At 51.1% G+C, this 71,238-nt stretch overlaps 2 protein-coding genes and 1 pseudogene across 6 annotated transcripts; all 3 read left to right on the top strand.

Moving 5' to 3' along the window:
* The first annotated feature begins 43,134 nt into the window (after positions 1 to 43,134).
* LOC103649722 (uncharacterized) lies at positions 43,135 to 47,073 on the top strand. Its single transcript, XM_020550103.1, has one exon. The coding sequence runs from the start codon at positions 43,699 to 43,701 to the stop codon at positions 46,807 to 46,809; it is 3,111 nt and encodes a 1,036-aa protein (XP_020405692.1). The 5' UTR covers positions 43,135 to 43,698; the 3' UTR covers positions 46,810 to 47,073.
* Positions 47,074 to 47,920: 847 nt separating this feature from the next.
* LOC103651771 (zinc finger CCCH domain pseudogene) lies at positions 47,921 to 51,559 on the top strand (annotated as a pseudogene). Its single transcript, NR_161391.1, has 7 exons — positions 47,921 to 48,692; positions 48,780 to 48,959; positions 49,063 to 50,252; positions 50,356 to 50,616; positions 50,718 to 51,197; positions 51,302 to 51,376; positions 51,514 to 51,559. The product of NR_161391.1 is annotated as a zinc finger CCCH domain pseudogene (transcript).
* Positions 51,560 to 56,638: 5,079 nt separating this feature from the next.
* On the top strand, positions 56,639 to 62,417 carry LOC103649720 (transcription initiation factor TFIID subunit 15b). 4 transcript variants are annotated; one of them, XR_002267944.3, is made up of 8 exons: positions 56,639 to 56,760; positions 56,839 to 57,100; positions 58,231 to 59,047; positions 59,672 to 59,822; positions 59,921 to 60,002; positions 61,254 to 61,457; positions 61,577 to 61,624; positions 61,712 to 62,417. XR_002267944.3 is itself a non-coding variant. In XM_008675456.4 (6 exons), exons 1-6 carry the CDS (start codon positions 56,706 to 56,708, stop codon positions 61,366 to 61,368), a joined length of 1,482 nt encoding a protein of 493 aa, XP_008673678.2. In that variant the 5' UTR covers positions 56,639 to 56,705; the 3' UTR covers positions 61,369 to 61,962. The 4 variants fall into 4 exon arrangements, 1 of the variants encoding a protein (XP_008673678.2); XR_002267943.3 differs by having other exon boundaries at positions 61,571 to 61,624; XR_002267942.3 differs by having other exon boundaries at positions 61,254 to 61,624; positions 61,712 to 62,093.
* Positions 62,418 to 71,238: the final 8,821 nt, after the last annotated feature.

Genomic DNA, 71,238 nt, shown 5'->3' with positions numbered 1-71,238 from the left:
TCGAAGAGCAGTAAATAAGAGGAACTTAAGTATAAAGGGGAGAACAGCACCAGCACAACTTCAAGCATCCCTCCAAAGGGCTCTACCTGAAATCTCGGGACGAGATTCCTTTAAGGGGGGAGGGCTGTAACACCCCAGGTGTTACCTTGGCCAGAGCCACTTTGGCACTAGAAGCTGTGTTCACAAGGGTGAAGACTTAGGGCACCACATAAGAACTTTGGAGCTCATGTGCTAATCAAGTTGCCAATGACATAAGAAGCATTACTCTAATCCTTGCACACTTACTACCTTGGATAATAGGGGAGAAGAACCCTAGACCTCTTTCTAAACCCTATCTTCTAAAACCCTAAGTAAAAGGGGGAAAGAGAGTGAGCAAAGGTGCAAAGCATGGGCAATCTTTACCCAAACCCTAATTAACCTTATAACCAGCAATGAGGGGAGTGAAATAATGCAAAAAGACCCCTGGAGAAACCCCATTTCAAATCTCCAAGTGAATAGAGAGCTAGAGCTCTCTATTTCCCTCTAAGTCACATTTTAGCCCTAATCCAAAGACCAGCCGTGTTCACTTTGAAGATGGCGCCAAAACCACTTGGGTTCTATACCAAAAATGTGGTATACCACTTGAGGCACCCCCTGGAAAAATTGGAGGCCGAGACTCAGACGTTTGACAGCACTTGACATCAGTTTTGTCGCGGAGTGGGCAGTAAGACAAGCCAGATTTGGCGCCTGTCTATCTCCTGATCTAGGGCGTATCTTCCTTTGGAACTCACACATGTGAGATAGCCCTAGGTGCCAGGAGGAGGTCTGCGCCGGATTCATGGCGAGATTCGCACGTATGCGATCTCTGGAGACGTTTGAACAATGGAAGAAACTCACCTCCACGTGTTCGACGCCTTCTGCCCGCGCCAGAGCACGCCCGAGCGCGCTCCCGCGTGCCCAGCACCGCGCCCGAGCCAAACCCGCGCCGTGGCCCACGCCCGAGCCTATAAAACCCTCCCAGGCTTCGAGTACACTCTTCCACGCACCCTCAAACCCTCACCGGAGCTAACTCGTCGCCGTTTGCCCTTGCGCAGCGAGTTCGCGGCCGCCCGATCCCCCTGTCGCCGTAGACCGGCCGACAGAGCCCTTCCCAACCCCGTCCAGCCCTCGGAATAGACTGTGCACGCCTCCGTGAAGCTCCCCGAGCAAGGAATCGGAGTTTGCTTCGCCGGAGAGGCCAGCCCACGCTCGCCGGAGCTCTCAACCCCGCCGGAGTACGTGGACCGGGTAAACCACTCCACCATCCTTCGATCCCTTGCGCACACAGTCGCTGCGTGACCCCGTGAAGCTCACCATGCCCTCGGATTGAACCAGTTCGCCGTGGTTTGGCCGGTATACTCGCCGCCGACGAGGACACCCGCCTGCACGCGTGGACCGGGCAATTCCGGCCATCTCCGACGTCGAGCCGTACCTCGACGTGACCGCCAGAGTCTCCCCGAGCCGACCCCACCCTTCGCCGGACCTCCCTCGCCGCCGGTAAGCCGCGCCGCCCTTTTCTTCCCCACGGTTACTGTTTCAGTGAGGGGAAGGACTGCGGGTGAGAGGGAGAGAAGGTCAGGGGGTTTTGTGAAACGTCAGAGACATAGGGGAATAGTGGCGTGGGGGTAGATTTGCGCAAGTTGATTTAGTTTAAACTCAGGGACCCCGGTGTAAACCGTTTTTCCAGGAAACTCTTTTAAAATCTATTTTTAAATTGAACAGAGACTTTAAAAATTCATAACTTGTGTTTAGTTCATCCAAATTTGGTCAAACCAATTTTGTCAGACTCTAATTAATGTAACCTATTTAAGAAAAATATAAAACCCCTTGGTATTAAGGAAGATTTTAAAGCTCTGATTTAATGTTAGTTTTGGCCAAAAGCTCAATAATAGAAAGAAAAATAGTTGTGCTATTTGACTAGGGTTAGAAAAATTTGAAGAAGCTTATACCTACCTAATGGCCTGTTTAAAAATATTAAACCTCTCTGTCCACCCTATTAAGTTAGTTTTTACCCCTTATTCCACAATGTGCTCAAAGATAAGAAAAATAGAAAATGTAATTTAATTAATGAACCAGAGAGTACCTCTATTTTTGTTAGGTTACTTATTCAATATAGTTCACTGGAAAAATATATCATACCCTGTTTTAGTGTAAAATAAGTAATATCCCTTTTGTTTTAATAAAACAAGTGAAACTTAGAAAAACTCTACAAAAATCACCCTAAGGCAAAAACACCCCAAACCTTGGGATAACAAATGGTTGGTTATTTTGAACAGAGGAAAAATATAAAATCTGTTGTTTGATATTTTTCAAATGACAAGTTAGTTATAAGCACCTTTTTGGCATTAAACTTTGGAAAATCACAATTAAATAACCACCAATTAACTTTCTATGGATTTTGACACAAAGGTTTAGTATTACTGTTAGATCCCAACAAAAATGACCCTTAGGAAGAAACTCAACTCTAATGATGAGGTGTAGTGTAAAGTGACCCATTTTACACCACTCTTGTTATTTTTGTCTAAAGCATAGCCTTTATAGTTTAAGCCTCCAATTCCTAAAACCAGCTAGAATAGCCAATGGCAACCCACTGCAATTTTTACAGAATTTTTGGAAATTTTTAACCCACTGTCATAGTTCAAACCTACACTAGAAACCCTAAATGGAAATTAAAGAAAGGAAAATGAATAATGGAACTTAATGTCATCCTAAACCTTTATAAAATTGTCCACTGAAATCTATGGAGATAATACCAATCCTCTATGTTACCCTCACTGAAAACCCGAGCCTAAGTAGTATTGAACCTAACCCACTGGAAGCCCCGTCCAACTAAGAAAACCCTAAGTTAATTCTTGACTTAGTATTCTTTAGCTTAATGTTCTTAAATCTTGCATAATCATGACATACATGTTCATTGCATTTCGATAGACTGTAATCTTGCTGACGGAGAGTACATCCTCGTGCCGGAGCAAGGAGCTGCTCAGGAGGTAGCCCCAGATCCAGCACCCGAGCCTGCACCAGAGGACCTGTCTGCCACTGCTTTGGAAGGCAAGCCCCGGTTTTATGCATAACCTGTTATTTATGCTATTTTACTTCACTTAATGATTGTAGGATTGATTGTGCACTTAAGTGTAGGATTTGCTTGAAACCCTAGTTGCATGATCTCAGGAATCCTATTGAGATGAATACTAGTATGCTAGGTCGAGTAGCTGCTTTATTAAGTAGGATCTCGGTAGAAGTCGAGTGATTTTTCTAGCACTCGCGCGAGGTCAGGAAATTGATTGTATCCACTTTCTTATCAGAATGATGCTGGTTTGTGGACAACAATCCATGGGGATTGGTTGTCCACGGGATAAAAATTTGAATAAGGATTAAGGTGTGGTACCGTGAGTCAAGCGTTTGAACGTACTAAACACATACCGAGAAATATGGTAAATCGGTAAGCCTAGTACCTGAGTGAACCTGCCCGCAGATTGCCCTCCTCACGCGACCTGAGACGTGGTCTCCCATTCCGGTTATGGTGGGTACAAGTGCGGTCACTGCACGACGGCCAGTCGGGGTCAGTGAGGCATTGTACGCCAAGGCGGTGAGCCCCTTTCTGTTGCCAGGGAATCGATGGGGACGGTTGGTGTGTGTGGGGACGGAGTGCCCCTACATGTCGTGTGTTTAGGTTTACCTTGCAAGGATAAAAACTCGATTCGAATCGTCTGCTTCTCGCAGCTAATGAGACTGCTTGATCCATGCTGCTACATTGAGTAACAAGTGGAATGATGCGGAGATGATATAAGATGTTGATTGCTAAAATGTTTGCTACTTTGTATGAATAGATGTTACATTTTTAGCCTTAAGAGAGTCACACTTAACTTTGACTAAGTTAAAATCTTGATTTAGAAACTCAGCTAGTGCTTTTGGCAACCAAACCCCACAGCCAAACAGCTGCATGTCTAGAGGTAGAGGAGTAGACTCCTCACACCGGGTAAGTCTAGCTGAGTATTAGTATATTCAGCCTTGCTTGTGGCAAAATTTTTACAGGTTCTCTGGAGGAGATGGTTGCTGGGATAACTTGGCCGTCCACCTTGCCACCGGGTTGGACTGTCGAGTGGGACCCTGCCTCGGCTGAGGAGGAGCATGAGGAGTGATGGGACAGGCTTCCCCATCTCTCTGTTTAATTACCGTTAGTTTTATTCCGCTGCACTTCGAACAATGATGGTTACTTTTGCAAAAACTCCGATGACGATGATGGTGATGTAATAATTTAACATTGTGGCGTGTATGGTTTTATGCCTTATTATATTTGCTCTGTGACTCACCTTCGAGTGAGATTGTGGTACTTGATCCTGTCAGTGGCCGTGTCGGACTAGATCCGAGGGATCGACGGGTTATTCCCATTTAAGTGTGGTCTAGCCTCTAAGGCGGGGCTTAGGCACTTAAGTTGGAATAATTCGGGCAGTTCCGCCACAGCTGGTATCGGAGCTCGTACCACCACAGAGGAATCAATAAAATATAAATACCATCAATTTTTCCAAGTAAAATTTGATAGAAACAATGTTGGATAGATAGTAGGGCGAGCAGGATAGACCTAGGACGTGAAGCCTTAGGATAATAGAAGGGTAGCTAGGTGGCTAAGTAACTAGGCCCTATAGGCCACCTTTACAGGATGGGAGTTCCTCCTTATTCCTTTATCTTGTTGTGAGGTCGTTCAGGACGAGCATGCATGCATTCATGATTAAGCAAATGGATAACTGAGTAAGGACTTAAAAAACAAGATAACAACCCTAGTGCCTTTCTACTTAACTAGAGAAAGGTTGAGTTTTATTCTTCCTTGTTCTTTTTATAATTCTTTTTCTTTTACTTACGCTTAACCGTACACAGATGACTTCCCACGTATCCTCCGATGACGGAAATGCACTGACCCACACTGACGGACTTGCACGAGAGGGCTTTCCCCGTATTTTGTGGGAGGTACTTCAGGGGGCTGGATACACGACACCCCCTCAGTACGCGGTGCAGCAGTTCGAGAAGCACCGAGTGCCTCGCTGTCGGGTGAGGATGACCTTGGAGCCTCATCCCCTGCAGCCAGGCTGACGCTCTTTGAACTCCGAGTCTTTCGGATACCGAGCAGAGGACACGATCGAGGCGATCGCTCTGCATGGATTGACTACCTTCTGCGGATTCCATCCCTTGGAGCTGGCTACCCACCCCATTGGCTTGTTCCCCGCTGAGAAGGAGGACGACCCAATGTGGAAGGATCGGGTGGAGCACGCCAAGGACATCTGGGCTATCTACCCAGGTCAGACTGCGCACTTGACAGTACGGTGCATGAATGCTCTGTACCGTCTGCAGGTGATGCGCGGTGAGGCAATGTCCCATCTGATGGCATTGCTGGAGGCAACAAAGATCACGCTGGACAACAGGGAGGAGCTAGTGGTTGACTTGTCCCAGGAGTTGGTAGAGAAAGATTTACAAGTGGAGCAGCTGTTGGATGAGATTCATGAGTTGGAAGAGCTGGTGGGCACCAGGGAGAACACCATCGAGGTCCTGGAGGATCAGCTCATTAACACTCAGCAGCAGCTTGCTGAGGCTAACGAGCACCTGGACATGCATCACCAGGAGATCCAGGACCAGGAGGCCAACGAGGACGTCGACGTTGAGGGAGGAGATGAGCCTGCCTCCAGTGTAGACACTGCTGGTTCGGGAAGACCACCTTCCCCCGAGTCGAGTGTTGCTTCGTTCGCACACTAGGTGTCCAGGGTAGGCTTAGAGGTTGGATAGTCGGACTCCTCGCAGCTAGCTTAGCTTTTGCACCCTTGGGGTACTAGGCTAGATAGAGTTGAGTCATTTTGGAACAATTTGATGTAATCGTGTTAAACTCTCTTGGGAGCTTGTTTGATGGATGCTATTATCAGTTTAATTTTGGAAGGAAGAATTTATGCCTCTTAAAAATCCCTTTTGTTGAAGTCGGAGTCTATCATGCTGTTTTAACTTTTTTTTCCCCGTGATAAAATCTTGAAATTGGAACTGCGGTGTTAAGTAAGTATGTGGTTTTTCAGATGGCCGGGAGGCAGCGTCGTGGCCAGAACGAGCACGTTCCTCCACCGCCGCCACCACCTCCCACTCTACAGGAGCTCATGGCTTAGCAGAATGAGATCCTGAGGCAGCTGGCTCAACGTCAGCCACCACCCCAGCATTATGGTGGTGGAGACCACCAGCGTCACCCCGCGGCGGCCACCTATCAGGAATTCCTCAGCACCCAGCCTCCATTGTTCACAAGGGCGGAGGACCCACTTGACGCAGATGTATGGCTGCGAGTGGTGGAATCCAAATTCCCACTACTCCATGGGGCTTGCTCAGAGGTCACCAAAGTCAGGTTTGCCACCCAGCAACTTCGCGGACCAGCAAGGACTTGGTGGGATCATTTTCTTGCTATGCAGCCAGAGGACCGAGAGGTGGAGTGGAGGGAGTTCAAGGCAGCTTTTAGAGGACACCATATACCCGCCGGGATCATGGACAGGAAACTCAATGAGTTCTTGGCACTCACTCAGGGCAACAGGACAGTGTTGCAGTATGCCCAGGCCTTTAATGACTTGTGCCAGTACGCGGGATATCATGCAGATACAGATGAGAAGAAGAGGGACAGATTCAGAAGGGGGCTCAGCACTAAGCTCCGGGATCGTCTCAACACCGTCAGGGCCAACAGCTACAATGAGTTGGTAAACATGGCTATCTCCCAAGAGGACTGCATTACAGCTAGGCAGGCAGAGAAGAAGAGGAAGACCCCTGTGGCAGGACCCTCAGCTCAGCCACAGCGCTTCAGGATTGTGTCCGACATACAGAACAGGGGACCCCAGCAGCAGCAAGGGCGATGGGTGATCCGACCTCAGCAGCAGCAGCAGCAGCAGGCACCCAACCGCAACCAGTTTCCAGCTCAGAGGAATAACCAGCAGCAGCAGTACCGCCAGGCAAATGACAACAGATGCTTCACTTGTGGTAACACTGGGCATTATGCCAAGAATTGCCCCAGGAACCAGCAGAGGCAGGGGCAGAATGCTAATCAGAACCAAGGCAAGAGGCAGAAGGTGCAAGTGAGGCAAGGCAGGCTAAACTTCACCACCCTGGCTGATATTCCAGAGGGAGCACCCGTCATGACTGGTATCTTTACAGTTTTGAATTATCCTGCGATTATTTTATTTGATTCGGGTGCATCGCATAGTTTTATCAGTGCTAAGTTTAGTGCCAAATGCCAGTTGCCCTTTCACCATACCGATGGGGGCATTACAATTTCAACACCAGGAGGCAGGATTGCCACCAATCAAATCAGCAGGCAAGTGCCTATAAAATTTGGTAGCCTTATGATTAGAACCACCCTTCTCATCTTAGGATTGGATAGCGTGGATATTATATTGGGAGCTGACTGGTTGACCAGGCATCAGGCAGTATTGGACATTGCAGCCAGAGCCATTGAAATCCATTCCCCTGCTTATGGCGAGACTGTTTTATATTTACCTGATCAGGGTTGTACCCGATCTTGTGCCTTTGTTATGATAGAATCCCCGGTGGAAAAGATCCCAGTGGTCTGCGACTACCCAGATGTTTTCCCAGACGAATTGCCAGGAATGCCACCTGACCGAGATATTGAGTTCGCCATCGAATTGCAACCCGGGACTGCTCCTATCTCCAAGAGACCCTATAGGATGCCTCCCGCGGAATTGGCAGAACTGAAGAAACAATTGCAAGAGTTGTTGGACAAAGGGTTTATTCGTCCAAGCACTTCACCATGGGGATGTCCAGCTTTATTTGTGAAGAAAAAGGATGAGAGTTTGAGGCTGTGTGTTGACTACCGCCCTCTCAATGCGGTGACTATCAAGAACAAATACCCACTGCCCCGCATTGATGTTCTGTTTGATCAGTTGGTAGGAGCCAAGGTATTCTCCAAGATAGACCTTCACTCAGGTTACCATCAGATCAAGATCCGTGCCAGTGATATTCCTAAGACGGCTTTCTCTACCAGATATGGACTGTATGAGTTTCTGGTGATGTCTTTTGGGCTGACCAATGCCCCGGCTTATTTCATGTACCTGATGAACTCAGTGTTTATGGCAGAATTGGATAAGTTCGTGGTCGTCTTCATTGATGATATACTGGTTTATTCCAAGAATGAAGCCGAGCACACCAAACACTTGCATACTGTACTTCAGAGACTGCGTGATCATCAGTTGTATGCTAAGCTGAGTAAGTGTGAGTTCTGGCTGAAGGAAATCAAATTCTTGGGTCACACAATTTCTCAGGATGGGATATCAGTTGATCCTGAGAAGGTGCAGGAGGTAATGGATTGGAAACCCCCGACTACAGTGAAGCAGATTCGGAGTTTTCTGGGATTGGCAGGGTACTACCGACGATTTATTCCGGATTTCTCCAGAATTGCCAAGCCAATGACTGAGTTATTGAAGAAGGGAGCCAAGTTCACTTGGAGCCAGAAGTGCCCTCGGCTCAGCCAATGACTGCGCGTCGAGGAAGCCTCGACCCAGCCCGAGGCGCCCTCGGCTCAGCCCGAGGCGCCCTCGGCTCGACCCGAGGCACCCTCGACCCCCGAAGGTGAGGCACTGCGCGTCGAGGAAGAGCGGAATGGGTCCCGCCTAATCGAGATTGGCAGACCCCATACCTGCAATATCTCCACTGAGGAGAGCTGCCCCTCGACCGAGCCGAAGCTCGGCGACTGGCGCGGCGCGCCAAGTCGTTCGTCTTGCTGGGGGACGAGAAGGAGATCTACCACCGCATCCCCTTAGGCATCCTCCAACGATGCATATCCGTCACCGAAGGCCAGGAGCTCTTACAAGAAATACACTCGGGGGCTTGCGGTCACCACGCAGCGCCTCGAGCCCTTGTTGGAAACGCTTTCCGACAAGGTTTCTACTGGCCGACCGCGGTGGCCGACGCCACTAGAATTGTCCGCACCTGCCAAGGGTGTCAATTCTACGCAAGGCAGACCCACCTGCCCGCTCAGGCTCTGCAGACAATACCCATCACCTGGTCGTTTGCTGTGTGGGGTCTAGACCTCATCGGTCCCTTGCAGAAGGCACCCGGGGGCTACACGCACCTGCTGGTCGCCATCGACAAATTCTCCAAGTGGATCGAGGTCCGACCCCTAAACAGCATCAGGTCCGAACAGGCGGTGGCATTCTTCACCAACATCATCCATCGCTTTGGGGTCCTGAACTCCATCATCACCGACAACAGCACCCATTTCACCGGCAGAAAGTTCCTGGACTTCTGCGAGGATCACCACATCCGGGTGGACTGGGCCGCCGTGGCTCACCCCATGACGAATGGGCAAGTAGAGCGTGCCAACGGCATGATTCTGCAAGGACTCAAGCCGAGGATCTACAACGACCTCAACAAGTTCGGCAAGTGATGGATGAAGGAACTCCCCTCGGTGGTCTGGAGTCTAAGGACAACGCCGAGCCGAGCCACGAGCTTCACACCGTTCTTTCCAGTCTATGGGGCCGAGGCTATCTTGCCCACGGCCTTAGAATACGGTTCCCCGAGGACGAGGGCGTACGACGATCAAAGCAACCAGGCCGACCGAGAAGATTCACTGGACCAGCTGTAAGAGGCTCGGAACATGGCCTTACTACACTCGGTGCGGTATCAACAGTCCCTGTGACGCTACCACGCCCGAGGGGTTCGGTCCCGAGACCTCCAGGTGGGCGACTTGGTGTTTCGGCTGCGACAAGACGTCCGAGGGCGGCACAAGCTCACGCCTCCTTGGGAAGGGTCGTTCGTCATCGCCAAGGTTCTGAAGCCCGGGACATACAAGCTGGCCAACAGTCAAGGCGAGGTCTACAACAACGCTTGGAACATCCAACAGCTACGTCGATTCTACCCTTAAGATGCTTTCAAGTTGTTCGTACACCTCGTTCACACACAAAGTCTAACCATCAAGGAAGGGTCAGCCTTGCCTCGGCAAAGCCCGACCTTCCCTCGGGGGCTAGAAGGGGGGAACACCCTCTGCGTCAAAATTTTCCTAGAAGGGGGGAACCCCCTCTGCGTCAAAATTTTCCTCGGAAAAGGTCTTTTCTGCCAGAACGCCTTTCGTGCTTTTTGACTACTTCGAAAGTGGGATTGACCTTTTCCGCCAGAACGCCTTTCGTGCTTTTTGACTACTTCGAAAGTGGGATCCTGAAGACGACGGAGTACACGTAAGCAGCCAAGGCTGACCGAGCCGAGGGACTCCTACGCCTCCGGGATACGGATACCTCACTCATCACCTTCTGCGATAAGTAACTCACGCTCGGACAAGCGATTCCGCGAACCGAACAAGTCTTAACGCTCGAAAACTCTTCTGCCGAAACGATTTTTCGTGCCTTCTCGACTATATCGATAGCAGAATCCTACGGACAAGTACGAGTACACGTAAGCGGCAAGGCCGACTGAGTCGAGTGACTCCTACGCCTCCGGGATACGGATACCTCACTCATCACCTTCCGTGAAAAGTAACTCTTGCTCGGACAAACAATTCTGTTACCGACAAATAAGTCCAGATACTCGAAACAAGAGGAAAAGAAACGCAGCTTTACAGCGCGACGACAGTATGTTTGGGCCTCGGCGGCCGCAGAAAACATATGCACATTACAAGATGAACCGATCCTGCAGGCTCAGACGTCGACGGAGGGGGAGCAGCAGCACCCTCGGTGTCAACTCCACCTTCGGCGAAGTCCGACCGAGCCTCAGACGGCAACACGGTCGGAGGGTCTCCACCCCGAAGGACGACATCAGCACCACGCCCGGGCCATCACCGCCGGGGTCTCCCTCAAGAATCCGGTCCGAGCAGACGGCTCGGCCGGCCGCCCCGAAGCCTCAGCCAGCTGTCCTCCGAGGACACCAGCCCGGCTCGTGGCCTCGGCAACTCGACTCCGGCGTCGGTCCCGCCAGTGGACGGCCCGACCAGGCTCCAGCCGACGAAGTCTTCTTTTCGAGCCAACTCTGCCTCTGTCCATACTGACACCGCTGCCTCCGGCTCCGGCTCATCGAAGAGCGGCCAGGGGTTTCCCTTAACTAAGCAAGAGAAGCCTCGGGCGGCAAGGCCGACCGAGCCGAGTGACTCCTATGCCTCCGGGATACGGATACCTCACTCGTCGCCTTCGCACGAGGCAACTCGCACTTGGTTAAGCGGTTCAGTTAGCTGACAGGCAAGTCCTAGTGCTCGAAATGGGGAAAAAACACAGCTCCGTGCCAAAAATACATACATGTTCAGGCCCCGACAGCCACAATGAACAGTCACCGGCATTCAAGGTGCCATTACAAACGGAACTCCGGTTCCGTCCCCGCGGGTATGAACAACCTCCACACCGGGGAGCCCGCGGGGTGACAAGCTCCAGGTGACTCGCCAGCGACCTCTGCAGCAGCAGCCATGGTCCCAGGACGGACGCAGCCACCGGAAGGCTCTCGTTCGCGTCCCCACTCAAGGGACGCGAACCAGACGTTAAAGCCAAAGAGCCGGAGGTCGGTCCGTAAACGGCGCTGACGGCCTCGACGGCAGAGAAGCTTTCTCCAGCTGCCATTACGTCAGCACCGACGGCGACGTCCGCCTGTCCACCAGCGCCGCACCAGCGAGCGCAGGCCGCTCCAAAGCGCACCGGCAGGTCCTCGCTCCCGTCCTCGCCACGAAAGCGAGGACAGAGGACGAAATGTTGCATCCTAGCTGGGCAGCAACAGTTCGCCTTCCCAGGCATGGCTGGAGGGCATGGCTGGAGGACGCCTCCTCCGCAGAGCTGGAGGATGGTTTCCACCACCAGAAGCTGGAAGAAGAGGTGGCCAGCCGACCCGTGCGGGAGGTAGAGCCCCGGCTCACCTCGCTCTCCGCCCCGGCAAGGATGATGAAGATCCTTGAAGCTGAGGGCGGGGCAGAGGGCGCAGCCCGGCTCGCTTCTCCCCACCATCGAACTGGTGGTCACCGTCTTGGGTGACCACCGGCGAGGGGATGCAGCCGGGCTGCCTGATGAAAATCCTTGAAGCCGAACGATGGCTGAAAGGTACCAACTTCCGCGAAGTTGCGTTCCTCCAACGATGACAAGGCGGAAGAACCGCGGGCGCCCCCCATCCGGGGGCTCGGAAGGTGGAAAGACGCGATACATGAGGGGAGCGCGAAGACATGGTTGCCTTTCAAGGGGGTCACCCTCCTCTTAAAGGCAACTCTCCCCACTTGCGTCCTCAGCCGTCGCGGACTGAGTCCTCTCCAACACGCTCCAAGGTCCTCCCCCTATGACACGGGGGCTGGGTCCCACGCGTCATGCAAGCTGGCCCAGGTGAAAGGGAATTAGGCTTACACCTATTTCCTAAATGTTTTTGGTGGTTGAATAGTCCAACACAAATAATTGGACTAACTAGTTTGCTCTAGTCTATAAGTTATACAGGTGCCAAAGGTTCACACTTAGCCAATAAAAAGACCAAGAAATGGGTTCAACAAAGAGAGCAAGGGATAACCGAAGGCAGCCCTGGTCTGGCGCACCGGACTGTCCGGTGTGCCACCGGACAGTGTCCGGTGCACCAGGGAACTCCAAGCCAAACTCTTCAGCTTCGAGAAAACTCAGAGGTGCTCCAAGGAAAAGCGATTTTGAACTCGCCAGCTTCGGGAAACCACTCCGCTATAATTCACCGGACATGTCCGGTGCACACTGAACTGTCCGGTGAGCCAGCGGAGCAACGGCTACTTCGCGCAAACGGTCACCTGCAGACGCATTAAATGTGCGCTAGCGCGCGCAGAGGAGCAGAGCACGCGCGGGTGGCACACCGGACAGTCTACAGGACTTGTCCGGTGCACCACCGGACAGCCAGGCGGGCCCACACGTCAGAGCTTCAACGGTCGGAACCCAACGGCCTGGTGACGTGGCTGGCGCACCGGACAGTGTCCGGTGCGCCATGCGACAGCAGCCTCCACCAAACGGCTAGTTTGGTGGTTGGGGTTATAAATACCCCCAACCACCCCACATTCAAGATATCCAAGTTTTCACACTTCCAACCACTTACAAGAGCTAGGCATTCAATACAAGACACACCCAAGTGATCAAATCCTCTCTCAATTCCACAAAAGCTTTAGTGATAAGTGAGAGTGATTTGTTGTGTTCTTTTGATCTCTTGCGCTTAGATTGCTTTCTTCTTTCTCATTCTTTTCTTATGATCAAAACTCAATTGTAACCAAGGCAAAAGACACCAATTGTGTGGTGGTCCTTACGGGGAACTTTTGTTCCCGGTTGATTTGAGAAGAGAAAGCCCACTCGGTCCGAGGGACCGTTTGAGAGAGGGAAGGGGTTGAAAAAGACCCGGCCTTTGTGGCCTCCTCAACGGGGAGTATGTTTGCGAGAACCGAACCTCGGTAAAACAAATCCTTGTGTCTCACTTCCTTATTCGCTTGCGATTTGTTTTACACCCTCTCTCGGACTCGATTATATTTCTAACGCTAACCCGACTTGTAGTTGTGATTAACTTTGTAAATTTCAGTTTCGTCCTATTCACCCCCCCACTCTAGGCGACTTTCAATTGGTATCAAAGCCCGGTGCTTCATTAGAGCCTAACCGCTCGAAGTGATGTCGGGACAACACGCCAAGAAGGAGATGGAGACCGGCGAAAAGCCCACTACAAGCCACGGGAAGGCTTCATCGGAAGAATCCTGCAAAAAGGGGAAGGGGAAGGAGAAGAAAGCCTCTTCCCACAAGTCGCATCGGAGTGGCGACAAAAAAAAGAAGATGAGTAATGTGGTCTACTACGAGACCGATACTTCATCACCTTCCACCTCCGGTTCCGACGCGCCCTCTGTAACTTCTAAGCGCCATGAGCGCAAGAAGTTTAGTAAGATCCCCTTACACTATCCTCGCATTTCTAGACATACTCCATTACTTTCCGTTCCATTAGGCAAACCGCCAACCTTTGACGGTGAAGATTATGCTAGGTGGAGTGATTTAATGAAATTTCATCTAACCTCACTCCACAAAAGTATATAGAATGTTGTTGAGTTTGGAGCACAGGTACCATCCGTAGGGGATGAGGATTATGATGAGGACGAGGTGGCCCAAATCGAGCACTTCAACTCTCAAGCCACAACCATACTCCTCGCTTCTCTAAGTAGGGAGGAGTACAACAAGGTGCAAGGATTAAAGAGCGCCAAGGAAGTTTGGGACGTGCTCAAGACCGCGCACGAGGGTGATGAACTAACCAAGATCACCAAGCGGGAGACGATCGAGGGGGAGTTCGGTCGCTTTCGGCTTCGCAAAGGGAAGAGCCACAAGACATGTACAACCGGCTCAAAACCTTGGTGAACCAAGTGCGCAACCTCGGGAGCAAAAAGTGTGATGACCACAAGATGGTTAAGGTTATTCTTAAATCACTTATTTTCTTTAACCCTACTCAAGTTCAATTAATTCGTGGTAATCCTAGATATACACTAATGACTCCCGAGGAAGTAATCGGGAATTTTGTGAGCTTTGAGTATATGATCAAGGGCTCAAAGAAAATCAATGAGCTAGATGATCCCTCCACGTCAGAAGCACAACCAGTGGCATTTAAGGCGACGGAGGAGAAGAAGGAGGAGTCTACACCGAGTAGACAACCAATCGACGCCTCAAAGCTCGACAACGAGGAAATGACGCTCGTCATCAAGAGCTTCCGCCAAATCCTCAAGCAAAGGAGGGGGAAAGATTACAAGCCCCGCTCCAAGAAGGTTTGCTACAAGTGTGGTAAGCCCGGTCACTTTATAGCAAAATGTCCTATTTCTAGTGACAGGGGCGACGACAAGAAGGGGAGAAGAAAGGAGAAGAAGAAATACTACAAGAAGAAAGGCGGCGATGCACATGTTTGTCGCGAGTGGGACTCCGACGAAAGCTCTAGCGACTCCTCCGGCGACGAGGACGCCGCCAACATCGCCGTCACCAAGGGACTTCTCTTCCCCAACGTCTAGCGATGATAATGCTAGTGATGAGGAAGATAATTTGCGTACTATTTTTGCCAACTTAAACATGCAACAAAAAGAAAAATTAAATGAATTGATTAGTGCTATCCATGAGAAGGATGATCTCTTGGACTCCCAAGAGGACTTCCTTATTAAAGAAAACAAGAAGCATGTTAAAGTTAAAAACGCTTATGCTCTAGAAGTAGAAAAATGCGAAAAATTATCTAGTGAGCTAAGCACCTGCCATGAGACTATTGACAACTTTAGAAATAAAAATGTTAATTTATTAGCTAAGGTTGATTCAAATGTCTGTAATGTTTCAATTCCCAATCCTAGTAATGATAATGATGATTTGCTTGCTAAGATTGAAGAATTGAACATTTCTCTTGCTAGCCTTAGAGATGAAAATGAAAAATTGCTTGCTAAGGCTAAAGATTTTGATGTTTGCAATGTTACCATTTTCGACCTTAGAAGTAGAAATGATATATTGCATGCTAAGGTTGTAGAATTAAAATCTTGCAAACCATCTACATCTACCGTTGAGCACACTTCTATTTTTACTAGATGTAGAAATGTTGATGTTAATGTTATTCATGATCACATGGCTTTAATTAAAAAACAAAATGATCATATAGCAAAATTAGATGCTAAAATTGTCGAGCATGAACTTGAAAATGAAAAATTTAAATTTGCTCGTAGTATGCTTTATAGTGGGAGACGCCCTGGCATCAAGGATGACATTGGCTTCCAAAAGGGGGACAATGTCAAGCTTAATGCCCCTCCTAAGAAATTATCTAATTTTGTTAAGGGCAAGGCTCCCATGCCTCAGGATAACGAGGGTTACATTTTGTACCCTGCCGGATATCCTGAGAGCAAAATTAGGACAATTCATTCTAGGAAGTCTCACTCTGGCCCTAGCTGTGGCAGAACCGCCCGAATTATTCCAGCTTAAGTGCCTAAGTCACGCCTCAGGGGCCGTAACACACTTAAATCGGAATAACCCGTCAGTCCCTCAGATCTAGTCTGATAGAGCCACTTAACCAGGATCAAATTCCACAATCTCACTCGAAGGTGAGTCACAGAAGAAATACAATAAAACAGGAAACCTCAAATTAAGTACTGAGTTATTACATAAATCGGAGTTTTCGAGTAGCAAATAAAGTTCACAAAATAAAGTGCAGCGGATAATCGATGTCGTCGGTATCGAGGAATTGGGCAAGGCCTAGCCCACTACTCCTCGTGCTCCTCTCCTGCCGGAGCAACATCCCACTCGACCGTCCAACCCGGTGGCAGAGTGGTAGGCCAAGTCACACCATCAACCATTTCCTGAATGGTACCTGCAAAAAATTGTGCCACAAGCAAGGCTGAGTATACTAATACTCAGCTAGACTTAACCGGTGTGAGGAGTCTACTCCTCTACCTCTAGACTATGCAGCTGTTTGGCTGAGGGGTTTGGTTTGCCAAAAGCACTAGCTGTTTCTAAAATCAATTTTTAGCTTTTCGAATTCTATCATCATTAACTTAGCTAGATTTGCTCCTTCTAAACATACATGGTGACAAGCATTTAGTTCAATCAATAAGTTATCTCATGTAACCTCATTTCACTTCTTACTCGATGCAGTACAAGGGGTCAAGCAGTCTCATTAGCTGTGAGAAGCAGACGATTCGAATCGAGTTTTAACCTTGCAAGGTAAACCTAAACACACGGCATGTCAGGGTACTCCGACCCCACACATGACAACCGTCCCCATCGATTCCCCGTTCGCGTCCAGGCCTCATTGCCTTGGCATACAATGCTCCACTGACCCCGGCTGCCGCCGTGCAGTGACCGCACTTGTACCCACCATAGCTAGCATGGGAGACCCAGTCTCAGGTCGCATGAGGGATAAAGTCTGCGCCCGGCTTCACTCAGGTACTAGGTTTACCGGTTACCATTTTTCCCGGCATGTGCTTAGTACGTTCAAAAGCTTGACTCAGGTATCCACACATTAATCCTTAATTCCTTTTTCCCGTCTCATGGACAAGGCATCCTCCCTGTATCCAAGTCCATAGAATAACATATATCCCATTATCAAGATGAATACAATCAATTCCTGACCTCGCGCGAGTGCTAGAAAAATCACCCGACTTCTACCGAGATCCTGATTAGCAAGCAGCTACTCGACCTAGCATACTAGTATTCATCTAAAAAAGGAATCCTAAGTTCATGCAACTAGAGGTTTCAAGCAACTCCTACACTTAAGTGCACATTACAATCCTACAAGCATTAAGTGTAGTAAAGTAGCATATAATAATACGGTTATGCATAAAACCGGGGCTTGCCTTCAATTGCTGGGGCTGCGGGGAGATCCTCAATAGCAGCCTCGGAAGCTTGCTCCTGGTCCTCCTCTTGGACAGGTCCTTGCTCGGGGATGAGCACGTACTCTCCGTCGGCAAGATTACAGTCTAATGAATGCAATGCGTAAGATATATGCATGATATGATATGTGCTTTTAGAAATTACAACTTTTGACGGTGTATGATCTACTTGAGTTAGATAAAGTTAAACCTTACTTATGTAAGACCTTTGGGTGGTATACTTGGTAAATTGGGTCAAACTTTAGCTAAGGTAAGTGGTAGGTTTATTTTTGGGGTTCCACTGAACTCTTTCTAAGTCTTAGTGAGAGTTGATAAGTTCTCAAGTTAGACTTATTGGGGTGAGGTTTATTTCTTCTTTCCTTATCCTTTTATTCTCTTTAATGTTTTGGAGTGGGTTTAAACTACAAGTTGCTTTTATAAAATTCCAAAAATTCTGCAAAAATTACAGTGGCTTGGTGCTGGTGTATGTTTCTCTGTCTCAAAAATTGGGGGTCAGAAAGTGAATAGTTTTCTCTGGACAAAATTATTAAACTCTAGGGCAGAAGGGGTGCTTTGAACTACAACTATTATTTAACAGTGGGTAATTCTCTAAAACTTATTTTTGCTGGCTTTTAGGTGTTATAACATGACTTGATATAAATTTCTAGCCATTAATACCTTTTAGTTATTTTACTATAGTTTTCTCAAGTTTTCTAGCCAAAGAGGTGCTTTCTACTACCACTATATTTGAAAAATGTTAAACAACAGAGTTCTTATTTTTCTTGGTTATTATTTTGTGCAAGAGCAATCATTCTGAAGTTTGGCCTCTTTTTGCTTAAGGGAAGGGGTGCTATGCATTATTTGAATTAAGTGGCCTTTCTCATAAAACACTAGCAATAGGTATGAGTTTGCTTCTTTTTCATGGGTTTTTATTTTTCTCTGGTGGTTTATCTCATTATGAACTTAGCAAATTTTTTGTTGTCCATTATCACATTATTAGGGGTTGTTCATGATTTATTTGGAAAATGCCTTATTATCACTTTATATTTATTTTCCTCACATAAAATATTGGGCTGAGGTGTTCTTTATTTTTGTAGTGGGGCTCTGGTGGTTGTAAGTCCACTGGATTTTTATTACTCATTTTGTTTATAGTTTTGTAACTCTAATAATTGATTTTCAGTCTAAATAAGGCTAAATAAAACATTTTAATTTAAAACTGATCTGAACTAATGGTCTCTTTATTTTTCCTAGGTTCTCTGTTACTTAAGCAAACTAGGAAAAATAATTTTACTCACTGTTCACCAAATTCTAATGCCTTTCTGGTTTTTTCTAAGTTTTGGGCAAAATAGCTTTAAATGAATATCTACATCATATTTTCCAATGCTGGGGTTCCTACTATTTTTAAACAGTGTCTAAATGAGGTTTGAATACCTACAAATTTTCTTAGGTTCAGTATAGAAGAAAAACTAATTTTCCCTAATTAAACAAGGTTTAGTAGGTTTCTGTTTTTAATTTTAAACTTAAAAATTCAGAACAGAAAGCATAGGGTTTATCATTCTTAAATGATAGTTCATAATATTCAGGAGCTAGCAAAATTAGTTTGACAACTTTTTATTTAGAATTCATCAAGTTATGGGTTTTCTAAGTTCTCTGGTCATTTAAAAAGATTACAGAATTGATTTAATGGAAATCTACTTTGGACTAGGGTCCCTGGCGGGTAATTTAAGTTTTCTTCGCGGATTAGTCCTTAGGCTACTATTCACATGGGTCACTGACGTTACAGAAAACCCCTCGGTTTCTTCAAATCCTAACCCGAGGTCCTTCTCCTAACTTAAACAGTAACCGCGGCGGAAGAAAGGGTGGAGGGGCTTACCGGCGGCGAGATTGCTCCGGTGAAGTGGTCGAGGACGTAGGGGAGGTCTCGGGGATCACAACGGTGTGCGGGTCGCCGTCGGAGATGGTCGGAGTTGGTCGGTCCACGTGCGCAGGCGGGGATGCTCGTCGGCGGCGAGGAGTTCGGCCTGCTCACGGCGAGATAGATCAATTGGACGGGTCAGAGAGGTTCACGGGATGCCAGAGAAGATATGGGTGCAAGGAATTGGGCGGAGACTCACCGGTTAGCTCTGTCCACGCGCGGCGGCGAAAGACCGAAGTCCGGTGAGGTCGATCTCGGGCCTCCGGTGAAGTCCGACCTGGTCCGAGGGCTTGGAAAGCTTCACGGGCCACTGGCGGAGCTAGCCGAAGCACTGGCTCGACTTGGGGGTGGCTGGAGTGGGCTGGCCACGGTGGCCGAAGCTCTGGCGGCAATGGCGGGCGGAATTGAGCTCGCCGGAGCTAAGGGGAGGGGGCTGGCCGGTGAAGGTGAGCGCGGGGTGAAGTGGGGCGCGCCCGGGGAGGCTTTATAGGCGCGGGCGAGCACGACCGACGGCGGGGCTCTGACATGCGCTCGGGGCGTGCGCGGCGAACGCCAGTGCGCGCTCTGGCGCCTGGCACAGCGTCGAGCACGAGGCAGCGCAGAGAGAGGTCAAGTTCAAACGCGGATTGGGCCCAAATCTTTGAGATTAAGGCCACGATCCCGTTGAAAGATCTCTTCCTCTCAGGTCCCTTTGTCGTTTGTGTGTGGAGGCTAGCAAGTTTCGCTGACTGGATTAGGAGATAGAGAGGGGAGAAATCCTGTTTGTCTCACTGCCACACACAGAGAGAAAATCCCTGGTTTGACGTGTTCGAGGCACGCGTCCCAATGCCATCTCCTGGCACATGACAGAGGGGTTAATTAGGCACATTTTTGTTAATGGGGCCATTAGGATTCGAGCTAGGGATCAAGGTGAACATACCTGATCTTTGGCTCAAGGTCTGAATTTCAGAATTCTAAAATTCAGAATTCCCATTAAGTCCCCACATGAGAAGCTTGATTTGGGGTTTTATTTGAGTTATTTTGGCTAAGCTTTCTCAACCTTTCTTGTTGCTTATTTGTCGGGGACCATAATTAGGGGTACCCTCAAGACGCCTAATTCTCAGCTGGTAACCCCCATCAGCATAAAGCTGCAGAGGCCTGATGGGTGCGATTAAGTCAGGAATCAGTCCATACGAGCGACTCGATCACGCCTCGCCCGAGCCTAGCCTCGGGCAAGGGCAGCCGACCCCGAGGGGTTTCCGTCTCGCCCGAGGCCCCCCTTTTAACGGCGGACACATCTCCGGCTCGCCCGAGGCCTTGCCTTCGCTAAGAAGCAACCCTGACTAAATCGCCGCGTCGACCGACTGAGTCGCAGGAGCATTTAACGCAAAGGTGGCCTGACACCTTTATCCTGACGCGCGCCTTCCGGCAGAGCCGAAGTGACCGCCGTCACTTCGCCGCTCCACTGACCGGTCTGACAGAAGGACAGCGCCGCCTGCGCCACTCCGACTGCAGCGCCACTTGACAGAGTGATGCTGACAGGCAGTCAGGCCTTGCCAAAGGCGGAAGACGGCGAACTCCGCTCCGCCCGACCCAGGGCTCGGACTCGGGCTAGGCCCCGGAAGACGGCGAACTCCGCACCGCCCGACCCAGGGCTCGGACTCGGGCTAGGCCCCGGAAGACGGCGAACTCCGCTCCGCCCGACCCAGGGCTCGGACTCGGGCTAGGCCCCGGAAGACGACGAACTCCGCTCCGCCCGACCCAGGGCTCGAACTCGGGCTAAGCCCCGGAAGACGGCGAACTCCGCTCCGCCCGACCCAGGGCTCGGACTCGGGCTAAGACCCGGAAGACGGCGAACTCCGCTCCGCCCGACCCAGGGCCCGGACTCGGGCTAGGCCCCGGAAGACGACGAACTCCGCTTCGCCCGACCCAGGGCTCGGACTCGGGCTCAGCCCCAGAAGACGACGAACTCCGCTTCGCCCGACCCCAGGGCTCGGACTCCGCCCTGGCCTCTGCCGACGACCTCCGCCTCGCCCAACCCAGGGGCTCGGACTCGGCCTCGGCCATGGAAGACAGACTCGACCCCGGCTTCGGAGGAGCCTCCACGCCGCCCAACCTAGGGCACAGGCCAGCCATGTCAACAGGAAGCGCCATCATCACCCTACCCCGAGCCGACTCGGGCCGCAGAGAACAAGACCGGTGTCCCATCTGGCTAGCTCCGCCAGATAGGCAATGATGGCGCCCCGCTAGCCCCGTGACGACGGCGGCTCTCAGCTCCCTTACGGAAGCAGGGGGACGTCAGCAAGGACCCAACCGCTCCGACAGCTGTCCCTCCGCCAGGCTCCGTTGCTCCTCCGACAGCCACGACACCACACCAGCTGGGTGCCAAGATCTCTCCGGCTGCCACATTGGCATGTACTTAGGGCGCTAGCTCTCCCCCGCTAGACACGTAGCACTCTGCTACACCCCCATTGTACACCTGGATCCTCTCCTTACGCCTATAAAAGGAAGGACCAGGGCCTTCTTAGAGAAGGTTGGCCGCGCGGGGACGAGGACGGGACAGGCGCTCTCTTGGGGCCGCTCGCTTCCCTCACCCGCGTGGACGCTTGTAACCCCCTACTACAAGCGCACCCGACCTGGGCGCGGGACGAACACGAAGGCCGCGGGATTTCCACCTCTCTCACGCCCGTCTCCGGCCACCTCGCTTCCCCCCTTCGCGCTCGCCCACACGCTCGACCCATCTGGGCTGGGGCACGCGGCACACTCACTCGTCGGCTTAGGGACCCCCCGGTCTCGAGACGCCGACAGTTGGCGCGCCAGGTAGGGGCCTGCTGCGTGTTGACGAGCAGTTTCCCGTCAAGCTCCAGATGGGCAGTCTCCAACAACCTCTCCAACCCGGGACGGTGCTCCGTTTCGGGAGTCTTGAGTTCATGTCTCTCGACGGCAGCTACGACATGATACTCCTTCCACCGCCGCGCGACAACGACAATGGCGGCCGACAACCCGCCCGCCGGCGGCGGAATCGACGACATCTTCCCCGCGTGGTGGAAGAACGACATTCGATCTCGCCCCGTCCTCTCCCCCGCCAACGGAGGAGGAGGCGGGGCAACCAAGGCCAAGCGGGAGGCCGCGCTTCGTCGGCTGTCGAGCGGATCGACATCCCCAGCGCACCAACGGGGGGCGCGTCGGGCGTCGACCTCGCGTTTGAGACAAAGGCGAGCGCCGTCCCCCCGCGACACGCCAATCCCGAGCAAATGGACGACGCCAGCGCGCTCGCGGAGGGCCTGCAGGACGTCGCCCTCGTACCTAAGACGACGGCACGATCAGTCCCCGACGTGACTATGTCGCTTCTCGTCGACCAAAAGGTACTGACTGATTCCCATCCTACGTTATTTCGACTCGGCCTCAACCCGCCTAGCGACCTCGCTTTGGCGGGCGCTCTCGTTGAGGCGAGTGCAACCCCTCTGGGGTTTCGTATGCGGTCGCCTTGGGACCGATTGACGGACGTCTCGACCTACAGGCCCTCTGGGTCCGAGGAAGATGACAATCCCAGCATCTGTTGGGATTTCTCTGGATTTGGCAACCCCAGTGCCATGCGGGACTTTATGACCGCATGTGACTACTTCCTCTACGACTGTTCCGACGGTAGCCGCAGCCTTGACGACGAGGACTGCGGCCCAAGCCGCGAATGTTTCCACGTCGAGCTAGGGGATCCCTCCGAAGGCAACCATCTCGGCATGCCGGAGGACGGTGATCTCCCTAGGCCGGTGCCTCGTGCCGACATCCCGCGGGAGCTAGCTGTGGTCCCCGTTCCGGCGGGGGGTCACGACCCACAGCTCGAGCAAGTCCGCGGGGCGCAGGCCAGGCTCGACGAGGGAGCAGGAGCGCTCGAGTCGATCCGCCGGGACGTCGGGCAGGTATGGGCGGGCCAGCCCCCGGCCGGAGAAATACGTCACCTACCCCAGGGTTTCCAGCACCGCGTCGCCAACGACGTCAGGGTCAGGCCACCTCCCGCATCCAGCGGGGTCGGTCAGAACCTGGCGGCCGCAGCGATGCTCCTCCGCGCGATGCCGGAGCCATCAACCACCGAGGGTCGGCGAATCCAGGGAGAGCTCAAGAATCTCCTGGAAGGCGCTGCGGCCCGACGGGCCGAGAGCTCTACCTCCCGAAGGCAGGGATACCCCTCAGAACCTCATGCCGCGACTTCCTGATTCATGCGGGAAGCCTCGGTCTACACCGGGCGCACGCGCAACACCGCGCCTGCGGCCCCGGGCCACCTCGGCAACGAGCACCATCGTCGCGACCGTCGGGCCCACCTCGACGAAAGGGTGCGCCGAGGCTACCACCCCAGGCGTGGGGGACGCTACGACAGCGGGGAGGATCGGAGTCCCTCGCCCGAACCGCCCGGTCCGCAGGCCTTCAGCCGGGCCATCCGGCGGGCGCCGTTCCCGGCCCGTTTCCGACCCCCGACTACTATTACAAAGTACTCGGGGGAAACGAGACCGGAACAGTAGCTCGCAGACTACCGCCTGGCCTGCCAACTGGGTGGAACGGACGACGACAACCTCATCATCTGCAACCTCCCCCTGTTCCTCTCCGACACTGCTCGCGCCTGGTTGGAGCACCTGCCTCCGGGGCAGATCTCCAACTGGGACGATTTGGTCCAAGCCTTCGCTGGCAATTTCCAGGGCACGTACGTGCGCCCTGGGAATTCCTGGGACCTCCGAAGCTGCCGGCAACAGCCGGGAGAGTCTCTTCGGGACTACATCCGGCGATTCTCGAAGCAGCGCACCGAGCTGCCCAACATCACCGACTCAGATGTCATCAGCGTGTTCCTTGCCGGCACCACCTGCCGCGACCTGGTGAGCAAGTTGGGTCACAAGACCCCCACCAGGGCGAGCGAGCTGATGGACATCGCCACCAAGTTCGCCTCTGGCCAGGAGGCGGTCGAGGCCATCTTCCGAGAGGACAAGCAGCCCCAGGGCCGCCTGTCGGAAGAGGCTCTCGAGGCGTCTACTCCGCGCGGCGCCAAGAAGAAAGGCAAGAAGAAGTCGCAAGCGAAACGCGACGCCGCCGACGCGGACCTTGTCGCCGCCGCCGAGTACAAGAACCCTCGGAAGCCCCCCGGAGGTGACAACCTCTTCGACAAGATGCTCAAGGAGCCGTGCCCCTATCATCAGGGGCCCGTCAAGCACGCCCTCGAGGAGTGCGTCATGCTTCGGCGCCACTTCCACAAGGCCGGGGCACCCCCAGAGGGTGGCAGGGCCCGCGACGACGACAAAAAGGAAGATCACCAAGCAGGAGAGTTCCCCGAGGTCCGCGACTGCTTCATGATCTACGGAGGGCAAGCGGCGAATGCCTCGGCTCGGCATCGCAAGCAAGAGCGCCGGGAGGTCTGCTCGGTGAAGGTGGCGGCGCCAGTCTACCTAGACTGGTCCGACAAGCCCATCACCTTCGACCAAGCTGACCACCCCGACCACGTGCCGAACCCGGGGAAATACCCGCTCGTCGTCGACCCCATCATCGGCGACGTCAGGCTCACCAAGGTCCTGATGGATGGGGGCAGCTGCCTCAACATCATCTACGACGAGACCCTCAGGCTCCTGCGCGTCGATCTGTCCTCCGTTCGAGCAGGCGCTGCGCCCTTCCACGGGATCATTCCTGGGAAGCGCGTCCAGCCCCTCGGGCGGCTCGACCTTCCCGTCTGCTTCGGAACGCCCTCCAACTTCCGAAGGGAGATTTTGACGTTCGAGGTGGTCGGGTTCCGAGGAACCTACCACGCGGTATTGGGGAGGCCATGCTACGCAAAGTTCATGGCCGTCCCCAACTACACCTACCTGAAGCTCAAGATGCCGGGCCCCAACGGGGTCATCACCGTCGGCCCCACGTACAAACACGCGTTCGAATGCGACGTGGAGTGCGTGGAGTACGCCGAGGCCCTCGCCGAGTCCGAGGCCCTCATCGCCGACCTGGAGAACCTCTCCAAAGAGGTGCCAGACGTGAAGCGACATGCCGGCAACTTCGAGCCAGCGGAGACGGTTAAGGTCGTCCCTCTCGACCCCAGTGGCGACACCTCCAAGCAGATCCGGATCGGTTCCGGGCTCGACCCCAAATAGGAAGCAGTGCTCGTCGACTTTCTCCGCGCAAACGCCGACGTCTTTGCGTGGGGTCCCTCGGACATGCCCGGCATACCGAGGGAGGTCGCCGAGCACTCGCTGGATATTCGGGCCGGGGCCCGACCCGTCAGGCGGCCTCTGCGCCGATTCGACGAGGAGAAGCGCAGAGTAATAGGCGAGGAGATCTACAAGCTAAAAAAAGGCGAAAAGTATCAAGCTCAGCCCTGAAAGGCGAGTCCTCGGGGTGTCCCAGGGCACGGTCTTGAAGTTCATTATCTCCAAACGGAGCATCAAAGCCAACCAGGAGAAAACCCCGACCATCGCACGGCACCCCGAGCCCTTGCTGGGAGTACCCGGGGGCTGCACACACCCCCGAGAAAGGCCGCCTGTCATCGCCGACGTTCTGGAGCCCGGGACGTACGAGCTGGCCGGCGGTCAAGGCGAGGTCTACGGCAACGCTTGGAGCGTCCGACAGCTACGTCGCTTCTACCCTTAAGATGTTTCCAAGCTGTTCGTATACCTCGCTCATACGCAAGTATCAGTCGTCGAGGAAGGGTCGGCCTCGCCTCAGCAGAGCCCGACCCTCCCTCGGGGGCTAAAAAGGAGGAACCCCTCTGCGTCGAGATTGGGTGTACTTCTCCGCATCAAAAATTTTCGATCAAAAAGGGGCTTTTGCGTTCTCCCGGCTATGTCAGAAGCAGGGTCCCGAGGAGCGAACGTGGGTACATGTAAGTGGCGAGGCCGACTGAGCCGAGGAACTCCTATGCCTCCGGGTTAGGGACACCTCACTCATCACCTGCCACGAAAAATGACCCAACTCGGGAAGCCACCCTATTATTGACAAGCTAGGCCGGACACGCAAATTGAAAGAAAGGAGAGTACGACTTCATGCAAGAAAAACAAAGTGTTCAGGCCTCGGCGGCCGTGGTAAGACGCACATCCAACAGAAACTGTTCCAACAAAGAGTTAGGCGCCGCCTTGGGAAGGAGCCGCGCCCTCCATTCCGTCCTCGCCGTCGGTAAGGTCCATCTCAGCTTCCGGCGACGGCGCAGGGGGAAGGATCTCCGCCTCGAAGGTGGTCGCCAGCGCCGCGCTCGGACCCGCGGCGACCGCGTCGAGCCGCTGAACTTCTGCCAGGGCAGCTTCGTCTTCGTCGGGAAGACAATACCCCTCACTAACCCGTTCCAGGTCCACAACGTAATGGGAAGCGAGCACGGCGAAGGCCCGCCTGACGCCGTGGTGTAGCGCCTCGCGGACTTTGCCGCGCGCGTAATCACCCAAGGCTTGAAGGCGGCTTTGAGGGGAGCTTCCTGAAGGGACGTCGCCGGAGCCAAGGACCCGATAAACGTCCGAGACGGCCTCGGACATGGCCGCGAGGTCAGCCTCCCTCTGCTCGGCAGCTCCGGCAAGCGCATCGGCGAGCGCCTTGGCGGACTCGTCAAGGGCGGACTCGAGCTCTGCGAACAACCAGAAGAAAGACCTCAAGCACAAGCAGAAGAAACAGACAAGAACAAGAATCAGGGACGGCCAGGGCGTACCTCCGGCTCGGGCACGCTGCTCCGAGGCCGCGACTTGGGCTGCGGCTAGGTCGGCCGCGAGGGTCTCAGCCCGGCTTTCGGCCTCGGCAGCCCGGCCCCGAGATTGGTCCCGCTCCTCGACGACCTGGACGAACTCCGACCGCTGCCGTTGCGCCTCCGCGCGCGCTGCTGCCGCCTCTGCTCTCAGGTCAGTGCAGAGCAACTGGAGGTCCGCTACCTTGGCATCCTGCTGAGAAAGGCGCGCGGTAGCCCCGGCGAGCGAGGTCCTCAGGGATCGCAGCGAGCCCCAGACATCGACCTCGCGGCGGATGAACGACGACTTGGCGGCGCTCCGATCCGTCAGATTCTGGGGGAAGGAAACAGGGTGTCACAGCGAACGCCTCGCTCACAGAAAGGAAAAGGTATGCCTGAAACCGTTACCTGGAGGATTTTGGGGACGTCCCTGCAGAAAACCTCCAGCGACGATCGGAGCGACCCCACCGTTGCTTCAGCACGCTCGCGGAGCTCATCCCAGGACTGGTCCTCCTGTTCATCGTCGAGAACGAAGACGGGGTCCGAGGCCTCGCGGGTCCGGAATCAGAGCAACTGGCGTTGGGCCTCGGGGGCTCCGCCGCACAGCGATGAGGCTGCCGCCCGGCTGGACGGATCGCGCGTCCACGCCCACCTCTTTCGGGGCACTGGGCGCCGACGCATCAGCCATCCCGACGCTGGCAGCAACCGGTCACTCTCCGACTGGGACGGCTGCGACTTCGGTGGCGACAGGCGCCAGCATGGCCGGCACGACAAGCGGGCTCGGGACCACGTCGGCGCCAGCCGCCTCCCCTATCACGATGGCCGCCTCGGCAGAAGAGCCCGCCTCGGGAACCTGCTCCCCAGAGGCAGGCGACGCCCGAGCCCTCTGCGGTGAAACGCCCTGCGAAAGGGTCGGCTGAACGACAAGGCCCGAGGCGGCGCTGGCCGCACAGACCGACGCCTTAAGGGCCTTCCGGGGTGCCAGGTCGGTCTGGCCATGGCTTCGCTTGCTGAAAAAAAAGAAAGGGAAAATCACGGCCGAGATCTATGAATGGGAAGCCAAGATGAAGACATTCCGAGGTACTTACCCACTTCGGGCCATGATCCACCGCGCCTGGGGGGAGGTTTCTTGGATCCCGGCTCCCGAAACAGCCGCCAAGGTCCGCTTCGCCGGCAACTTCGGCGCCACCCTTGCTTTGGACGCCCGGGGAGCAGATGGCCCGGGCACGGTCGCGATGACTTGAGGGTCACCCCCATGCGCTGCCGGTACAAGCGGCGGCCCCTGGGGGGCAGACGCCCTGACCTGGCCCTCCGGGGCCACCTCAGCTCCTCCAGCCGAGGGGTCAGGTGATCCCTCGGGTCGCCCCCGTGCCTCGGGCCGGGACCCCGACGCCCCGACTCCGGGGACTGACGGTGTCGGCCCGCTCGGGGGCTGGCTCGACGGCTCCTTGCCACACCCCAAGCCGGGGCTGAGGCCGAGACGGGCGGCCATGTCGTCCTCCTCATCATCGTCGTCATCATCGTCGTCGGGTGTCTCCGGCGACGGCTCCCTTGGGAGTCCTTCCCTCTCCTGCTGGCGACGGCGCTTCTCCAAGGCGTCCCGAGCCCGCCTCCGCTCGCGGGCCCGGGCCTTCTCCGCGTCCTTCTTCTTCTTCTTCTCCTCCGCGGCGACCCGCCGCGCTGCTCAGTCCACCGCGTCCTCCGGGACCCGTGGCAGGGAGGGCTTGTGCCACCCCACCTCCTAAAGAAGGGGGGAAAGAAACCGAATCGTAAGAACCAGGAGCAACTCGATGTATAAAGAAGGAAGGAGCGAACACTCACCAGAGTTACGCACCCCTGGTCGGGGCGCATCCGAAGCTGGGAGAAGGCGTGGGAGTCCGGCTTCCCCATCGCAGCCGACACCCGCCATTGGAGGGCGTCGAAGGGAAGGGGATCAGGGGACATTCGTGAGCCCTCCCAGTCAGCCTCCGGGGTCATCTCCCAAAGCGGCAGCCGCCGCTCCGCCATGGGAAGCACCCTCCGACGGTGGATGGCGGCAATCACTCCCGCAGCGGTGAGTCCCCCTTCCCGCAACGCCTCCAAGGCCTGGAGGAGTGGCTCGAGGTTCTTCTGCCTCTCGTGCGGGGTCCCGTGGCGCCAGGCGTCGGTGGCAGCGGTGACTACTCGCTGGGAGAACGGCGGGAGCAACTCGCCGTCGTTCCGGAGGTAGAACCACCGGCGCTGCCACCCCTTGTTCGAGGACGCGAGGATGGCAGGAATATACAGCGACGCCCGCGACTGCCTCAGCTGAAGGGTACAGCCGCCGGCCCGCACCGCTGCACGAACTTTCCTCTCCCCCGTCGGCGAGGCGAAAAGCTCCGCGCAAAAGAAATGGGTCCACAAATCCCAATGGGGGGCGATCCCCAAGTACCCCTCACACACCGCAACAAAGATGGCGGCCTGCGAGATGGAGTTAGGGGTGAGGTTATGCAACTCCACCCCATAGTGGTACAGGATCGCCCGCATGAAGCGGCCCGCCGGCACGCTGAATCCCCGCTCGTGGAAGGAGACAAAGCTCACGATGTACCCCGGCGGTGGGGACGGAGCGGCTTCACCCGCGGGAGGAATCCATTCCGGTCGCTGCTTATCGGTGAGGGGACGGAGCAAACCCTCGCCGACCAGATCTTCCAGGTCGCTCGCCGTCACCGTGGAAAGGGGCCATGGATCACGTGGCGGAATGATGGTCACCCGCTCAGCCATCACCAAGCTAAAAGGGATGGCGGCGCGAAGGGCAGGAAGGGCGGTTCTCTCTTCTCTGGCTAGATCTCTCGGGTTGCGAAAACCTAAGGGGCAGGCAGGAAGCGGAGCAAAGAACCGTCACCGGACCCTCTCCGGGGTATATAAAGACCAAGGCGAAGACGGTTCCAACGTTCCGCCCGGACCAGACGCGGGATTCAAAAACGCGAAGCGAAACGGCCGTTCCTCGAACGGCTCGCGCACGCGCAACGGCCGCCCTGCTAACTACTCGCCCCGTCGCATTAACTCCGCGGCTGGACAGGCGGCGCTTCTGGCAGGAGCAGCGGGCGACGCTTCGCCTTCACCGAAACAACCGCGCCAAAAAAAAGGTACGCCGCGTCATTCGGTTTCGTATCCTTTTTCCTTTTTTCCTCTTTCTCTATCTCTTGCGACAGGGACCGGGAAAGGGAGATACCCCGAAAGGGATCCTTCCCCGTGAAGGAACCAGGCTCCGAGCCTCCTTACTGATCAGGGGTTCGAAGGCTGGCCCCCCGAAGGGTTCAACAGCCGCCTCAGATCGCGTGGGCCCTACACCCACTACTGGTCAGAGGTTCGAAGGCCGGCCCCCCGAAGGGTTCCACGGCCGCCTCAGGCTACTCGGGCTCCGTGCCCATTACTGATCAGGGGTTCGAAGGCTGGCCCCCGAAGGGTTCACAGCCGCCTCAGACGCCGAGCGAGGGATGACCAGGGGTACGTTCGATACATAACCAAGGCTCGGGCTGCGCTCCCGAGGTACCCTAGGACATTTCCGAGACCAGCGGGAGCGATCTTGTAACGGAATCCCATCGGAGGGAGGCATCGAGCCCTCGGACCCCGTCGCCAGGGGACTGGGTCCGGCAGATCACCCGCAGGTAGTTTTGGGCGTGCCTCTGGGCCCCTAGCCGACCCCCAACGAACGGGGCACGGACGTCCACTCGGATTACCCGCTTGCAGCTCACCGGAGACACCATGTTCGGTGCCCATCGAGGGTAACATGGCGCTCTCCCCCCACTCCTCCTTGCGGAAAGGCGACGTAGGGGCGTATGTAAAAAAGCCGAGTCTGTCCCTGATCACCCTCTCGCCCTGTGCGGAGGCTCGGGGGCTGCTCTCGCAAACCTGGCTCCGGCCAAACCGTTGACAGCGTCAACATACCAGCCCGAGAACTTGGGCCCCGACCGTGCACCCGGGCTACGGCCAGCTCGCATGAGGGAACAACCAGACCAGCCGAAGCATTACGCAAGGCATTAAGACCTCGAAGGAGTGAAACCACTCCTCCGAGGCCTCGGGGGCTACACCCGGCGGGTGCGCTCGCGCGCACCCACCGGAACAAAATGCAACCGAGAAAGGCTGGTCCCCTTGCAAAAAAGTGCGACGGAAGCCTCCAAGCGAGTGCTAACACTCCCTTCGAGGCTCGGGGGCTACTGTCGGGGACCATAATTAGGGGTACCCTCAAGACGCCTAATTCTCAGCTGGTAACCCCCATCAGCATAAAGCTGCAGAGGCCTGATGGGTGCGATTAAGTCAGGAATCAGTCCATACGAGCGACTCGATCACGCCTCGCCCGAGCCTAGCCTCGGGCAAGGGCAGCCGACCCCGAGGGGTTTCCGTCTCGTCAGAGGCCCCCCTTTTAACGGCGGACACATCTCCGGCTCGCCCGAGGCCTTGCCTTCGCTAAGAAGCAACCCTGACTAAATCGCCGCGCCGACCGACCGAGTCGCAGGAGCATTTAACGCAAAGGTGGCATGACACCTTTATCCTGACGCGCGCCTTCCGGCAGAGCCAAAGTGACCGCCGTCACTTCGCCGCTCCACTGACCGGTCTGACAGAAGGACAGCGCCGCCTGCGCCACTCCGACTGCAGCGCCACTTGACAGAGTGATGCTGACAGGCAGTCAGGTCTTGCCAAAGGCGGAAGACGGCGAACTCCGCTCCGCCCGACCCAGGGCTCGGACTCGGGCTAGGCCCCGGAAGACGGCAAACTCCGCTCCGCCCGACCCAGGGCTCGGACTCGGGCTAGGCCCCGGAAGACGACGAACTCCGCTCCGCCCGACCCAGGGCTCGGACTCGGGCTAGGCCCCGGAAGACGGCGAACTCCGCTCCGCCCGACCCAGGGCTCGGACTCGGGCTAAGACCCGGAAGACGGCGAACTCCGCTCCGCCCGACCCAGGGCTCGGACTCGGGCTAAGACCCGGAAGACGGCGAACTCCGCTCCGCCCGACCCAGGGCCCGGACTCGGGCTAGGCCCCGGAAGACGACGAACTCCGCTTCGCCCGACCCAGGGCTCGGACTCGGGCTCAGCCCCAGAAGACGACGAACTCCGCTTCGCCCGACCCCAGGGCTCGGACTCCACCCTGGCCTCTGCCGACGACCTCCGCCTCGCCCGACCCAGGGGCTCGGACTCGGCCTCGGCCATGGAAGACAGACTCGACCCCGACTTCGGAGGAGCCTCCACGCCGCCCAACCTAGGGCACAGGCCAGCCACGTCAACAGGAAGCGCCATCATCACCCTACCCCGAGCCGACTCGGGCCGCAGAGAACAAGACCGGTGTCCCATCTGGCTAGCTCTGCCAGATAGGCAATGATGGCGCCCCGCTAGCCCCGTGACGACGGCGGCTCTCAGCTCCCTTACGGAAGCAGGGGGACGTCAGCAAGGACCCAACCGCTCCGACAGCTGTCCCTCCGCCAGGCTCCGTTGCTCCTCCGACAGCCACGACACCACACCAGCTGGGTGCCAAGATCTCTCCGGCTGCCACATTGGCATGTACTTAGGGCGCTAGCTCTCCCCCGCTAGACACGTAGCACTCTGCTACACCCCCATTGTACACCTGGATCCTCTCCTTACGCCTATAAAAGGAAGGACCAGGGCCTTCTTAGAGAAGGTTGGCCGCGCGGGGACGAGGACGGGACAGGCGCTCTCTTGGGGCCGCTCGCTTCCCTCACCCGCGTGGACGCTTGTAACCCCCTACTACAAGCGCACCCGACCTGGGCGTGGGACGAACACGAAGGCCGCGGGATTTCCACCTCTCTCACGCCCGTCTCCGGCCACCTTGCTTCCCCCCTTCGCGCTCGCCCACGCGCTCGACCCATCTGGGCTGGGGCACGCGGCACACTCACTCGTCGGCTTAGGGACCCCCCGGTCTCGAGACGCCGACATTATTAAATATACTTCAATTTTTATAATTGACTCAAGTCATAATTTTAAATTTTTCATACCATTTTCCTTATTGTCTTGAATTTTGCTTATGGGGCTCACTTAGGGTTTTTATTAGGGTTGCAACATTATTACCTTTTGAAAGACTCATTTGTTTTGATCATGATACTTTCAAGTATATACTCGGTGAGTTCTTTATTCCTAAGATAATTTGATGCTCATGCTTACTTTGGTTCACATAAAATAATGGTTCTTGGTTTGGCATTTGTAAGAGAAACCCTAGGTGACACTGGGGTGTCACACTAACCATGCATTTATGTATAAGGGTGAGACATCTAGCTCTAGGCAACCAACCCGTGCTAAGTTGCCTGAGAAGAAAACTCCTAGTGCATCAAATGACCATAGCATTTCATTTAAAACTTTTGATGCTTCATATGTGTTAACTAACAAATCCGGCAAAGTAGTTGCCAAGTATGTTGGGGGCAAGCACAAGGGGTCAAAGACTTGTGTTTGGGTACCCAAAGTTCTTGTGTCTAATGCCAAAGGACCCAAAACCATTTGGGTACCTAAAGTCAAGAACTAAACTTGTTTTGTAGGTTTATGCATCCGGGGGCTCAAGTTGGATAATCGACAGCGGGTGCACAAACCACATGACAGGGGAGAAGAAGATGTTCTCCTCCTACGAGAAAAACCAAGATCCCCAAAGAGCGATCACATTCGGGGATGGAAATCAAGGTTTGGTCAAAGGATTGGGTAAAATTGCTATATCACCTGACCATTCCATTTCCAATGTTTTTCTTGTAGATTCTTTAGATTACAATTTGCTTTCCGTATCTCAATTATGTCAAATGGGCTACAACTGTCTTTTTACTGATATAAGTGTCACTGTCTTTAGAAGAAGTGATGATTCAATAGCATTTAAAGGTGTGTTAGAGGGTCAGCTATACTTGGTAGATTTTGATAGAGCTAAACTCGACACATGCTTAATTGCTAGGACTAACATGGGTTGGCTCTAGCACCGCCGACTAGCCCATGTTGGGATGAAGAATCTTCATAAGCTTCTAAAGGAAGAACACATTTTAGGATTAACAAATGTTCATTTTGAGAAAGACAGGATTTGTAGCGCATGCCAAGCAGGGAAGCAAGTTGGTGTCCATCATCCACACAAGAACATCATGACGACTGACAAGCCACTGGAACTCCTACATATGGATCTATTCGGCCCGATTGCTTACATAAGCATCGGCGGGAGTAAGTACTGTCTAGTTATTGTGGATGATTATTCTCGCTTCACTTGGGTATTCTTTTTGCAGGAAAAATCTCATACCCAAGATACTTTAAAGGGATTCTTGAGACGGGCTCAAAACGAGTTCGGCCTAAGGATCAAGAAAATAAGAAGCGACAACGGGACGGAGTTCAAGAACTCACAAATTGAAGGCTTCCTTGAGAAGGAGGGCATCAAGCATGAGTTCTCTTCTCCATACACGCCACAACAAAGAGGAAGAATAGAACTCTATTGGACATGGCAAGGACCATGCTTGATGAATACAAGACTTTGGATCGGTTTTGGGCCGAGGCGGTCAACACCGCATGCTACGCCATCAACCGGTTATATCTACACCGAATCCTCAAGAAGACATCATACGAACTCCTAACCGGTAAAAAACCCAATATTTCATATTTTAGAGTCTTTGGTAGCAAATGCTCTATACTTGTTAAAAGAGGTAGAAAATCCAAATTTGCTCCTAAGACTGTAAAGACTTTTTACTAGGATATGATTCAAACACAAGGGCATATAGAGTCTTTAACAAGTCCTCTGGACAAGTTGAAGTTTCTTGTGACGTTGTGTTTGATGAGACTAACGGCTCTCAAGTAGAGCAAGTTGATCTTGATGAGATAGGTGATGAAGAGGCTCCGTGCATCGCGCTAAGGAACATGTCCATTGGGGATGTGTGTCCTAAGGAATCCGAAGAGCCTCCAAATGCACAAGATCAATCATCCTCCTCCACGCAAGCATCTCCACCAACTCAAAATGAGGATGAGGCTCAAGTTGATGAAGTAGAAGATCATAGAGATGAGCCACCTCAAGATGACAACAATGATTAAGGGGGAGATGCAAATGATCAAGACAAGGAGGATGATGAACCAAGGCCGCCACACCCAAGAGTCCACCAAGCAATCCAACGAGATCACCCCGTCGACACCATCCTCGGCAACATCCATAAGGGGGTAACCACTAGATCTCGTGTTGCACATTTTTGTGAGCATTACTCTTTTGTTTCCTCTATTGAGCCACACAGGGTAGAGGAAGCACTTCAAGATTCGGATTGGGTGGTGGCAATGCAAGAGGAGCTCAACAACTTCACTAGGAATGAGGTATGGCATTTAGTTCCATGTCCTAACCAAAATGTTGTAGGAACCAAATGGGTGTTCCGCAACAAGCAAGATGAGCATGGTGTGGTGACAAGGAACAAAGCCCGACTTGTGGCCAAGGGATACTCCCAAGTCAAAGGTTTGGATTTCGGTGAAACCTATGCACCCGTAGCTAGGCTTGAGTCAATTCGTATATTATTGGCCTATGCTACTTACCATGGCTTCAAGCTTTACCAAATGGACGTGAAGAGTGCCTTCCTCAATGGACCAATCAAGGAAGAGGTCTATGTTGAGCAACCTCCCGGCTTTGAAGATAGTGAGTACCCTAACCATGTTTATAAACTCTCTAAGGCGCTTTATAGGCTCAAGCAAGCCCCAAGAGCATGGTATGAATGCCTTAGAGATTTCCTTATCACTAATGGATTCAAAGTCGGAAAGGTCGATCCTACACTCTTCACTAAAACTCTTGAAAACGACTTGTTTGTATGCCAAATTTATGTTGATGATATTATATTTGGGTCTACTAACGAGTCTACATGTGAAGAATTTAGTAGGATTATGACACAGAAATTCGAGATGTCAATGATGGGGGAGTTGAAGTATTTCTTAGGATTTCAAGTAAGACAACTCCAAGAGGGCACCTTCATTAGCCAAACAAAGTATACTCAAGATATTCTAAGCAAGTTTGGGATGAAGGATGTCAAACCCATCAAGACACCCATTGGAACCAATGGGCATCTCGACCTCGACACGGAAGGTAAGTCCGTGGATCAAAAGGTATACCGGTCGATGATAGGTTCTTTACTCTATTTATGTGCATCTCGACCGGATATGATGCTTTCCGTATGCATGTGTGCAAGATTCCAAGCCGACCCTAAGGAAGCTCACCTTACGGCCGTAAAACGAATCTTAAGATATTTAGTTTATACTCCTAAGTTTGGGCTTTGGTATCCTAGGGGATCCACTTTTGATTTAATTGGTTATTCGGATGCCGATTGGGTGGGGTGTAAAATTAATAGGAAGAGCACATCGGGGACTTGCCAGTTCTTGGGAAGATCCCTGGTGTCTTGGGCTTTAAAGAAGCAAACTTCCGTAGCTCTTTCTACCGCCGAAGCCGAGTACATTGCCGCATGACATTGTTGCGCGCAACTACTTTGGATGAGGCAAACCTTTAGGGACTACGGTTACAAATTAACCAAAGTTCCTCTTCTATGTGATAATGAGAGTGCAATCCGCATGGCGGATAATCCCGTTGAGCATAGCCGCACTAAACACATACCATTCGGTATCACTTTCTAAGGGATCACCAACAAAAGGGAGATATCGAGATTGCATACATTAATACTAAAGATCAATTAGCTGATATCTTTACCAAGCCACTTGATGAACAAACTTTTAATAAACTTAGGCATGAGCTAAATATTCTTGATTCTAGGAACTTATTTTGTTAATTTGCACACATAGCTCATAAATATACCTTTGATCATATCTCTTTCATGTGCTATGACTAATGTGTTTTCAAGTATATTTCAAACCAAGTGATAGGTATATTGAAAAGGAAATTAGAGTCTTCGGCGAAGACAAAGGCTTCCACTACGTAACTCATCCTTCGCCTTCGCTCCGAGCAACTCTCCGCTTTGGTATAATCTTCACTCATATGCTTTATTTGCCAAAGGAGAGCAAAGTAGTTCAAAGGGCTCTAACGACTCCGTTTTTGGTGATTCATGCCAAAGGGGGAGAAAGTATTAGCCCAAAGCAAAAGGACCGCACCACCACCAATTTAAAAATTTTGGTTTTCAATTGGTACTAATTTTAGAAAGACTTTTTCAAATGGTATGATTTTCAAATTGGTATCTCATTGTGTTCAAAAGGGGGAGAGAGTAGTATTTTCAAAATCAACATCTTAAAACCCTCTTGAACACTAAGAGGAGATTTCATTAAGGGGGAGTTTTGTTTGAGTCAAAGGAAAAGCATTTGAAACAGGGGGAGGAAATTTCAAATCTTGAAAATGCTTCGCAAAATCTTATTCATTTACCTTTGACTATTTGCAAAAGAACTTTGAAAAGAATTTACAAAAGAATTTGTAAAAACAAAACATGTGGTGCAAGCGTGGTCCAAAATGATGAAAATAAAGAAACAATCCATGCATATCTTATAAGTATTTACATTGGCTCAATTCCAAGTAACCTTTGCACTTACATTATGCAAACTAGTTCAATTATGCATTTCTATACTTGCTTTGGTTTGTGTTGGCATCAATCACCAAAAAGGGGGAGATTGAAAGGGAATTAGGCTTACACCTATTTCCTAAATGTTTTTGGTGGTTGAATAGTCCAACACAAATAATTGGACTAACTAGTTTGCTCTAATCTATAAGTTATACAGGTGCCAAAGGTTCACACTTAGCCAATAAAAAGACCAAGAAATGGGTTCAACAAAGAGAGCAAGGGATAACTGAAGGCAGCCCTGGTCTGGCGCACCGGACTGTCCGGTGCACCACCGGACAGTGTCCGGTGCACCAGGGAACTCCAAGCCAAACTCTTCAGCTTCGGGGAAACTCAGAGGTGCTCCAAGGAAGAGCGACTCTGAACTCGCCAGCTTCGGGAAACCGCTCCGCTATAATTCACCGGACATGTCCGGTGCACACTGGACTGTCCGGTGAGCCAGCGGAGCAACCGCTACTTCGCGCCAACGGTCACCTGCATACGCATTAAATGCGCGCCAGCGCGCGCAGAGGAGCAGAGCACGCGTGGGTGGCACACCGGACAGTCTACAGGACTTGTCCGGTGCACCACTGGACAGCCAGGCGGGCCCACACGTCAGAGCTCCAACGGTCGGAACCCAACGGCCTGGTGACATGGCTAGCGCACCGGACAGTGTCCGGTGCGCCATGCGACATCAGCCTCCACCAAACGGCTAGTTTGGTGGTTAGGGTTATAAATACCCCCAACCACCCCACATTCAAGATATCCAAGTTTTTACACTTCCAACCACTTAAAAGAGCTAGGCATTCAATACAAGACACACCCAAGTGATCAAATCCTCTCTTAATTCCACAAAAGCTTTAGTGATAAGTGAGAGTGATTTGTTGTGTTCTTTTGAGCTCTTGCGCTTGGATTGCTTTCTTCTTTCTCATTCTTTTCTTGTGATCAAAACTCAATTATAACCAAGGCAAGAGACACCAATTGTGTGGTGGTCCTTGCGGGGAAGTTTTGTTCCCGGTTGATTTGAGAAGAGAAAGCTCACTCGGTCCGAGGGACCGTTTGAGAGAGGGAAGGGGTTGAAAAAGACCCGGCCTTTGTGGCCTCCTCAACGGGGAGTAGGTTTGCGAGAACCGAACCTCGGTAAAACAAATCATTGTGTCTCACTTCCTTATTCGCTTGCGATTTGTTTTTACGCCCTCTCTCGGACTCAATTATATTTCTAACGCTAACCCGGCTTGTAGTTGTGATTAACTTTGTAATTTTCAGTTTCGCCCTATTCACCCCCCCTCTCTAGGCAACTTTCACCAGGGCAGAAGAAGCCAAACCGCCGCGCGCGGTGTGCGCAACTGCCCAGCGGTTACGAGCATTCCTCCACTTTCGCCCAGACCAGCGGGTGAAAGGGCGGACCGCCATGCAGGCGGCATGCAACCGCACCAAGGGGGGCGCACCCTTTCGACTTCGACGCGTCCAGCATGGAGGCCCAGGCCCACACGTCATGTAACCGGCGCGCCGGTTACTACGTGCAAGAAACTGCACCGCCACTTGCGCCAGTATCGCGCCTTCTCGACTGCGGAACCGGTACCGCGACTCGAGGCGACCCTGCGCATGACCCGACAGTGCCAACCGAGCGCATCGGCCACGGGTCAGTCAGCCGCGGGAGAAGGCACGACGGTCGATACGGCCAGAAATGGGCCGGCAGTAATGGCGGTGGCTGGCGGGCGGAAGCAGCGGTCAAGTCGTCAGCCAAGCTCACTTCCCCTCCTGGGACAACGAGAGAACCCTCCCCCGCGGCGTGAAGACGACGCGCCCGTGTTCCGTTCCTCGAACGGTTCACGCACGCACAACGGCTGCCCAGCGAACCACTCGTCCCGTCGCATTAACTCTGCGGCAGGACAGGCGACACCTTTGGTAGGCGAAGCAGGCGACGCTTCACCTCCGCCATAATGACCGCGTCAAAAAAGGTGTGTCACGTCATTCGATTTCGTATCATTTTCCACTTCCTCTTTCTCTCTCTTGCCTCAGGGATCGGGAAAGGGGATACTCCGAAAGGGATCCTTCTCCGCGAAGGAAGCGGGCCCCGAGCCCCCTACTGATCAGAGGTTCGAAGGCTGGCCCCTTGGAGGGGTTCAACAGCCGCCTCAGAGCACTCGGGCTCCACGCCCACTACTGGTCAGAGGTTCGAAGGTCGGCCCCTCGGAAGGGTTCAACGGCCGCCTCAGGCCACTTGGGCTCCGCGCCCACTACTGATCAGGGGTTCGTAGGCTGGCCCCCGAAGGGTTCGACAGCCGCCTCAGACGCAGAGCGAGGGATGACCCTGGGTACATTCGATACATAACCAAGGCTCGGGCTACGCTCCCGAGGTACCCTAGGACATTTCTGAGACCGACGGGAACGATTTTGTAACGGAATCGAGCCCTCGGACCCCGTCAAAAGGGGATCGGGTCCGGCAAATCACCCGCAGGTACTTTTGGAGCGCGCCTCCGGGCCACTAGCCGACCCCTAACAAATGGGGCACGGGCGTCCACTCGGATTACCCGTTAGCAACTCACTGGAGACACCATGTTCGGCGCCCTCCGAGGGCAACATGGCGCTTTCCCCCCTCCTCCTTGCGGAAAGGCGACGCAGGGGCGTATGTAAAAAAGTCGAGTCTGTCCTTGATCGTCCTCTCGCTCTGTGCGGAGGCTTGGGGGGCTGCTCTCGCAAACCCGGCTCCGGCCAAACCGTTGACAGCGTCAACATGCCAGCCCGAGAACTTGGGACTCGACTGTGCACCCGGGCTACGGCCAGTTCGCATGAGGGAACAACCAGACCGGCCGAAGCATCACGAAACGCACTAAGACCTCGAAGGAGTCAAACCACTCCTCCGAGGCCTCGGGGGCTACACCCGGAGGGTGCGCTCGCGCGCACCCACCGGAACGAAACGCAACCGAGAAAGGCCGGTCCCCTTGCAAAAAAGTGCGACAAAAGCCTCCAAGCGAGTATTAACACTCCCTTCGAGGCTCGGGGGCTACTGTTGGGGACCATAATTAGGGGTACCCCCAAGACTCCTAATCTCAGCTGGTAACCCCCATCAGCACAAAGCTGCAAAGGCCTGATGGGTGCGATTAAGGTCAAGGCTCGGTCCACTCAAGGGACACGATCTCGCCTCGCCCGAGCCCAGCCTCGGGCAAGGGCAGCCGACCCCGGAGGATCCACGTCTCGCCCGAGGGCCCTCTCAAGCAACGGACACACCTTCGGCTGCCCGAGGCCCAGTCTTCGCCGAGAAGCAACCTTGGCCAGATCGCCACACCGACCGACCGTATCGCAGGAGCATTTAATGCGAGGATCGCCTGACACCTTATCCTGACGCGCGCTCTTCAGTCGACAGAGCCAAAGTGACCGCAGTCACTTTGCCGCTCCACTGACCGACCTGACAAGAAGACAGCGCCGCCTGCGTCGCTCCGACTGCTGTGCCGCTCGACAGAGTGAGGCTGACAGCAGCCAAGTCCGGCCTCGGGCGCCATAGGAAGCTCCGCCTCGCCCGACCCCAGGGCTCGGCCCCTGTCTTGGCCTCGGACGACGAACTCCGCTTCGCCTGACCCCAGGGCTCGGACTCAGCCTCGGCTCCGGAAGACAACAGACTCCGCCTCGCCCGACCCTAGGGCTCGGACTCGGCCTCGGCTCCGGAAGACGACGAACTCCGCCTCGCCCGACCCCAGGGCTCGGACTCAACCCTGGCCTCAGACGACGGTCTCCGCCTCGCCTGACCCGGGGCTCGGACTTGACCTCAACCTCGGAAGACAGACTCGACCTCGACCACGGAGGAGCCTCCGCCTCGCCCGACCCAGGGCTCGGACCGACCACGTCACAGGGGGGCCATCATTACCCTACCCCTAGCTAGCTCAGGCTACGGGGAACAAGACCGGCGTCCCATCTGGCTCGCCCCGGTAAACAAATAATGATGGCGCCTCGCGTGCTCCATGACGACGGCGACTCTCAGCCTCTTACGGAAGCAAGGAGACGTCAGCAAGGACTCGACAGCCCCGACAGCTGTCCTTCCGCAAGGCTCCAGCGCTCCTCCGACGGCCACGACATCACATGAACAGGGTGCCAAAACCTCTCCGGCTGCCACGACGACATGTACTTAGGGCGCTAGCTCCTCTCTGCTAGACACGTTAGCACACTGCTACACCCCCCATTGTACACCTGGACCCCCTCCTTACGCCTATAAAAAGGAAGGTCCAGGGCTCTCTTACGAGAAGGTTGGCCGCGCGGGAGAACGGGACGGCGCGTGTAAGCCTCTCGCTCCCTCCCACGCGGACGCTTGTAACCCCCTACTGCAAGCGCACCCGACCTGGGCGCAGGACAACACGAAGGTCGCGGGTTCCCCCTTTTTTGCCTGCCTCCTCCTTTCCTTTCCCCTCTTCGTGCTCCGTCTCGCGCCGACCCATCTGGGCTGGGACACGCGGCGACAATTTACTCGTCGGTCCAGGGACCCCCGGGGTCGAAACGCCGACAAGACTGTCTTTCAAGCTGTTGTTGTGGTTGCTATTGTAATTTATGGTGTTTCCGTTAAAATAATGATATTCTGGCCAAACAAAATGTGTCTATGTAATGTAAGTGGGGCTACATCAATGAACAAGCATTGAGATTTTTCTTTATTATGATAAAGAATACGAGACAGGTCTCTCCATGCAAAATAGAAGAAAAAACACTGTTTTTTATCTATCTTGTGTACCTTTAGACTATGGTTTGGTATTTTATTGTTGGTCATGCTACACTGAAGAGATAGAAATACCTATAGATTGCTTGGTCCAAATATATTGTGGTTTAGGGTGTAGGGTGTATGCTTTCACTCTCCAATTTATAATGCGCTCTTCGGCTCATTCCACTACAGTAGAAATGTAGCATATAAATATCTCTCCATATGACCAACGGTAGTATACAAATATATTTGGTATAAAACCACAATAGCTTAATTGGTATATGTCTAGGTTACTACTATTAGAATAAAATTCAATTCTAAGATCCAAATAGAACCTTAGCGGGGGGTTTATATTTTCAATAACACCCTCTTGATTCAAGAGGCTAGCCTAAAGGCCAAAGGATTCATAAAAATATCCAACCATTTGTTCTCTAATTGGAAAAAAAAAAGAATACGATTGAACATCCGAAACAGGACATTGGAAAAACATAAAAGAAATACGATTGAACATCAGAAACAGAACATACTGCATGCCAAACTCTTTTTTGGTTGGTTGTATACCCACGTGTACGGATAATTTTAACTTTAAGAAAACTTGGTCAAAAAATCCATATGCAATACAAATTAATTTGGATAAATTATTGGATAATAATCTATAACTGTAATGAACTTAAGAATCTCAGCTGCAGGCATCAAAACATAGACTTCAAATTCACTGATAAAAAGCATCTGATTTTTTTAAACAATTCTACGTATCATGATAATCTAAAAACTGATAAGAAACATATATTTGTTGGGTCCCCAAGGGTGCTTGGCAGTTGGCCCTAGGCTGTCGCCCCTCACGTCTAGGCTTAGAGCCAGCACCACTCGCGAGCCTCGTGATTATTGGTCATCTATATCATCTATCTGTCGTCGTACGACGGTTTATAGTGTGTTTGGTTTGAGGTCAAAGTAGGATAATACGGGGGCGACATCGTTCCCTCGATTTTTTGGAATCACACTGATGTTTACCTCACCCTTATTTAACTCTCATCTAAACACTAAAGAAACTATGTCTACCCCTTCCATCTCTTCTTATACCTCTAACCAAACACACCTTGCCTGTTTTTCAGCGAACGACACACGTACGGTACGGGACGCGGCGGGTGCTATGTTGCCGGAGTCGAGAAAGACGGTGAAAATAAAGTCGTTCTACGTATATTCTGGTGCCTGGTGGCCATTTTGCCAAATTCATGAACGACACCGCAGTTAATTTTTCTTTCGTGCATGCTTACATACCTAGTTAGTTTGTGTTGGCCAGAGCCCAGAGGGGAGCAACGGTGAATTGGTGACGGGTTGCATTGGTCACCTTCTAGCGAAGACTTGGATGGAACGCGACTAGTGGGAGCAAGCGTGCTTAGGCGTTTGTCAAATGGCGGCAGAAACCTTGGTCGCACGGCACACGGTAGAGAGCATTGGCTGATGAATTGAACCCGCTGATGAAGACAAACACCATTGCCCGTTGACGAGCTTGACTTGTGAGTAGAACTGTAGAAGCAACAGAGACGAGCTAGCTGGAGACCAGGATGAAGAAAGTGGTGTCCCTAATGGACTGATGCAGGCATGGCAATTTGTATATAAACCAAGGCATGTGTCAAGGATATCTCCCCGCATCAAAAGCAAGTGCGCATAACCACCACCATGGAAGCAGCTCTGAATCTCCTCACACAGATCCACCTTCTCGTACTCCTTGGATGCTCGCTACTTCTCCCTCGGCCAACTACTAGTGCCACCGCCGGCAACCACACAGCTCCCATGCCACTTTCTTCATGCCTACCTGACCAGGCCTCATCGCTGCTCCGGCTGAAACGATCGTTCGTGACAACCAACTACTCCACCGTTGCCTTCAGGTCGTGGAGGGCCGGCACGGACTGCTGCCGCTGGGCAGGAGTTCGCTGCAGCAGCAACTCCGACGACGGCGGCGGCCGTGTGACCTCCCTCGATCTGTCCGACCAAGGGTTGGAGAGCGGGGGCCTTGATCCTGCGATTTTCCATCTATCTTCTCTGGAGCGTCTCAACCTCGCCTACAACGACTTCAACGGGTCACAGCTCCCGTCCAGCGGGTTTGAGCGCCTCGCCAACCTCACCCACCTCAACCTCTCCACATCTAGCTTCTCCGGCCAAGTGCCGGCCAGCGGCATCGGCGGCCTGACGAGCCTGGTCTCCCTCGACCTCTCTACCAGCTACGAGTTCTACGATCTACTCGACGACGGCTTCCTGCTGCACAGAGACTCGAACTCGGACGCGCGGCTCACGGTCCAAAGCTTCGAGACCTTGGTCGCGAACCTGCGAAACCTAAGGGAGCTGCACCTCGGCCTCGTGGACCTCTCCAGCGACGACGACGGGGCCGGGCCGCGCTGGCGCTGGTGCAGCGTCGTGGCCGCATCGTGCCCCGAGCTCCGGGTGCTCAGCTTGCCACGCTGCGGGCTCTCTGGCCCCATCTGTGGCTCGCTCTCCAGCCTGCGTTCTATCTCCGTCGTTAACCTAGAGTACAACAGACTGTCCGGCCCATTCCCAGATTTCTTCACCAACTCCTCCGACCTGACCGTTCTGCGGCTCAGGCGCACCGGTATCCAGGGACGGGTGTCTCCTGCGATCTTTCTGCACCGGAAGCTGGTGACGGTAGATCTCTACAACAACTACGGGATCTCTGGGTACCTGCCAGATTTCCCGGCAGGCAGCAGCAGCAGCAGGCTGGAGAATCTGAACGTCGGCAGGACTAGTTTCTACGGTACGATACCGAATTCCCTGGGCAACCTCACGTCTCTGAAGGAGCTGGGATTTGGCGCGACCGGCTTTTCCGGGGACATACACATACCCTCGTCGATCGGTGATCTCAAATCCTTGAACGCGCTAGAGATCTCCGGGATGGGAATCGTAGGGCCCATGCCGTCCTGGATTGCGAACCTGACGTCTTTGACAGCTCTCCAGCTCTACGACTGTGGTTTGTCTGGACCAATCCCTCCCTTCGTAGCCGAGCTGAGGCGTCTGAAAAGACTAGCGCTGTGTGGCTGCAGCTTCTCAGGAGAAATACCGTCTCATGTCATCACAAACCTAACCCAGCTGCAGATACTGCTGCTCTACTCAAACAACCTGGAGGGCACGCTGGAACTCCAATCTTTTGGGAAGAATATGCCGTACCTCATTGCCTTGGATCTCTCTGACAACAACCTCCTTGTGCTTGATGGAGAAGAAGACAACTCTTCTGCATCGGTGTCCCTTCCCAAGCTCAAAACCTTAGTCTTGGGTGGCTGCGGCATGTCTAAGTTCCCTGAATTCTTGAGGCGCCAGGATGAAATCGATTGGCTTGACCTCTCATACAACCAGATCCGTGGGGCTGTACCAGGGTGGGCGTGGGAGCTCTGGAATGGTATGGTGTATCTCGTTCTGTCTAACAATGAGTTTACTAGCGTTGGCCATGGCCACCTCCTCCCTTTGCAGGACATGATCGTTCTTGATCTCAGCAACAACTTGTTCGAGGGGACCATACCTATACCTCAGGGCTCCGCAGACGCACTCGATTACTCGAACAACATGTTCTCGTCTGTACCTGCTCATCTCAGCTCACATCTCGACGACGTTGCCCTCTTCTTGGCGCCAGGAAACCGCCTGTCTGGGAATCTTTCGGCGTCTTTCTGTGGTGGTGGAACGAGCATACTGCTCCTTGATCTCTCCTACAACGACTTCAGCGGCTCCATCCCTTCCTGTCTGATGGAGAACGTTAACGGGATGCAGTCGCTGAATTTAAGAAAGAACCGACTCCACGGGGAGATCCCGGACAGCAGCAAGGAGGGCTGCTCGTTTGAGGCGTTGGACTTCAGCGGCAACCAGATCCAAGGACGGCTACCGAGATCTATGGCCAGCTGCGAGAACCTGGAGGTGCTTGACGTTGGAAACAACCAGATCAGTGACGCATTTCCATGCTGGATGAGCGAGCTTCCCAGGCTGCAGGTCCTTGTCCTGAAAAGCAACAGGTTCTTTGGGCAGGTCTCCGAACCAGTTCTGCAAGAGAAGAAGCAGAGCTACTCCTGCGCGTTCCCTAGCGCATCGATCGTCGATCTGTCTTCGAACAGCTTCTCTGGCCCACTGCCGGAAGGCCGATGGTTCAAGAACCTAAGGTCGATGGTACTCACGGACCCGAGCAAGCCGTTGGTCATGGATCATGAGGTGCCCGGAGTGACAAGAACGTATAGGTACACCACTGCAGTCACGTACAAGGGGCATGACACCAGCTTCGCTGAGATACTGACAGCGTTGGTGTTCATCGACTTCTCCAACAACACGTTCAGCGGTAGCATCCCGGTAGCTATTGGGGAGCTTGGTCTGCTACACGGGCTCAATGTCTCGCACAACTTCCTCACCGGGCAGATCCCACCTCAGCTCGGCCATCTGAGCAGGCTCGAAGCTCTGGACCTGTCCTTCAATGGGCTCTCTGGAGAGATCCCAAAGGAGCTGGCGTCGTTGGACTCCCTCACGACGCTGAACTTGTCTGACAACAGGCTCGTAGGAAGCATACCTGCGTCGCCTCACTTCTCGACGTTCTCCAGCTCGTCGTTCCAAGGAAACGACGGCCTTTGCGGGCCTCCGCTGTCCAAGGCGTGCAACGACAACGTAACGCAGGTAGACGCGGTGCGTTCCGAGAAGAGATCTGTGGACTTCGTGCTGTTCCTCTTTGTTGGAGTAGGGTTTGGCTTTGGGTTCGCGGTTGCAGTCGTTGTTGCTTGGGGAATCCCCGTTAGGAAACCGTGTTGAAAAACACAGCATGCGCTGAAAGATGTGCTTTCCACGTTCCAAATTATAAATCATTTTAGTTTTTTCTAAATGCATATAACTACTTGCATAACGAAAACTATATGTCTCGCAAATCCCAAATCACATAAATTTTGAAATGGAGGGATTACATGCAGGTATATCAAGGCAGTCTTGCAAACCTTAATTCTAATTTTCCTTGAGATTGTGAAGTGCTATTGATCCCTAACACTAGCACTATCCCAAGCCTTTATTTAGGGAAAAAAATTTGTTGTAGCCCACCTGCAAACCAGGCTGTTTGCAGCCCCTCACAAAAATGAGGATAGACCCCACCTGCAGGTCCACCAGATAATCTGCAGGTGGGACTTATCCTCATTTTTGTGAGGGGCTGCAAACAGTCTGATTTGCAGGTGGGGTGCAGCAAATTTTTTTCCTTATTTAGTACTCCCCTCACCTCAAAATATAGTTTTTTTTAGTCCTCTTTTTTTCCACGTTCGAATGAATCATGATAAATATAGGCATATGAACAAACTAACTTCATAGATTAATTAATTCATATATATTTCGTCTATAATTATATTTTGAGACGGAGAGGTGTTAACTTGCCAAAAAATGCTTGTGAGAAGGATTAATTTTTCTGATCAGCAGTGCACGGAAATAGAAGTAGCCGATGCCAACTGAATTTCACAATCTTCTGTTGACGTGTTTTATGAAAAACATCTCCACGCTCTCATCCCCGGGCCCATCTACATATTTGCGAAAAATCTCCAATATCCCAGTCAAAGGTTGTTCAACAAATGACTCAGATTAACTTTAACTAGTCAATTGCTCGTGTGTTGCGACGGCTTACAACAATACCCATGTAAACTATCTATAAAAAAATCAAGATTTTTTATTGATTGTCTTCGCTCTTCATATCTCTACTACTATTATAATCCTACTGTAGGCGTCCACACCCACGGCGCGGTGCACGTTCTGCCTCCCACCACCCGCCCCGCCCGCGGCCGCATCCCTCCCGCGGCAGCACCATCAACGCGCAACGGTCGCATCCAGTCCCTCCCGCATCAACAGTGTCGCAGTTCGCGCAATCCATGGTCCACAGTTCACATCCCAGTTCGCGCAATCCATAGTCCACAGTTTTCGCTTAATCCCCGGCCGCATCCCAGTTCCATCCCGCGGCGCAATCCATTGACTCCCTGCCGCATCCCAGTTCCATCCCGGCAGCATCCCAGGAACGCGCCCGTGTTCTCCAGGAGCAACAGCACGAGTAATGGCACCGCGGAGGAGGCGGCAGGGGCTGGGGAGGAGCTGCCCAGTCCCGTGAACGGCGGCGCGGCGCCGTTCTTTCCTCGTCAGGCCGGAGACGCGCTCTTGGACGACTTGCAGCTGCAGGAGCAGCTCGCGTTCCTCAACGAGGGCGGCGGGAACCCGGCCCACCAGCTCCAGGGGTTCGACGGCGTGGAGTGTCGGAGCCCCGGCCCCGGTGATGCCGATGGGATGTTCGCGTTCGGCCTCGGGTGGCACAACGGGGGCCCAGCGCACCGCAGGAGCTCGTCAGTCAACGAGCTCTGCCTTGGCGGCGGCGGCGGCGATGGTTTCGGTTGGAAGCCCTGCCTCTACTACGCGAGCGGGTTCTGCAAGAACGGCGGCAGCTGCAGGTTCGTCCACGGCGGCCTCTCCGACGACGCTGTTGCGCTCGCTGGCACCAAGATGGAGGCAGCGGCCGATCAGCAGCAGCAGTGCCAGGACTTCCTCATCCGCTCCAAGGGCCAGCGCCTCGGCCCCGCCGTCTTCCCCTACTCCCCCACCGGCTCCCTCCCAGGCTCGCCCTCCGCCGCTAGCAAGTGCCTCAGCTTCCTGCTGCAGCAACGGCAGCAGCACGACAGGTAGAGCAGCTGCCTTTACAAGTTCTGACTCCGAAACTCGAATCATTCGCACCAAAGCTCCAGCCTTTTTCGCCTGTGTGCGTGCAGAGCCGCGGCGGCCGCGTCTCTGATGCTGGGCGGCGGCGACGAGGCGCACAAGTTCATGGCCCGGCCGCGCCTGGACCGTGCCGACTTCGCCAGCCTGATGAATCCCAGCTCGCGCCAGATTTATCTGACCTTCCCGGCCGACAGCACGTTCCGCGAGGAGGACGTCTCCAACTATTTCAGGTATGCATGCACACACGGTAATGTGATGCTCCAATCTTTGCGTCCGTAGAAACCCGTTTGGTTGCGTGACTTGACCCTCGCGCTTCTTAGCAATGCGGTGTAGCATCTACGGTCCAGTTCACGACGTGCGCATCCCCTACCAGCAGAAGCGCATGTTCGGGTTCGTCACCTTCGTCTATCCAGAGACCGTGAAGCTCATCCTGGCCAAGGGCAACCCGCACTTCATCTGCGACACACGCGTGCTCGTCAAGCCGTACAAGGAGAAGGGCAAGGTCCCCGATAAGTACAGGCATGCATTGCGAATTCATCCTTGGCTTCCAGCAACGGCAATGGCGTCCGTGCATGCACATATGCAGTTGCTCGGGTTAATTGATCTGCTGTTCTCGGCTCGCAGGAATGTAACACCCCGTCCAATCCCTGGACCGGCGGTACTTACTCCTGGCAGCTCTCTAGGATCATATATTGTCCCCACAGACCAACACGAGTCTTTTGTGCGCACTTTGTCCTCACTCATGGGCACCCGAGAAAACTTCCCGGTCAGTCACCCATCCCAAATTGCTCCAAGCCAAGCACGCTTAACTTGGAGGTTCTTTCGAGACAGGCTTCCGAAAAAGAAGATGCACCTTGTTGGTATGATTACACTATTAATTCTATTAAGCCTTGGGCCAGGACATCCCATCCCAGGGGGCAGGATATCACAATCCACCCCCCTTAGAAGACCGATGTCCTCGTCGGTCAACCCCAATCCAGGAACCTCCCCTCTTGGCCACGTCTGTATGTCTAGTGTCGTCATATGTCATGCCATGTGACCACTCTAGGCCCACATGCGCCATGCGCCATATACCCGAACCCCCTAGCCCACACACGCCCGTGAAACCGCGAGGGTCGGCTCTGATACCACTTGTAACACCCCGTCCAATCCCTGGACCGGCGGTACTTACTCCTGGCAGCTCTCTAGGATCATATATTGTCCCCACAGACCAACACGAGTCTTTTGTGCGCACTTTGTCCTCGCTCATGGGCACCCGAGAAAACTTCCCGGTCGGTCACCCATCCCAAATTGCTCCAAACCAAGCACGCTTAACTTGGAGGTTCTTTCGAGACAGGCTTCCGAAAAAGAAGATGCACCTTGTTGGTATGATTACACTATTAATTCTATTAAGCCTTGGGCCAGGACATCCCATCCCAGGGGGCAGGATATCACAAGGAAGCAGCAGCAAGGGGACTTCTCCGGCTACACGACGCCCACTGGCGGGCTGGACGCCCGAGATCCCTTTGATCTGCACCAACTCGGTAAAAGAAGACCCCCAACGATGTTCTCTTCATCCTTGGTTGGTTGTGTTCTCCAGTCGCTGATACCTGGCTATGGTTTTGGTTTTGTTGTGGTGATTGTCAGGCGCGAGGATGCTGCAGCATTCGAACAGCGCCAACGAGCTGCTCTTGCGCCGGAAGCTGGAGGAGCAGCAGCAGGCTGCCGAACTTCAGCACGCCATTGAGCTCCAGAGCCGCCGCCTCATGGGTCTCCAGCTGCTCGACCTCAAGGCTCGCGCAGCTGCGACAGCAGCAGCGGCATCGGCACTGCCAACACCAGTTGTCAATGCCTTCGCGTCCATCCATCCTTTGAGCACCATGGCAGTCGAGTCGCCACTAGAGTCTGGTATGTGTCGCGGAGGAGGAGCACGCGTTCGTTGGTCACTTCGGTAAACCAAACCATATCTCAAATATTACTGACCAATGTGATTCCTTGGCCGCTGACAGGAGAGCAGCTCAAGCTGAGCAGTGGGTTTGCTCTAGAGGGGAAGCTCAACGGGTGGCGACAAGGAAGAATCTGCTTGCGAGGCGAGCCCTGACGCCGCTGATAGCGACCAAAGGTGGATTAAACAACCCATTTCATCATTCTTCTTCCTTGTTAGTTATGATTCCCACGCTTGCCTTTCATGAATCATGATCCTATATGTATATTGATATTAATCAGTTCTAGAAAGTTCAACAACATTTGAGCATGTCAAAACCTAATCGTTGCCTGTTCCATGTCAACAGTGGAGATCACAACTTGCCGGACAGCCCATTTGCGTCCCCTACCAAGTCTGACGTGCTCGTGCACGACAGTTTCGCCGCCACGGAGCCTGAGAACACCGCGTCCCTTGTTGGGAGCAAGATCGACGGCGGCAGTAACCATCTCCGCCCCCCTGCGCTGGAAATCCCTTCGCCCAGCTCCTACTTCTTCCCCATGCGCAGGTGCGTTGGAAAGGCCTCTACTCTACTTTTCCGTGGCGCCGATTATGTCCGTGAACATTCTGTCATCCACGAGTGAAATGATTCTCTCCGAATGCAATGAGCAGGCTATCCTCCGATCACGGAGCCATGGGGATGTAAAGTTCAGCATTGGAAGCGAGTGATACCCCAGCCTAATCATAGTAAGCACTAACGGCCCTCTTTATTCTGACTAGGCTGCTTCTCAAATAACATCCTTTTTTTGTTTTGCTTTACTAATCGTCCTGCCCTTTCTCTCTAATTTCCCCCCTTCTCCTTTCGCTGCTTGTGGTTGTGACAGGAATACTAGAAGCCAAGGAAAAGTGATGATGGATATATAGGAAAAAGAGAGAGAGTTGAGTGTCAACATAGTGTTAGCTCCCACTTTCTTTTGTTCTTTTAGTCCCTACCTTTTTAGTGGATAGTTCTACTAAACCACAAGAGGAGAAGATGTCATTAGCCTTGATTAAGAAAACGGCGGCATATGCAATATTATCGCTAGATATAAGTATATATATGTTACTAGGTGAGTGCCCGTGCGTTGCAACGGAGACATATAATACATAAGTTACCGTGATATTATATGTCCCCGTTGCAACACATGGGCACTCACCTAGTAATATTTTTAATTTAGCTAACTGATGTTATTGTTTACTCCATCCAATATGTCTTAGTACAACACGATCAATGAAGTGAGCGATTAGAAAAAATTCACAACGACTGACTGAACGAACAAAGATTATAAAATGACATAATTCCACCATACAGAGACCAAATAAGAGAGTTTGTGAGCTCAATTTTCTAAAATAAGTCACATGGACTCAAACTTATAAAGAAGATAAATCAAAATGTAGAGTGATTGCTAAAGTTAGGCACCAGTAAAAACTAGACGCGCTCCATATAAATTATGTTACTCGGTAGCAATTACTAACGTTTAAAACCAACAAATAACCTTTCATTTTACTGTTAGTATAACAAATCATTGTTGCTCTACCCAATTCAGCAACCTCAAACATCATTGAATCCATTACGCCAATGTGGTCTCAGAAACAACCTAGTGCTTGTAAAAGCTAAGAACGTCGTGCCGTGCTTGGGCTGTAACCTCGACCCGTAGTGCTGGCCCGACCCGACACGATTATATTTTTTATTTTATAAAAAACGTATATACATATATACAATTTATATTCAATATTTAAAACATTTGAGCATGATATTCTACTGGTTAGACAGCTTCACCCAATGTCTCCCGTCCTTCTTCCATTAGGGTATAGGTTCGATGTCAACCTCCTGCACTATTTTTTAACGTCTGTCATGTGCCATTTTACGCTGATTTAATCAAATGGGTCGACGGGCTAATGGGCTCATGCACCGTTTTTAATATTTTACGCTGATTTAATCAAATGGGCCTATTGTTCCTTACTCTCAAATGCTACAGATCAAGAACGAGACAACATGATTGTTGATAATTAGAGACATTCGTCTTTCGAAGCATTATCTTCTTTTGGATATAATGATCTCTAGACGAAGGTCATGAAGGGCATACCTTTGTCATCACAGTGAACAAATATAAATAAGGGTACATGAAATACAAAAGAATATAAATAATAATTATAAATCAGTAAGTTATTTATATTCTCATATCATAAACATGAATAAACATCGACAATATTTTTATTATAATGATACCTTCGACTTGCTAGAAGGTGAAGGTGCGAGAATGACGCAAGAGTAATTACAATCCAGCGTGAACAATACGGTGTTACTGTTCATCTATTTATAGGCACGGAACGCAGCCCAGATAAGATTATATTAATGCCATTGACATCTACTATTAATCATAATGTAAACTATCAGGGACTAAATAGTCTTTTCTTCCTTAGGTCGGTTTCGTCCTTCATCTTCGCTAACATGATAAGTCGAAGCTCCTTTAGCCATGGCTTCAGCGTCCATCCATGTTGCCTTCGGGCTATATCCTCATATCACACGTCTTTATCCCAAAGCCGAAGCTTTCTGTAATAGTCTGTCATACTAAAAACATATGGTTAGTCACGTTTTTAGGACCTTCAGAAGAGGAAGGCCCCAACAAGGCCGACGGGCTAACGGGCTGGCCTGGCACAGTCAGCAGGTCGACATGACGTGCCTGGGCCAGAGTTGTTGCCCGCGGGCGTCTGGCCTATGCCATTTTACGGTGATTTAATCAAATGGACCGACGGGCTAACGGGCTCCTGCACCGTTTTTAACATTTTACGCTGATTTAATCAAATGGGTTTGTTGGTCCTTGTTCTCAAATGCTACAGATCAAGAACGAGACAACACGATTGTTGATAATTAGAGACATTCGCCCTTCGAAGCATTATCTCCTTTTGGATATAATGATCTCTAGACGAAGGTCATGAAGGGCATACCTTCGTCATCATAGTGAACAAATATAAATAAGGGTACATGAAATACAAAAAAATATAAATAATGATTATGAATCAGTAACTTATTTATATTCTCATATCATAAACATGAATAAACATCGACAATATTTATATCATAATGATACCTTCAGCATGCCAGAAGATGAAGGTGCGAGAATGACGCAAGAGTTATTACAATCCAGCGTGAACAATACGGTGTTACTGTTCATTTATTTATAGGTACGAAACGCAATCAATATAAGCTTACATTCATGCCCTTGACATCTACTATTAATTATAATGTAAGCTATCAAGGACTAAGTAGTCTTTTCTCCCTTAGATCGGTTTCGTCCTTCATCTTTGCTAACATGCTAAGCCGAAACTCCTTTAGCTAGCCATGGCTTCGGCGTCCATCCATGTTGCCTTCGGGCTGTATTCTTATATCACACGCCTTTATCCCAAAGCCGAAGCTTTCTGTAATAGTCTGTTATACTGAAAACATATGGTTAGTCACGTTTTTTAGAAACTTCAGAAGAGGAAGGCTCCCAACAGGGCCGACGGGCTAACGAGTTGGCTCGGCACAGTCAGCAGGTCGGCATGACGTGCCTGGGCCAGTGTTGTGGCCCGCGGGCGTCTGGCCTGTGCCGGGCCACCGTTTGGTCATCTATAGACGTGCATCAGGCTAATTTGAAATAGCTGTGAGGAGTGATTTGTAAAAACAATGATGCGGGACGATCGTTGAAACTGATATTTTAAGTATAATATAGATATAGATTTGTGCATATATGTTCATGAAGGTGGCTTGTGCACATGGCTTCTCACGTGCTATCATGATATCGGAGCAAAATTAGCTTACACACAATGTCGCACTTCAATCAACAAATTAAAACACCGGTGGAAACTGGGAAAAATGAAGAAAAAGGGAAACCGAAACTTCGAAATGGAACCTGAATCATATCTCTCATAGCACCCAGAGCACACACGGACGCGTGCTCATCACCATGGCCGTCCGTGACACGACACTGCTGCTCTCCCGTGCATGCGCTAGCTCAGTAGTGGTACGTGGGCGCGCACTTCCCCGGCCTGAACGCGAGCGGGCCGGCGGCGTAGACGACGTTCCGGAAGCCGCGGGCGTCGGTCCACTGCTTGCCCTCGTCGCGGAGCGGCGCGCCCTCCATGCCGCCGTGGACGTTGGTGACGCCGTTGCACCTGGCGTCGGGCGACGAGAGCAGGCGCGCGAAGCAGGCCCCGCGGGGGTCCTTGGCCCAGAAGTCGTCGGCGCGCTCCACGCCGAACTCCGCGTGGAAGTAGCCGTTGTGGTCGGCGACGCCCCTCCGGTACGCCATGACGTGGTTCTTCCTGTCGCGGCAGGTGACCAGGACCTGCGCCCCCGGCAGCGGCGCCGCGCCGTCGAGGCTCTGCGAGCCCCGCGCCGCGCAGCTCTGGCACAGCACCAGGCCCTCCACGCGCACCACCACCAGCTTCTTCTCGTCGTGGCCGCCGTGCGCGGCCGGCTTAGGCGTGGCGGGCTGCGGGGAGTAGGGCGCGGGCGTCGGCGTCGGTGGTGGCGTGGCCGGTGCGGCTGAGGGGCTAGAGCTAGGGCTCTGGCCGTAGCCGCCGGCCGTGGCGCCGGTGACGAGGAGGGACAGGAGGACGGAGATGGCGACGAATAATGCCGCCATCGTTGCTTAGCGGGGGAGCGTCGCTCGGAGTCGAAGGATCGTTGGAGATGGCTTTTCAGAACTCTGGTTGTGTGGAAACGGCGGGATGCGCAAGGTTTATTTATACGTGAGTACGTGACAGGGTGAAGGTCAACGTGTTATAGAAATGGCGCAGACGTGCGGCCATGTAATGTAACCAGGGCTTGGAGCCTGATGGGTCGTGATCGCCGTCGACGCCGTGTCGGCACTGCAACGTGAAGGCCAGTTTGTTTTTGTTTGGATCCATGGCTCAGGAGTTTGCGTCGCGTTGAAACGAGCACTGCAGCGATAATGATAAATGATTGGTCCAGACTACAGAGTTCAACAGGCACAAAAAATGATTGTGCATGCTATTCGTGCGCCCCGCAATCGTTCTTGCCGGATTGCAATGATGAGATCGACTGTATAGTTTTTTTTTCCAGAGATTGTCCGGTTGAGGGTGGGGTCAACGCAAGCGCGAGCGGGGCAAAACCCTGACCTGACATGACTCATGACTCGTGAGTAAGCCAGCTTCAACCTCATCCTCAACCATGGAACGGGAGGCCTCGGCCAGCCTCGCATGGCCCTGCTGGAGTGCTGGTGCGGGTGAGCTCGAGCTATAGTTGGGTAATTGTGTCGAAGAAGGAAGAAGAAGGTGAATACATATACCACTCAAATAATGTCTAACAGAACACACTGTGATCGATTTGTCTACTTCTTCTTATATACCCCTACAACCAAACACAAAAGCAATGCATCCCTATTTCACCAACCAAACGCAGAGCAGGGACCATCTTATCTAAAAACGAACCGAACGAATCCATTCGTCCCTCTTATTCCTTGACTAAACATGTACTAAGAGTTTCTAGAGCATTTAACATAAACAAATTAAAGAGGCAGGGGGAAGCAATTCAGTCATCCCAAAAACAATCGTACAAATACCATGATTCCAATTAATGGCGGATCTAGTCAAGCCTTGACTGGATACTCAGAAACCATTATATTTGTGAATGCAATTTGAATATAAAAATACCATCTCATGAAAGTGGGAGTAGCCTCTTATAGTTGTTCAAAAAGTTGTAAAACCATGAAATTAACTCAAATCAAAATAGCAAAAAACACTCAAATGGTAGTTTTTGCTGGGCCAAAAATAGTAACACAACACAAGCGATGCAACTGCCGCAGTCTCACTGAAAGCCCAGTGTGCTTGTGACACTGGGCTTATATTCCTAGGAGTCAATCGGCCCACTTTCGGTCACCGAAACCGCCAGCCCACCACGGTTCAACCTGGAAACGCGTTTTTTTTACCCTAATCCACGTACACATACCTCACTGTCCGCATCTCGAGCGCTCTATTCCGCCCTGTGTTCTCGAACGGTCCCAAACCCTAGGCCTAGGCGCGACCAGAGTCCATGTCGGGGTCTTACGGATCCGACGACTACCGCGGCGGCGGCGGCGGCGGCCGAGGTCGCGTTTGGATCCTGCGACCTGTGTGCGTCCGTTTGTCTCCCTGGATCTGCTTCTGAGCGGTTCGTGCTTGTGCAGGTGGCGGAGGCGGCGGCGGGCGTGGTCGTGGAGGCGGTGGAGGAGGGTATGGAAGTGGCGGAGGTGGGGGAGGCTACGGCGGCGGTGGTGGAGGAGGTTATGGAGGTGGTGGTGGAGGAGGATACGGCGGCGGCGGTGGAGGTGGCCGAGGCGGTGGCGGCGGCGGGTTCGGTGGCGGAGGGCGAGGTGGTGGTGGTGGTGGCCGAGGCGGAGGCGGGCGCGGGGGTGGACGCGAAGGCGATTGGGTTTGCCCTGACGCGAGGTGCGTTTCCATTACCTTGTTCATGGATTTTCTGTTGGACTAGATTTGAGATTCGTTGAATCGTGTTACTCCGTGCTGTCATGCGAATTCTGGCGTGTAGACTCGACTCAGGTAAAACTGTTTCGAGATGTTCTTTGCGGTGTTTGGGTGATCGAATCATTATGCTTTCGGATAATGATTTGCATGTGGCATGGTGTGCAGGAGCAGGACCTAGCTTCTTGTCCCTTTAGCTTGATTTGCATCATGTAGCTGGATGGTGTATAGCATCTGGCCGTTTAAGCTTAATCGTTTTATCACTACACCATTAAAGTGTGAGTTCCGTCGTGCGTTGTCGCTCACCCCACGTTCACCCAAAATAAATTTCCGCTCGGGCTTAGTGTGTCTCCCTGCCCAGAAATTCCGGTGCAAAAATGGTGCACGATCAAGATTTGGACCCTGGGCATTCAGGACGGTAGGTAGAAAGCTCTCGCCTGCTAACCAGTTCACCTCATATTCATTTGTATACAAAGGACCGATATTGTAAATATGTATGTAGTAATAATTTATAAAAAAATAAAATTGTGTCGGATCGGCTAGCTCTTGTGGGCCTAGGTGGCCCAGGCACGGCACAATTCTCGGGCCAGACCATCATGGGCCCACTTTGAATCGTGTCGTGCCACGACATTATTAAATGGACCGTGTCTTGGGCTGGCCTGTCAGGCACAACCCATTTGTCCACATCACAGATAGACGTCTTTAGGGTGAAATCCTAGGTGCACCATGAGGCGTAGCCAGATCCGCGCGATCCGACCCGAGGGTCGTGCCACCGCGTTCAGATCCGCGTGAGGCGCACCGCTGGATCCGCCACGTTGACAGGGCCGCCGCCGGCACGCCTAACTCGGCATTGGTTTGGCTCGATCTGGAGGTGTGCCGACTGCCGGTGTGTGTTGACCCTGTTCTGGTCCACAGTTGCCTCCCTTTGGCGTGATCTAGGAATCTATAGGTTTGGATCGTGTTTGAATAAATATTCCATTTGAGTAAGGTGTACTTATATGATATATAGAAACCGTAGCAATATATGGGCAACTAACTAGTTATAATTGTGTTCTTGATGTATCTCTTTCCTGAACGTTTTGCGAATCTTGATGCAGTTGTGGTAATGTGAATTTTGCGAGGAGGACTGAATGCAATAAGTGTGGAGCACCTTGCCCAAGTGGCGGTGGCGGCGGTGGGGGTTATAATAGGTCTGGTGGAGGTGGTGGGGGATACAACCGTGGCAGTGGTGATTATGGTTCTGGAGGAGGTGGTGGCTTCGACAGAGATGGCGGAGACTACAATTCTGGTGGGCGTGGTGGTGGAGGCGGGGGCAGAGGAGGATACAATCAAAGTGGTGGTAGTGACCGTGGTTTTGATGACCACCGTGGTGGCAGAGGTGGCAGCTATGGAGGACGAGACCAGGAGAACCAAAAGGGTAGTGAAGGTGGCTACAATGCTGGTGGTTATGGACAAACTCCTCAAGGTCCTCCTTCCTACGGTGGTCCTGCAGGTGACTATGCAGCACCTACGAGCTCTTATGGAGGCAACAATGCTTATGGTTCAGAATCTGCAGTGCCGCCTCCTAATAGCTACAGTGGTGGCCCAGGCTCATACCCACCAAGCTATGGTGCCCCGCCTCCACACCAATATGGTGGTGCCCCAGGCGGGCAAGGCGGCCTGCCTCCTACATATGCTGGTGGATATGGTGGTCAGTCCATGCCTGGGGGTGGAGGATCTGGGGGTGCACCGCCACCTTATCGTGGCGGCGCTAGTGTTTATACTGGTAGTGCTGGTCCTGAACCAGCTGGAAAAGTCAAGCAATGTGATGAAAATTGTGACGAGACATGTGACAACGCAAGGATTTACATATCAAATTTGCCTCCTGATGTCACTGTTGAGGAATTACAGGAGCTATTTGGAGGAATCGGCCAGGTATAATTAAATTTTCCAACCTAAGTGTTGTGCGACATTAATTGTATGTTTTACAAAGAATATCCTTTTCTCTACTGGTATATATTTTATAATTCTGTAACTGAATTCATTACTGCTCCTTTACTAGTTTGCTAGACTGATAGTTAGATTTGTACACCAGTAATTTTGCTCTCTATGATTGTGCGTTTTGTAGGCGAGCAATCTTTAGTAGTTAACTAATTATTCTGTGTAATTCATGTAATCTTGTAAAGTGACTTCCTGTGATGGAAAATGATATGGGTTACATCAAATCTGGTAGTGGTGTTCCACTGCTCTTTTGGTTGTTATTATGCTTCTCAGAATTTTATCTTATTTGTGTAGGAGATTTGTATGGAACTAATTTTTCTCTCTACTTTTCATTTCTATATTGAATAGAGTACAGTTGGTTTCACATTATGTTGAGTCTTTTTTTGTAACTAACATTTCTTTTATTACCAATCACCACTTTTTAGAGTTTCATCTTATTTTTTTACACGAGCTATCATGCTGTTGAAACCAATTCATTTATTTAATGTGTTGCCCTTCATCTTCATTTTATCTTTGCATTGGATGATTCTGCAACGCTTGTGGCTATTTAAAAAAAAGGTTGGGAGGATCAAGCAAAAACGTGGTTACAAAGACCAGTGGCCCTGGAACATAAAAATCTACACTGATGACTCTGGAAAAGCCAAAGGAGATGCTTGCCTTGCCTATGAAGATCCTTCTGCTGCTCATTCAGCTGGTGGATTTTACAATAGTAAGATTGCTGTCGAGTTTGCAATGTTTAGTGACATCAATTTCTCCAATGCATAGTCCAGTTCAGTTTCTAACACATCTATTCTGTTCATGTTCTAGATTATGACATGAGAGGCTACAAAATCAGCGTTACGATGGCTGAAAAATCAGCACCCAGAGCAGCACCTTCTTATGGTCATGGGTAAGTAGTTTTTATCTGTTTATCTGCTAGATTCAAATTGTGGATTGCCATATCAAACTGAATCAAGTAGTACTGGTATTGGAATTCTATAGTAGTATAGTGTGCAATTTCAATTATGTGACACGTTCAGCTAGAAATGATAATTCCTGCGAGAAACAAAAAAACGCAATCAATTTTATATGCCGCGACACTGTTAACACTTTTGTTTTGATCTAGCTTTTGAATTAGCTTCATTTATAGAATGATAGATATTGTCCAACCAAACTGAGTTTGTAAGTTGTTCTATCATACATAAGGTATTAACGGTTGATCAAAACACATAGCCCAAAGGTCATGATTTGTGCTTTCATTTTAGCCCTTTTATGATATATTGAATATTGATATACCTTTACATAAGTAACACATGGGTGGTGTTGTCAAGGGCCTTAGTGTCTAGGGTAGATGGCCCTTGGCTACGGAGATCGTAGCCGCGGTCCGTCGTCTTCTCCAGCGAGGTTATGCCCCTCTGCCGTCGGCTTAGTTGAGAGAGAGAGATTAGGATAATGATCTTTCTTAATTCCAACTCAGGTCTGATTACAGGAATATATATAGGCCCCTAGGTCTAACCGCATGGAGCTAACTGCTCCCTAATTCTAGGCATGCAAACAACCCTTAATTCTAGGCATACAAACAACCCATAATTCTAGGCATACAAACAAACTTATCTAGTTTCTATCCTTAATTCTAGGCATGCAAACAAACTTATCTAGTTTCTATCCTTAATTCTAGGCATGCAAACAAACTTATCTAGTTTCTATCCTATCCACTAGAGCCGGCGACTGTTGCCTCCTGGGCGCGCTCACGCCCACGACGCACATCCCGGGCGCGCCATTGCCTGATGTAGGGCCGGCGGTACATGACATGAATGTTGACGTTATCAGCTTTTGTTAGCTTGAACTCTCCTATAACTTGACAGAAGCTAAAAAAAGTAATATTGTGATGGATTGCAGTACCATATAAATCATTAAAAATCACTGGTGGGAGGGGGAATGGTTTGAATGTGGAAACAGGCAAAATAATTATGTTTTGATGTGCTATATTTTTATGTGATAATGTTTACGTGTTGAAATTATGTTTGTAATATGTGAAGCAAGAGTGACTTCATCAAGGTGATTACACAAGCGGCAGGGAACCACTTCAAATTTGTGTACTAAATCATGATTCATGTGGACGCCCTTTTATGTAATTTGGACTTTTTGATGGGGTGTGCAGCGGTGGCCGCGGTGGTGGATATGGTGGAGGTGGACGCAGGGATAATTACAGAGATGGTGGGGGCCATGGACCCAATAGAAACCAGGGTGGTGGTTCGCGTTCCCGACCATACTGAAAGCAACTAATATTCTTACTGTGATTGTTGCCTGTGAGAAACCATTTCTATTCCTGTTCTACGGATTTGTACTCATTCAGGCGCATAAGGTAGGTTGTCTGCTTCCCTTATTAGACTTGTGTCAAATTGTCATACACCAGTCTTGGTCGGACTTATGTTTGTCCTGAAGTGATTGATCTATGTTGTATGAATTTTTGCATAGAGGCAGATGGGGATATAAGCTCCAAATGCTGGTAGGTTTGTGATACTATTTCAGGTGAGTGCCGAACCGTTATGATTGCTTATATTTCTTCGTCTTCACTTCGTCATTAATCTAATGCTTGCATCCCACATGGTACCTCAGCCGGTGGATCACTCCTGTAAGCTTTGGATTTTGCTGCAAAGAACAGGTAGCGTGGTTTATCATGTGATAGGTTTATTAGATTTCGTCTATATTAGATGACATATCAAACAACATTCATAGAATGTTCCACACCCATTTTTGTTTGAATGCACAGAGGGTTTGTAGCATGTACTTAGCTTAGGTTGCCACAAACATTTGGCTTCATATAGATGGTGAATTGTGCCTCTGGGTAATAAGCTTGTTTTGGTAAAGAGCCTACTCTTGGATAAAGGCTGCAGCTCCACTTGTGCCCCAACTAAACATCCTTAGCAACACAATTTGACTTTTTTTGTGCTAAAGTGATGATTTATAAATAGAAAAGGAACAAGAATTGGGTGGATTATTGCTTCATTTGCCATTTGAGGCCTCTCGGGAGTATGGGACTGGGTCACTGGGAGCTCATGCCTTTGGTTAATTGACCTGGAGACTTTGACAACTTCATAGTGCACAATCCTTGCACCGATCAGACATATCAGTCGCCTGTGCGTGCAGATGGCGAACCAGCATTGGTATTTTCGTGTGCTGAGGCCTTTATTGTATTTACCTTCTTATTTTTATTAAGCTTTCATGAAGTATGTGAATGATTGTACTGCTTGAGCAGTAACCAATTAAGTACACGACGGGAAAGCTACTGGCTGTTGCAGAAGCCGGTAGTGTATTATTATTACAATCGGGAGACAAGTCATGTGGGCAAGCGCAAGTGTATTGTAGCCTACGTTGCGATTATTTGGAATCGAAATTTTAGCGATCCCACTGGCAACGTAATGCTCCCCTTGTTCCGAAACTAAACGGATTTTTGGAGATTCTGAACGCCAATTGTCTTGTAAGTTCGATATAAAATATATAGAAAACATTATGGATATTTATGGCATTAAATTCGTTAGTCATATGATAATGAGATATATTTCTATAGTGTGTTCGTAACTAGTGACATAAATGTTGATATTTTTTCTATATTAATAAATTTGGTCAAATGTAAAAAGTGTTTGACGTAAACAAAATCTAAGGCACCAAGCGACTAATTTGATTGAAGCATTTCTTAGCGAAACTAATATAAACAAATATTAACGTCTGAGTAAAGTACACCAAAGATCTATAAACTCAAAACGAATTTTTAGGTCCCTAAACTTGTTTTGCCATGTCATCCAGTTCTATAAACTCAAACGATTTTTTTAGTCTCAAACGATTTTTTAGTCTCTAAACTTGTTCCGGTATACACTATAGTCCAAACCGACCCAATCTCGCAACATGGGCCCCCCGTGGTGCTGTTGTTGTTGGCGCCAAGTTTATTTAGCAATTTGAATCCTAAAGCGTTTACAAAAATTTTAAGGTATATATAAGCACTAGTCGGTTGCCCGTGCGTTGCGACGGCTTACAACAATACCCATGTAATTTATCCACAAAAAAATATAAGATTTTTTATTGATTGTCTCCGCTCTCCGTATAATATTTTTTTGATTTGGCTAACTGATGTTATTATTTATTTCATCCAATATATCTTGGTACAACACGACCAATAAAGTGAACGATTAGAAGAGAGTTCACAACGATTGACTGAACAAACAGAGATTATAAAATGACATAATTTCACAATACAAAGACCAAATAAGAGAAAGTTTGTGAGCTCAAGTTTCTAAAATAAGTCACATGAACTCAAACTTATAAAAAAGATAGATCAAAGTATGGAGTGATTGCTAAAGTCAGACATCAATAAAAACTGGATGCGCTCCATATAAATTATGCTACTTGAAAGGGAATTAGGCTTACACCTAGTCCCTAATTAATTTTGGTGGTTGAATTGCCCAACATAAATAATTGGACTAACTAGTTTGCTCTAGTGTATAAGTTATACAGGTGTAAAAGGTTCACACTCAACCAATAAAAAGATAAGTTTTGGATTCAACAAAGGAGCAAAGAGGCATCCCGAAAGGCTCCCTGGTCTGGCGCACCGGACTGTCCGGTGGCGCACCGGACAGTGTCCGGTGCACCAGGGGACCCCGCGCAAAACTCCTCGGCCTCGGGAATTTCCAGAAGCCGGCGCGCTATAAATCACCGAACTGTCCGGTGTACACCGGACAGTGTCCGGTGCTCCAACGGGACGAGGCTCTGGAACTCGCCAGCCTCGGGAGTTTACGAAGGCTGCTCCGCTATAATTCACCGGACATGTCCGGTGTGCACCGGACTGTCCGGTGTGCACCGGACTGTCCGGTGCATCCTCGGAGCAACGGCTATTTCGGCGCCAACGGCTACCTGGGACGCATTAAATGCGCGCGCAGCGCGCGCAGATGTCAGGCACGCCCATACTGGCACACCGGACATCCAACAGTACATGTCGGGTGTGCACCGGACATCCAGGCGGGCCCAGAAGTCAGAAGCTCCAACGGTCAGAATCCAACGGCATTGGTGACGTGGCTGGGGCACCGGACATGTCCGGTGCGCCATCGAACAGACAGCCTCCACCAACGGTCAAGTTTGGTGGTTGGGGCTATAAATACCCCAACCACCCCCACATTCATTGCATCCAAGTTTTCCACTTCTCAACCACTTACAAGAGCTAGGCATTTAATATTAGACACACCAAAGAGATCAAATCCTCTCCAATTCCACTCAAGGCTTTAGTGACTAGCAAGAGAGATTTGTCGTGTTCTTTTGAGCTCTTGCGCTTGGATTGCTTCTTTTCTTTCTCACTTGTTCTTGTGATCAAAACTTCATTGTAATCAAGGCAAGAGGCACCAAGTGTGTGGTGGCCCTTGCGGGGAAGTTTTGTTCCCGGTTTTGATTTGAGAAGAGAAGCTCACTCGGTCCGAGGGACCGTTTGAGAGAGGGAAGGGTTGAAAGAGACCCGGCCTTTGTGGCCTCCTCAACGGGGAGTAGGTTTGCAAGAACCGAACCTCGGTAAAACAAATCATCGTGTCACACTCTTCATTTTCTTACGATTTGTTTTTCACCCTCTCTCGCGGACTCGTTTATATTTCTAACGCTAACCCGGCTTGTAGTTGTGTTTATATTTGTAAATTTCAGTTTCGCCCTATTCACCCCCCCTCTAGGCGACTATCAATTGGTATCGGAGCCCGGTGCTTCATTAGAGCCTAACCGCTCGAAGTGATGTCGGGAGATCACGCCAAGAAGGAGATGGAGACCGGCGAAAAGCCCGCTACAAGCCACGGGAGCACTTCATCGGAAGAGTCCCGCACCAAGAGAAAGGAGAAGAAGAACTCCTCCAAAGGGAAGGAGAAGAAGTCTTCTTCACACCACAAGAAGAAGAAGGAGAAATCCTCTTCTCACAAGACGCGTCGGAGTGGGGACAAGAAAAAGAGGATGAGGAAAGTGGTCTACTACAAGACCGATTCTTCATCACCATCCACCTCTGGGTCCGACGCGGCATCCGTCACTTCTAAGCGCCAAGAGCGCAAGAAGTATAGTAAGATCCCCCTACGCTACCCTCGTATTTCCAAACATACACCTTTGCTTTCTGTCCCATTAGGCAAACCACCAACTTTTGATGGTGAAGATTATGCTAGGTGGAGTGATTTAATGCGATTTCATCTAACCTCACTCCACAAAAGTATATGGGATGTTGTTGAGTTTGGTGCACAGGTACCATCCGTAGGGGATGAAGACTATGATGAGGATGAGGTGGCCCAAATCGAGCACTTCAACTCTCAAGCGACAACAATACTCCTCGCCTCTCTAAGTAGAGAGGAGTATAACAAAGTGCAAGGGTTGAAGAGCGCCAAGGAGGTTTGAGATGTGCTCAAAACCGCTCACGAAGGAGATGAGCTCACAAAGATCACCAAGCGGGAGACGATCGAGGGGGAGCTCGGTCGGTTCCGGCTTCGCAAAGGGGAGGAGCCACAAAACATGTACAACTGGCTCAAGACTTTGGTGAATCAAGTGTGCAACCTCGGGAGCAAAAAGTGGGATGACCACGAGGTGGTTAAGGTTATTCTAAGATCTCTTATTTTCCTTAACCCTACTCAAGTTCAATTAATCCGTGGGAACCCAAGGTATACACTAATGACCCCCGAGGAAGTAATCGGGAATTTTGTAAGTTTTGAGTGCATGATCGAAGGCTCAAGGAAGATCAACGAGCTTGATGATCCCTCCACATCTGAAGCTCAACCCGTCGCATTCAAGGCGACGGAGGAAAAGAAGGAGGAGTCTACACCAAGTCGACAACCAATCGACGCCTCCAAACTCGACAATGAGGAAATGGCGCTCGTCATCAAGAGCTTCCGCCAAATCCTCAAACAAAGGAGAGGGAAAGATTACAAGTCCCGCTCCAAGAAGGTTTGCTACAAGTGTGGTAAGCCCGGTCACTTTATAGCTAAATGTCCATTATCAAGTGACAGTGACAGAGGCGACGACAAGAAGGGGAGAAGAAAGGAGAATAAGAGGTACTACAAAAAGAAGGGCGGCGATGCCCATGTTTGTCGGGAGTGGGACTCCGATGAAAGCTCAAGCGACTCCTCCGACGACGAGGACGCCGCCAACATCGCCGTCACCAAGGGACTCCTCTTCCCCAACGTCGGCCACAAGTGCCTCATGGCAAAGGACGGCAAAAAGAAGGTTAAATCTAAATCCTCCACTAAATATGAATCTTCTAGTGATGAAAATGTTAGTGATGAGGAAGATAACTTGCGATCTCTTTTTGCCAACCTCAACATGCAACAAAAGGAGAAACTTAATGAATTGATTAGTGCCATTCATGAAAAGGATGATCTTTTGGACACCCAAGAGGACTTCCTTATTAAAGAAAATAAGAAGCATGTTAAGGTTAAAAATGCTTATGCTCTAGAAATTGAGAAATGTGGAAAACTATCTAGTGAGCTAAGCACTTGCCATGAGACAATAGACAACCTTAGAAATGAAAATGCTAATTTGTTAGCTAAGGTTGATTCAAATGCTTGTAATATTTCAATTCCCAATCTTAGAAATGATGATTTGCTTGCTAAGATTGAAGAATTGAACATATCTCTTGCTAGCCTTAGGAATGAAAATGAAAAGTTACTTGCTAAGGCTAAAGATTTTGATGTTTGCAATGCTACTATTTCCGACCTTAGAAGTAAAAATGAAATATTGCATGCTAAGGTTGTAGAACTAAAATCTTGCAAACCCTCTACATCTACCGTTGAGCACACTTCTATTTGTACTAGATGTAGAGATGTTAACATTAATGCTATACATGATCACATGGCTTTAATTAAACAACAAAATGATCATATAGCTAAATTAGATGCTAAAATTGCCGAGCATAACTTAGAAAATGAAAATTTTAAATTTGCTAGAAGTATGCTCTATAATGGGAGACGCCCGGGCATCAAGGATGACATTGGCTTCCAAAGGGGAGACAATGTCAAACTTAGTGCCCCTCCTAAAAGATTGTCTAATTTTGTAAAGGGCAAGGCTCCCATGCCTCAGGATAACGAGGGTTACATTTTGTACCCTGCCGGTTATCCCGAGAGCAAGATTAGGAGAATTCACTCTAGGAAGTCTCACTCTGGCCCAAATCATGCTTTTATGTATAAGGGTGAGACATCTAGCTCTAGGCAACCAACCCGTGCTAAGTTGCCTAAGAAGAAAACTCCTAGTGCATCAAATGATCATGACATCTCTTTTAAAACCTTTGATGCATCTTATGTGTTGACTAACAAATCCGGCAAAGTAGTTGACAAGTATGTTGGGGGCAAGCACAAGGGGTCAAAGACTTGTGTTTGGGTACCCAAAGTTCTTGTGTCTAATGCCAAAGGACCCAAAACCATTTGGGTACCTAAAGTCAAGAACTAAATCTGTTTTGTAGGTTTATGCATCCGGAGGCTCAAGTTGGATCATCGACAGCGGGTGCACAAACCACATGACAGGGGAGAAGAAGATGTTCTTCTCCTACGAGAAAAACCAAGATCCCCAACGAGCTATCACATTCGGGGATGGAAATCAAGGTTTGGTCAAAGGTCTTGGTAAAATAGCCATATCTCCTGACCATTCTATTTCCAATGTTTTTCTTGTAGATTCTTTAGATTACAATTTGCTTTCTGTATCTCAATTATGCAAAATGGGCTACAACTGTCTTTTCACTGATATAGGTGTCACTGTCTTTAGAAGAAGTGATGATTCAATAGCATTTAAGGGAGTGTTAGAGGGTCAGCTATACTTGGTAGATTTTGATAGAGCTGAACTCGACACTTGCTTAATTGCTAAGACTAACATGGGTTGGCTCTGGCACCGCCGACTAGCCCATGTTGGGATGAAGAATCTTCACAAACTTCTAAAGGGAGAACACATTTTAGGACTAACAAATGTTCATTTTGAGAAAGACAGGGTTTGTAGCGCATGCCAGGCTGGAAAGCAAGTTGGAGCCCATCATCCACACAAGAACATCATGACGACCGACAGGCCGCTTGAGCTACTCCACATGGATCTATTCGGCCCGATTGCTTACATAAGCATCGGCGGGAGTAAGTATTGTCTTGTAATAGTGGATGATTATTCTCGCTTCACTTGGGTGTTCTTTTTGCAGGAAAAATCTCAAACCCAAGAAACCTTAAAAGGATTCTTGAGACGGGCTCAAAATGAGTTCGCCCTAAGGATCAAGAAAATAAGAAGCGACAACGGGACGGAGTTCAAGAACTCACAAATTGAAGGCTTCCTTGAGGAGGAGGGCATCAAACATGAGTTCTCTTCTCCCTACACTCCACAACAAAATGGTGTAGTGGAGAGGAAGAATCGAACTCTATTGGACATGGCAAGGACCATGCTTGATGAGTACAAGACTTCGGATCGGTTTTGGGCCGAAGCGGTCAACACCGCTTGCTACGCCATCAACCGGTTATATCTGCACCGAATCCTCAAGAAGACATCCTATGAACTCCTAACCGGTAAAAAGCCCAACATTTCATATTTTAGAGTCTTTGGTAGCAAATGCTTTATTCTTGTTAAAAGAGGTAGAAAATCTAAATTTGCTCCTAAGACTGTAGAAGGCTTTTTACTAGGATATGATTCAAACACAAGGGCATATAGAGTCTTTAACAAGTCCACTGGACAAGTTGAAGTTTCTTGTGACGTTGTGTTTGATGAGACTAACGGCTCTCAAGTAGAGCAAGTTGATCTTGATGAGATAGGTATTGAAGAGGCTCCGTGCATCGCGCTAAGGAACATGTCCATTGGGGATGTGTGTCCTAAGGAATCCGAAGAGCCTCCAAAAGCACAAGATCAACCATCCTCCTCCATGCAAGCATCTCCACCAACTCAAAATGAGGATGAGGCTCAAGTTGATGAAGAAGAAGATCAATCAAATGAGCCACCTCAAGATGACGACATAGATCAAGGGGGAGATGAAAATGATCAAGACAAGGAGGATGAAGAGCAAAGGCCGCCACACCCAAGAGTCCACCAAGCAATTCAACGAGATCACCCCGTCAACACCATCCTCGACGACATTCATAAGGGGGTAACTACTAGATCCCGTGTTGCACATTTTTGTGAGCATTACTCTTTTGTTTCCTCTATTGAGCCACACAGGGTAGAGGAAGCACTCCAAGATTCGGATTGGGTGGTGGCAATGCAAGAGGAGCTCAACAACTTCACTAGGAATGAGGTATGGCATTTAGTTCCACGTCCTAATCAAAATGTTGTAGGAACCAAGTGGGTCTTCCGCAACAAGCAAGATGAGCATGGTGTGGTGACAAGGAACAAAGCTCGACTCGTGGCCAAGGGGTATTCACAAGTCAAAGGTTTGGATTTTGGTGAAACCTATGCACCCGTAGCTAGGCTTGAGTCAATTCGTATATTATTGGCCTATGCTACTTACCATGGCTTCAAGCTTTACCAAATGGATGTAAAGAGTGCCTTCCTCAATGGACCAATCAAGGAGGAGGTCTATGTTGAGCAACCTCCCGGCTTTGAAGATAGTGAGTACCCTAACCATGTCTATAGGCTCTCTAAGGCGCTTTATGGGCTCAAGCAAGCCCCGAGAGCATGGTATGAATGCCTTAGAGATTTCCTTATTGCTAATGGCTTCAAAGTCGGCAAGGCCGATCCTAATTTATTCACTAAAACTCTTGACAATGATTTGTTTGTATGTCAAATTTATGTTGATGATATCATATTTGGGTCTACTAACGAATCTACTTGTGAAGAATTTAGTAGGATCATGACACAAAAATTCGAGATGTCTATGATGGGGGAGTTGAAGTACTTTCTAGGATTTCAAGTCAAGCAACTCTAAGAGGGCACCTTCATTAGCCAAACTAAGTATACTCTAGACATTCTAAACAAGTTTGGGATGAAGGATGCCAAGCCCATCAAGACACCCATGGGAACCAATGGGCATCTCGACCTCGACACGGGAGGTAAGTCCGTGGACCAAAAGGTATACCGGTCGATGATAGGTTCTTTACTCTATTTATGTGCATCTCGACCGGATATTATGCTTTCCGTATGCATGTGTGCAAGATTCCAAGCCGGCCCTAAGGAAGCTCACCTTACGGCCGTGAAACGAATCTTGAGATATTTAGCTTATACTCCTAAGTTTGGGCTTTGGTATCCTAGGGGATCCACTTTTGATTTGATTGGTTATTCGGATGCCGATTGGGCGGGGTGCAAAATCAATAGGAAGAGCACATCGGGGACTTGCCAGTTCTTGGGAAGATCCTTGGTGTCTTGGGCTTCAAAGAAGCAAAATTCGGTCGCTCTTTCCACCGCCGAAGCCGAGTACATTGCCGCAGGCCATTGTTGCGCGCAATTACTTTGGATGAGACAAACCCTGCGGGACTACGGTTACAAATTGACCAAAGTCCCTTTGTTATGCGATAATGAGAGTGCAATCAAGATGGCGGATAATCCCGTCGAGCATAGCCGCACTAAGCACATAGCCATTCGGTATCACTTTTTAAGGGATTACCAACAAAAGGGAGATATCGAGATTTCTTACATTAACACTAAAGATCAATTAGCCGATATCTTTACCAAGCCTCTTGATGAACAAAGTTTTAACAAACTTAGGCATGAGCTAAACATTCTTGATTCTAGGAATTTCTTTTGTTGACTTGTGAAAGTCGCCTAGAGGGGGGGTGAATAGGGCGAAACTGAAATTTACAAATATAAACACAACTACAAGCCGGGTTAGCGTTAGTAATAAAGAAACGAGTCCGCGAGAGAGGGCGCAAAACAAATCCCAAGCAAATAAGCAAGTGAGACACGGAGATTTGTTTTACCGAGGTTCGGTTCTTGCAAACCTACTCCCCGTTGAGGAGGCCACAAAGGCCGGGTCTCTTTCAACCCTTCCCTCTCTCAAACGATCCACGGATCGAGTGAGCTTTCTCTTCTCAATCACTTGGAACACAAAGTTCCCACAAGGACCACCACAAGTTTGGTGTCTCTTGCCTCAAATTACAAGTGAGTTTGATTGCAAAGAAAGGATCAAGAAAGAAGAAAGCAATCCAAGCACAAGAGCTGGAAAGAACACAAGCAAATCACTCTCTCTAATCACT

Source organism: Zea mays, chromosome 3 (genome assembly GCF_902167145.1).
Source record: "Zea mays cultivar B73 chromosome 3, Zm-B73-REFERENCE-NAM-5.0, whole genome shotgun sequence".
NCBI lineage: Eukaryota > Viridiplantae > Streptophyta > Magnoliopsida > Poales > Poaceae > Zea > Zea mays.
The sequence above is the reverse complement of the archived record's forward strand: the minus strand, read 5'-3'. Positions and strand labels throughout refer to the sequence as shown.

Bases quoted from the DNA above. Each gene is read 5' to 3' on its own strand.
- LOC103649720 (XM_008675456.4), top strand. From the start codon at position 56,706: ATGTCGGGGTCTTACGGATCCGACGACTACCGCGGCGGCGGCGGCGGC. The intron at 59,048-59,671 runs GTATAATTAAAT...TTTAAAAAAAAG, and splicing joins TATTTGGAGGAATCGGCCAG to GTTGGGAGGATCAAGCAAAA. The intron at 59,823-59,920 runs GTAAGATTGCTG...TTCATGTTCTAG, and splicing joins AGCTGGTGGATTTTACAATA to ATTATGACATGAGAGGCTAC.
- LOC103649722 (XM_020550103.1), top strand. From the start codon at position 43,699: ATGGAAGCAGCTCTGAATCTCCTCACACAGATCCACCTTCTCGTACTC.